General features: G+C 35.0%; 1 protein-coding gene across 1 annotated transcript; it reads left to right on the top strand.

Moving 5' to 3' along the window:
* The first annotated feature begins 17,437 nt into the window (after positions 1 to 17,437).
* Positions 17,438 to 67,202, top strand: LOC145691922 (uncharacterized). Its single transcript, XM_081767231.1, has 5 exons — positions 17,438 to 17,654; positions 24,869 to 25,021; positions 39,482 to 39,642; positions 46,952 to 47,125; positions 66,895 to 67,202. The coding sequence occupies exons 1-5, from the start codon at positions 17,493 to 17,495 to the stop codon at positions 66,950 to 66,952; spliced, it is 708 nt and encodes a 235-aa protein (XP_081623357.1). The 5' UTR covers positions 17,438 to 17,492; the 3' UTR covers positions 66,953 to 67,202.
* The last annotated feature ends 4,887 nt before the right edge of the window (positions 67,203 to 72,089 follow it).

The raw sequence follows: 72,089 nt of genomic DNA, 5'->3' as shown, positions 1-72,089 counted from the left end.
CCCCGAGAAAAAAATTAACCCCACAGAAAAAAGACTTTGAGGTTTTATCGTAATCGGAAGGCCAGACTTTGACTCGAGTTATGTTCTTTTAAGAACCGTACTTATTCGGCTCTTTTTACAGCCAAGAGCTAACGTATTTCTTCCCTCCTCGACAGTGTTGACGTTTGACAAACACAGAATTGATTTTATAAATACCATCATAGTTGTCGAGTGAAGCAATTATTAAAAAAGAATAATAAAGAAAGCAATAGCTGTCTCACGTAAAAGAATCATTCTGAACAGAGACAATGGGTTTCAACTCTGCCGTAACTGGTCGGCCCTTTTGAGGAACAAAAGAAAGACATTCAACAATGCCATTTCTCTTAGCCACAACAGTAACCAATCAGAAGCCAGCATTCCTCAGCCAACCAGAAGCCAGCACTTTCCTCAGGCAGTTAGAAGTTCCCTCAGCCAAGAAAAGATGAAGGACATAGGAACCACATTAGTGGGAAGCTTAAGGATGGTGAATTACTCAAACCAAGTCTATTGAACGACCAAGTCGAACTGATTAGAACTGAATTACAATTACTAATTAACAACATCCTAACACACTACTGCACAAAGACGGAAACCACAGGATCTAAGAAATATTCTAAGAAGAACAACGGATTGCACCTTCAATAAATGAGTCAATATTATGTTGATGAGATTATGTCAATGTGAACAAAAAATGTTTCAGCCAACATAAATAGCAGGATATACAAAATAGTAATAAGAGCAAAATTAACATAAAGCTGTCCACTCTTCAAAGTTCAGGATATAAAACAACTGTCACGGACAGAAAGATCAAAATTACCAGAAAAGGTACAGGAATGGAGGAAGCGTATCGTGTATGCAACATTACAAAACTAGAAGACTTCATAAGACACCTTAACGAAAAGTTCGCAAACAGATTAGTAGAATCAAATTTCTGCAAGAAGAATTTCTGCAAGATAATGAGGCAAAGGTCACAGAAGACTGGGGAACAATAACCGAAACAATGACCAACTTCGCAAAACATTAAAATAGTAATAATAAAAAAGGTTTTCAATTGAATTTCATGTGGGCTTTGCCTGTTCTTCGCTTGTATAGGCGTTCAATCTGGATGATTTTAAAGAATATGATCCAGAACTACCTAAGATTATTAATCCTGTTTCCAGTATAAAATCCTATTTGACTCCGGCCTTTTCACTACAATCAGCCAAGGGGGGAGGGGTCCGGACCCTCCATCTAAACCAGAAATGAAAAAAATTAAGGATGAAGAAAAAAGAAACAAGAAAAAGAAGAAGCAGTGTTAAATATAAACACATAGAGCAAGCTTTTGTTACTGAGGAGATTTGTATTACTTGCAATACATGGTGGCCAATGAACCGGATATTCTGGAAAAGTCAGGGAATTTGAAGTTTCTAGAGAAGCTGCGTAAGTTTCAGAATTCCTACTACTAGTCAGGGAAATTTCAAGCTCTCGAAAGCATAGTGCCGTTCTGTAACAGCTTGGACATTTAATCATACTTTTTCTTCATTGCTTCTCTGCAATATCAAACATGTTATTTCAGAAACAGTTTTCTACTGCTCCTTTAACCTGTCATTTGGAGCAGACAGTAGTTGACGGAATAATGAAAACAAAAACAGTTATTTGGAAAGAAAATTCTGTTAACATTTGATTCAGCAGAGAAAGGAATGCAGATATTGTAAAATATTTTGCAAGACATTATTGAATATGTACTGTTCATAATAGTGGATATGTACTTTTTATAATAGTCGAGGACATAATGAAAGGAAAATTGTTATATTTAAATGAACAGAGGAAGGAATGTAAATATTGTAAAATCTTTTTCAATACTGTTTTTATTCTCTTAATCGAGATTTCTTCATTTTTTTTTATTAAAATACTTACTAGCATATCCTCATTTTATGGTCCTAGCAAACCAATATACAGGGTGTTTCAAAACAATACCGACAACGTTTGAGAGGTGATTCCTGACACCAAGATAAGACAAAAAGTATATACCAATTTGGATGCACAAATACTTCCTACGGAGCTATAGGCTGCCGAAATCATGAAAAATTGAACTTTAAAGGTCCTGTGGTATTTCCGCAAGTTTTTATAGAGGGAGTTTGGCTACGGGCATATAATTTGAAGTACTCACCAACCACCTCTATAAAAATTGTTGCGGAGGTACCGCAGGATTTTGAAACGTGGATTTTTGGATAGGAAACATGTTAGTTCCTAAGTGAAGTCTTGACCCGACTTCGGTATGTCCTATAGTTTTGGAGTTATGGACCTTTAAAGTTCAATTTTTCATGATCTCGGCAGCCTATAACTCCGAAAGGAAGCATTTGTGCATCCAAGTTGGTCTATACTTTTTGTCTTATCTTGGTGTCAGGAATCGCCTTCCAAACGTTGTCGGTGTTGTTTTGAAACACCCTGTATGCTGTCAATAAAGTAGTTTAGATTGATCGAGCTCCTGGGCCTTCACTATTTCATGTTCCCCTCCCCCCAATTACGAAATTCACCATACTACTTCTTCTAACACTATTAATGCTCAAAATTCAATGTTCAGCACTTTCCCACGCTCATAACTCACAAAAGACGCCACTTTCGACTTCGGTGTAATAAACTTATTTTTGCATGTTTTCCTGTCTACTTTCAACCCCAAAGCGCTGTAATAGTAATTATAAAACATCCTATATAGATAGATAGATGTTTGTGTGTGTGTGTGTGTATGTGTGTGTGGGGGGGGGGGAGGTGCGTGTGTAAGGAAGAATGAAGCGTATACCCACCTGAAAAAAATAGCATTACATCACTGTGTGTGATTAATAGCATTGTTACACTGATTATAATATAAATCGCATTATGCACGATTCGATAAAATAGGATATTGTATATATTTGTGTAATAGAAAATAGAAAACTTGTTAACCAACCCTCTAATATTATTTTTACTGTTGCATTGTATTTATGCGTATTTGTTATTGACTAAATAAATACACTCTCGATTTTGTAGTTTCTGTTCCTTTTGTTGTTATAATCTTGATTACGTGATTAACATCGAAATACTTGGAATTTCTGAAGAGGGAGGTTAACCTTGAACAAGTTAACCCTTGGACAACCAGATGCTGGTTACGAGATCTTACTGCATATTTTATATTTGGATAATGTCAGAGTTAAACTAATATTGAAGTTTAAGAGTTAATAATAATTTTGAACTATATTGTATTTCATTTGAGTTTGGGTTTATCATCCCTTTCAGCAAAGACGCTATGTGAGAGGTGAACCTACACTATCTTAACGTTGGGTCAGGGGCGGTCTGGCCAGGTTGGTAGGTGCTCCGGAGCTCTGGGGCCCCCAGAAACAAAACGATAAATTTTGTTGTTATTAAAAACTTTTACATACATTTAGATACTATTTCATCGTATTCAAGGATAGGATGTGTAAAAATTACTTCAAAGCTGTAGGACTATACTTCGTTCACACAATGGATATATTCTTCTTGGCAATGATTCAATAAAAAGCTTTATTAGTGTATCAGTATCAGTTTCATCTTAATAGATGGCCTGGTACTCATACAGCAGTGATCGCCAAACTGTCTGTCGCGAACAACTGGCAGCTCGCGGGGACATTTTTGGTAGATGGTATTAACGCTCTGGTTGGCTGACCTTGATTCCTTCACTGAGCTGACTTTAACGACAGGGGACGCTGACGACAACCACTGCTTGTTTCTCCCGCTGCAACTGCCATTCTCAGCCTCATGTCGCAGTTGATTGTATACGCTGGGCTTGTGCATGTTATGTTTTTCGTTTGTATCAAGGATGTTATAAATAGAGGATTTGCCCATATGTATCTTCATCCTATTAAATTGATGAAGCCAAAAATCAGCCGAGCAGAGACACGTCTGATTGGCTACTCTCGTTTCCGCCATGATTGTTGGCTCAAAACATAGCGATCCTATTGGGCGAAGTGGGCAGAGTAGGGTGGTGAAACTGTGACGTATGGCTTCAAGATTTTGTTGTAAAGACAGATCCTCTATTTTATAAGATCCTTGGTTTGTATATTAGACATTTGCTAACTTGGATAGTTTGATTTCATATTTACTAGAAATGTAAGTTTATAGGCAATAAACAAATGTAAGATTTAAAAAAAAAAAAAAAAAAAAGGTTGGTAGTTCTTTTGGTTGGTAGTTCACTCACAGTAGGATTTAGAAACGATACTGTAGGTCAGAAGCTTCATAAATTTGGCGACAACTGTCACACCGCATCAATTTTTAACTTTACTTTCTTTTCTTTTAAATATTTTTATCTATTTCTCGAAAATTGGACTGTATTATACATTTGCTTTCGGTAAACGCTAAAACAATGTATAATTTAAGCCAAAAAAAAAAAAAAAAATCGAGAAAGTACACACATAACTATCTGAACTGAATCAAATTAGTACCGTTTCACATTATGAAACTATGACAGACTTCCAAACTATGCGAATTCAATAATAAAACCGTAAAACCATATGTACTAGATTTATAACTTCCGGATGCAACTGAACCACCATAATGTGCTTCATGGAACCTTTCACCAGACGCTGAATCCACATTTAAAAAAATTCTCAATAACACTTACAGTTACTATGTAGAAACCAATATTGAAACTAGAAGTTGTACTAGTTCTTACTATTTTCTGCTCCAGTCGTAGAATAGAGCAGAGATAAAATCTAATCTTGGACTTTGGAATACATATCATAATATGAGTTGATGCCTCATATTACCGTTTTCGCTTTATCGAAATCAATATTAGAACCGAAAGTAGTAGTTGCTTTGTACCACTTTTGATTGCAATACGGGAACAATGTTAAATATTGAACCGATCCTTGTGGAAATAAATTTATTAAAAGAAAAAGAAAACTGTTCTCACTATGTCTACCGTTTTCCACTATGACGATCAATATTAAAACCGCAAACCTCTCATTTCCATCATTTCCAGTTTGCTTCTATTTCATTTGATTTTGAGTTCAGCGACCTATTCAGCAGCGAGGTTATGTGACTTGGACCTACAATTTAACGTGGGATCCGAACCACATTAGCTCCAGCAGAAAATTGAACCCGGGTCTCCCACACCAAAGGCACATACGGTAATTGCTTAACCACGAGAGAAATTTATTCTTCGGAAGCCCAATCCATAAAAAGAAGAATATCTCTCTTTGTATTTTTTTTAAGGGAGGTCAATACTAAAACCGAAAGTAGTAATAAATTTCTATAACTTCACATTTAGTAGAGAGATACATGGAAATGTCGAATCGATTCCAAAATACCAGTCTCCGTTATTTCTTTTCGTTTTCACTTTATGATTATCAACGTTGAAACATGAAATGATTAATTCTTACTACTTGCATTCTGAATATGGGGTTATCGAAGAGATAAAATCTACTGCTGGAACGATTAATCGATTCTAAGAAAAAACTTTTTATTATCTCTTATTGTTTTTGCTCTACAGAGATCGATATTGAAATCTAAAATAGTAGTTCATTTCTATCACTTTCAGTTTTAGTAGAAGATAGAGGCGGCTAAAGATGGTATTTATTCTCGATATGCTGAATCGATTAAAAAAGAAAAAGCCTCTTGCTATCTATTACCGTTTTCGTTTTATGATGATCAACATCGAAAGTTGAAACCAGAAATGATTAAATTCTACCACTTCCTTTTTTGAATACAGGGATAACGAAGGAGATGAAACCTATCTTTGGGACGTTGAATCAATTCCAATAAACTGCTTATCGCTATCTATTTTTGGATTTAATTTTTTCAGTATTAATCAGGACGATAAGAAATTCATTCTGTTCACATTAGGAACATGTTATTCCCGCAATAATATCCTTTTATCTCCTCGTTTACTTCGTTCATTGAAAACATTCGATAAAAGGACGCTAAACTAAAATTAACTAACTTTATTCATATTCGTTGCCACTGCACGTTAAAACTTTAAATATATTTTATTGACTTTTTTCTTGCACGCAGTCTTGATTTGTCACTATTTACTTCCAGTTATCCACATTCACTTGGAAATCTTCAAGCTTCAGAAAGATATTTACATGATTATTATTTTTATTTATTACTAGCATCAATTACCCGCTTCGCTGCGTTAAATTAAGGCTGTTGCTACCTCTTTGTCAAGTCGAGTTTTCCCCTATCTAATAACATTGGAACTTTTTTCGAATTTTTCTCAGTAAGCAATGAACAAATCCCTACAAAAATTTGCATGGAGTCAGGTCGATAATAAAGGATTCCTTATATGAGCTTATAATTTTACTAAAAGCCTCCAATTAAGTTATTCATTCCCCCTTTTTTTCATGTGAAGATTTGCAACAGTGCGATCTGTCTTTCTTCCTGTTTGTGTTAGCAGCGTGCGAGAAGTTCGGGCTAGCCATTTAAAACAGGTTTTAAAACTCTGTCCAAAACGCATCTGCGGAATGAATGTTTCTAGCCCAGTCGCCTTTTTCGAGGACAGATTTATGGCACTCAGGAAGAGTGGGTGCTCTTTATTTTCTTTGCTGAACCTATTGCTTTACTTTCAAACCTAGCAAGGTGCCTCTTGCATCTCGTGTATTTCAAAGTCTTAGATTTAGTGATTGGTTATACAAATATAAATTAAGAGACGGCAGCCTTTAGCGTCGGAGATCCTTATTCGGTTCCCGGCGGGAGCTCATGTGGTTCGGAATCCACGTTAATCAGTAGTCTCGTTTCATATAGCCTCGCTGCTGAAAGGGACGTTAAAATCAATTCATTGTTTCCGTGCCGACACCAGTTGGGTTTTCACATTGAATACACTAGCGCTCTTTCACTTTTGTAACCTCACGGAAACAGGTAAACCAGTTAAGGTAGCATTTTGGTCTAATAATTATAATTATAATATGTATCGCTTTAACAACTTTGAATACTATTATAGAATTTTTATGCTAAATAGTAATCATTTTTTTTACCACTTGCGAAGAAAAATTAGAAATAAACTTTCTTTTGTTACACAGGTTTGTTCTTAGCGTGAATGCTGTCGAATTCTATTCCTAGTGATGACAGATTTTTCGGTATTGATTCAGTATCGCGAATCAATTGGGAAATTGAGGAACTGACCACACATTACCCTTCTTAGAAAGCGCATTTGTAGAAGAAAGTGAACTGTAGTATCAGGGATTCTTTTATTACACAAGAAAGACATCTATGCATAATGAAATAGGTATTTTTAATGTAGATACAAATATCATTTTCTATTATTATAACTTTTCGAAATATGAATAGGGATTTATCTCTTGGTTACAGGATATAGTGTAATCTGATAATAATAACCTTGAAACTTACGCATTCTACACAAGGAATATTTATTTCCAAACGGTGGAAGTGAAATTTCATATATGGCTACAACACATACAGTATTATACAAATAGTACAACATATATTATTAACAGAATAATTTTAATTTTATACATTATCTTTTGATGCTTCATTTTAAAATACAGGCCTTACTTTTTATTGAAGTACACCCGTTTGTCAATGTCATACTTATTCAACTAAAACTTTTTCGCATGAGTATAAAAATATGTGATGGAATACTGTTTCATCAATCTACCACATTGATGAAGTTATTAGAAAAATAAATAAACAAGCAAGTATACTTAAAATGCTAAATAACAGCGAAGCACTCTTCACAATTTAAATATCTATGAGCATATTCCAAAATCCATAGACAAGCTTCTACGATAAAAAAAAAGGTAAACATAATTCACAATATCACGCTAAACATAAATACAGGAAAGAAAAATACAAAAAAGAATAATACATTATTAGTTGAACTTCTACCCCTCCCCCTCAGTTAGGTCTCAAATCAAGTGAGTAGCTTCTTAAATTATACTACTCTATTACCTTTTAATTTCATTGATAGGTGCCCAAAGTTACACTCGAAATATTGACTTAAAGACCAACTATCATCATACAGTAAAAAAACAAAACACTAACATTTCACATTTATTTATACAATGAGTATGTCATAATTTTTTAAAACTTATTTTTCATTTCTATGTGCAAGTTTTAAAACAAATAGTTTGGTTTCAAATATTATTTTTACCCAAAACAAGACAGAAAAACTATACTATGGCAAATTAAAGTGAGGTAACAGTGTATGTATGTATGTATGTATGTATGTATGTATCTATCTATCTATCTATCTATCTATCTATCTATCTATCTATCTATATATATATATATATATATATATATATATATATATATATATATATATATATATATATATATATATATATATATATATAATGCTATGTACATTGTAAGATCAAACCACAAAGTTCTCTAAACGTACACATTCCATTAGATAAAAAGTAGCTCAAATAAGATGCTAAAGATTAACGAAATTTCGCTCACAGCTCTCGAAACTTATCTAAGAATAAACTTTAAAAAATTGACAAAAGTTCTGGGTATACTTCATGAATGAGTAAAGAAAGAATACAAATACAGATTAAAAATATATTTTTAAAAAAATCTGCAGTTAACAAGAATAAATTAAGCAAATCTAAAAGAGATTCTATATGATAGATTTAAACAAATCTTTAGTTAGATCAATGGATTTCCTAAATTATCTCATTTTGTACCTTCATTCTTGATCATTCTTTTATCGTTTTCTCATTCTTAATCAGTTGCCTAAATTATATTTTAGTTTCACGGTAAACAAATAAGCAATTGTTATCCAAGCAAAGTTTTGTTATCCATACAATACGTAGCCTTGTATCTCAATTTTCAATTATTCATACTTAAATTTATTATTCTAACCATAATGTTTAAATTTTGTCAAACTCTCAAATATTCTACTCGCGAAACAAGTTCACACATCTTTTAATGCATTACTATGAAAACATCATTATTGCTTATTTGAATTGCATTTACTTCGAGTTTCATTTGTTTTGTTACTTAGGAAATAGACATAATCGATAATAAAATATTTTACATTTTTTCACGTAAATGAATTAACTTTAGCGATTTTTTTATTCTCATGTGTGATTATATTGGAACAATATGTTACCGAGAAGGAAAGCAATGAAAAATGTTAATGCACTGAAAAGGACAGGGTTCATTGTTTTTCCCCATGAGTTGTTTTTCCGTGTTTTTCTTGTTAGTTCCTATTTAAAATGCACGCGTGTTCTCGTAAGGGTAGTGACCTCTGAGCTCGAGAATCTACAATTTCAGACAACAAGCATGTCATATTAAATGACTCTAGTTTCGGAATTATCGATGACATAAACGTTCGATCTCGGTAGATGGACAAAACTTCCAAGTCATTTTCTATGAATACTATATAGTCACAGCGATTCACATTCACACATTGAAGCTGTGTTTGTAGTTGGTGGTAATATGGATGGGACGAAGGAAGGATAAAATTGTTGTCACTTGTAAGTTTCAATGGAAACCCTTTGATCGATTTACAGGCTTCAGCAATTGATTGGCAGTAACGACCTTTAAAAGGACATTTTACCTCAATAATATAATCTTCCTTTCCCTCTTGGCGAACTATGCCATCACGAGATGCTGCAAGAAAGGGGTGATCAATATCTATAAATAAGCCACAAGGATTCACTTTTACCCCATATTTGTCTTCATACTTCTCGACTGCTATTTTTTCATGTTCTTTTCCCCAGTTGATTGCAAGATTTGAGATAGGTTGATTGCAAGATTTGAATAACCAGGAGAGTATTGTAATGATTTTACTAATGGGGCTGATGGCGTTGAAGATTTCTACTTGAGCGGGATTTCTTCAATGGAAGAATCGAGTATGTCGCTTTCCGCTTTCTTCTTGATATTTTTTCTTCCTCAGAATTCATCTTCCAACATCAAATAAAATAGATAAACTATCAATTAAAAATCAACTAAACTATCTACTGCACGAAAATCCAGTTGCTCTATACAGCTTTTCTTCTAAGTGAAAAATGAGTAAAATTTTTAACAAACAATAGCCAGACTCCAGTGAACTGGAGGGAATGTCGGTGATTGGCTGCATGGCACAAAGAGGCTCAGTCTTTTGAAGTCCTTTTGTCTCATTGAGTTTGAAGGGACCTTCGCTATTTCCCTACTTGTTGGAGCCGAAAGCTGATAAGAAGTTTGGATGAAAATTTGGGCTTCGGATAAGTCTAAGCTGAACAGCTTATAAAAAAAATGCAAACAATATAAAAGTATAAAAAATAAATGTATACAATATATATTGACGTTATCGTTCATTATTATGTTTGATCTAAATCTAAAGTTGAATGGTAATAGGTTTTATTTTGTACCATTTTGAGCACTATTCGTTGTTAAAAACCTGCAATTTATTGTAAATTGAAATATAATAAATAAAATGAATAAAATAAAGTAAATAAATGCAATAAAATATAACGAATAAATAAAATAAAATGTAAATAGTTTGTCTAGCAAGATACGTTACTATAGAAGTAATTTTTCTTTTACCACTTTAAAAGTTCACTAATAAATATCTCATATATAGATAGACTGGGCAAGTTACAAGGTTATTAACATGCTATTATTTCGAATCAAGAAAGTTATATCTATTCATGTTTTAAAAAAAGTTATAATAATAATAAAGTGATATTCCCTTTGGTATACACTAAAAGTATCTTTATTCAATAGAGACAGTTCGCTTCTAATTGCTTACAACTGTCTATCCATGAACGGGGGAAAAGCTAATGTAAAAGAAGAATGGATTTGTTCTCATTGTTTTTATTTCTTTTTTTCTGCTTTCAGCAAAGAAAACGTACTCCAACGCTTCCTCACTGAAATGCCATAAATATGTCATTCTTGAAAAGGATCCCCTCACAGCTGTGGACAATGTTCAACCTCAAAGTAACCCTCCGGAACCTGCTAGAAGAGAGAACCGAATGTCGTCAATGCCTTGTTGCGAATCTTCACATGAAAAAAAAAAGGGGGGGGGGGAAATGAATAACTTAATTGGAGGCATTTAGTAAAATTATAAGCTCATATAAGGAATCCTTTATTATTGACCTGACTCCATGCAAATTTTTGTAGGGATTTGTTCATTGCTTACTGAGAAAAATTCGAAAAAAGTTCCAATGTTATTAGATAGGGGAAAACTCGACTTGACAAAGAGGTAGCAACAGCCTTAAGAAAACATAATAATATGTTCCGTTAGTCAGTCACTTTTTACTATTACTAAAGCCCTCTTTGATATCGGTCACTTTCAATTATTTTTATATATCCCTTTCCCTCCCATTTGCGGGGAACGTCATCGGAAGTGTTACTGTTCATCTCAGCGACCCTAAAAACTATGAATTCGACACTGATATTGATCATTTCGATCATTTTTACATATCTTACTCTCTCCCAAGTTGCGGGGTTGAATTTGCATTTAAACGGAATCAGAAGTGTCACTGTTCATCTCAGTGACCTGGAAATCTATAGATTCGGCACTAATATTGATCATTTTCTATCATATATATATATATATATATATCCCCTCCCCTCTCCCAAGCTGCGGGGTTGAATTTGGATTTAAACAGCATCGGAAGTGACACTGTTCATCTCAGCGACCTCAAAAACTATAGATTCGACACTAATATCCGTCATTTTCGATCATTTTTAAATCTATCTCTGTCTCCCTCCCAATCCGTTAAATTACACCTTCAAAGTGACATGACAAAAATCATCTCACTTTCAAACTTCATCTAGGTTGAAAATTGGATCAAGATCGGTCCGATGGTTCATGAGTTATTAAGTTTTATTTATTTGCATGTATCTCTTCTCCTCTCCCTTCCTCTGAATTCTATTGTCAAAGTTAAATGATAAAAAAAAAAAATCAGGCCCGAACTTCATCTATGTTAAAAGTTTGATCGAGATTGATCGTTTGGTTCAAGAGTCATTAAGTTTTATTTATATTTTTAACTCCTCCCTCCCCCACCCCTAAGTTTTATCGTCAAAGTGAGTAGATAAATACCATCCGAGGCCCGAACCTAATCGGCCAAATCTATGTTGAAAATTTAATCGAGACCGGATCGGGTGGTTCAATAGCGATGAAGTTGCAAAGACAGTCACTCTCATTTTTATTTTTACACATATCTCGCTCCTTTCCCTCCTTCACGTTGTACCGTCATGTTAAATGATGAAGTTATCCCACGCCCGAACGTCATCTATGTTGAAAATTTTATCGAGATTGGTTGGGTGGTTCAGAAGTTGTTTTATTTATTTTTATATATAATCTCCCCCTTATTTCCCAGGTTCTACCGTCAAAGTGAATATATATATATATATATATATATATATATATATATATATATATATATATATATATATATATATATAACCTTTCCAGTTCCAAATCTCATCTATTTTGAAAATTTGATAGAGATCGGTAGGGTGGTTCAAGAATTATTAAGTTTTATTTTATATTCTTATATTTCTCCTCCTCCCCTACCCCTACCCTAAGATTTACCGTCGAAGCGAAATGCTGAAAAACTTTTCAGGTTCGAGCCTCATCTATGTTGAAAATTTGATTGAGATCGATCAGGTGGTTCAAGAGTTATTAACTCACGACTATAGTCACTTTTGTTTATATATATATTGATTTTTATATATCTCCCTCTTCTTTCCCTCTCCTACGTTGCTCCGTCAAAATGAAAGTATGAAAAACACCCCAGGCACGAACCTCATCTATATTGAAAATTTGATTGAGATTGGTGGTTTGGTTCAAGATTTATTAAGTTTTATTTATTTTTCATAATTTCCTCCCCCCTACCCCTAAGTTCTACCGTCAAAGTAATCTAATAAAAGCACTCCCAGGCCTGAACCTCATCTATGTTGAAAATTTGATCAAGATCTGTCGGGTGGTTCAAGAGATTAGGAGTCACAAACATAGTCACTATCAATTTTATAATATAGATTTTTCTTTTTCTTTTTTTTCTTTTTCTTTATTTTTTTTTAAATCTTGGTGATGATAACGTTTGTTGGATTAGTGTTTAGTTTTGGCGGGGAATCGACTTCCACATTTGAAAGTTGAATAGTGTGCAGCCGTAAAAGCTTGGCATGTCGCAAGATTGTAGAATTTAAAAATCTTGAAGCATTTAATGCTTAAGTTAAAATCAATTTTAAAACACACTGTACCAGTCAGCGCCTCCAATCCATCTGGCAGCAACAATGTTCAGTACAATATAGAGTCACTACTTTTTACAAAATTTTATTTTAGTCTTACACTATTATAATTTATTTCGTGCGTGGACGTTCAATAAAGTGGGTTCCCAGTCAAAAAAAGGTTGAAAACCACTGCTGTAAGTTACTATGTATATAGTTGAAGCATCGAACAATGTGTTTTCTATCTTCGTCTTATTAGGGAACTAATTCTATTATTACAGTGTAAAGATTGTTCAGACAACATTTCTTTGTTAGCTTACACTGCTCAAACGGTCTATTGTACTTGTTACAGTGTTCTTATGAAATGGCATCCTATTCATTTTCAATCCCTCACCCACAACTGACTCCAAGTTATCACGTCTGCTTAATGTTAAACTTTGAAATGTGTCAATCGGCTTCGCGCCATGTAGAAGGTTCCTCTCGTCACACGGTGGTGCGTCACTCCCACATTTGAAAGTTAAATACTAGGCAGGTGCGATAGCTTGAAGTGGTTTGTGGATGGAGATTCGAAGAGGTTAGAATTGTGTTTCATAGGAATACTATAACAATAACAGTAGACCTTTGGAGCAATGTCAGCTAACAATGAAATGTTGTCTAAACAATCACTGCACTTTAATCCGTCTCGTAATAAGTACGAACACACACACACACACACATTCAAAATTGTTCAACGCTTCAATGATGTCCATGGTAATTGTTACAGTGTTCTTATGAAATGGCATCCTATCCTCTTCCAATCCCCTATTCGTAACTCACTCCAAACTATCGCACCTGCGCAAAACTCAACTTTTAAACATGGAATTAGGCTCCACGCAGTTGTGCTGTTCTAATTTTTTAACAACCGGGTGTCCCACCAGAAAGAGGCCATGTTTTGAGTAATGCTAGTATAGATCATGACAAGCAATCGTTCGAGATATCGATGAAAATACCAATATTTAGCACACATTGTTTCGAAGACACATATGCCCGGAACTACGGAAGATATCGGAATCATACAAAAACAGATAGGTAGCCCACTCAATAGGCATTATATACGTATCAAATTTGCTTGCCTTCACAACAATGCAAGCGAGCGGGAAAAGTACAGAGGTATTTTCACAAATTTGTTTGGTTTTTTTCTTTCATTCTCGGCTAGGTCTTGCGTGTATGTGTGTGTTTATGTCTGGGTATAACAAACGGTTCTGCGAACTCGAACTATTTTAACAACCTGTTCTCGCGAACCGGCTGAATAGCACCACTGGCTCCACGCCAACATGTATAATCTAGTTTTAGATAACTAAACGCTATCTTAATGCCATCTTCATGTACATAAAGAGATTTCTTTTTATATTCATATGTAATATCACTGTGTACTTTGTAATATTACAACTATTATTATACTTTACTGTTACAAGTATAATACAGGAGAAATCAAACAACTATAGATACAATCTGCCAGTGGTGTATTTAGGGGGTGGCTATCGGGCTCAAGCCTTCCGGAAATAAATCTGTTATATGCACAACTTCATTAAAATTTGTGGGCACTTAAAAAGTAAACACAAGTGCTTATTCACGTGTTGGGCTTAGCCTCCCGAAACAAAATCCTAAATACGCCACTGCCCATAACAATGCACTAATCTTACTGTAATTATGAGTGACATTCGGAAATTGCTTGATAATAGAAGAATATTTCAACTTTGAGTAACTAGTGATGAAAACAAAATTTAATAACAATAATAATCAGTGGCGTATTTACGGAGGGTGGCTAACGGGCTTAAGCCTTCCCACGAAATAAATGTTTATATGCACAGCTTCATTAAAATTTGTCAGCACCCAAAAGGAAAAGTATAAGTACTTATTCACGTGTTGTACATAGCCCCTCTCTCCCGAAACAAAATCAGAGCTCCTCCGTGGCTAAGCGGTTAGCGTACGCGCCTTTGGCGCGAGAGACCCGGGTTCGATTCCCGGCGGGAGCTCATGTGGTTCGAATTCCACGTTAATCAGTAGGTCCACGTCTCATATAGCCTCGCTGCTGAACGGGACGTTAAACTCAACTCCACTCAACCGAAACAAAATCCTAAATACGCCACTGCAATCTGCTTACTTAACACTATATATTTCACATACAGTACTTAAATACAAGCAATTTGTTCCAGCAGAATGAAAAAAAAGTCAACTGTCAGATTGGCAATAAATGACACATTTTAACGGCATAAAAAAATACTTTTCGCGATTTTCTCGAAAACTATGGATGAGCATTTACCCTCAAGTATTTTATTCTGCTAAGCTCGATTGGTCTATCGATTGGTATATATCGTAGACGTGTTGTAGTTACTCAGAAATTAAAGTTGAAGAGTTAATAGTTGTTTTGGAATACACATTACCTCAGGAAGAACCACCATTATATTTATTTATTCTCCTCTTTCGTCCCTCCTGGGAAAAATATAATGTGGTAGTATTCCTATTTCCTTTCCACGTCTCCATACCGTTGATCACCTTGTAGTTCATACATCTTTTAGGACAGTTTCCCTCCTTAAAGACAAGCAGGTGCCCTGACCTCCACCCACTCATCCACCCCCCGAGAAGCCCGTTGGCACTTGGTAGAGACTGACACCATAACCCGGGAGTCGGTCGGTTCCCACATTCCACCTACGTTAGCCGCCAAGGACGTTGCCCGCTTTCTCCCGCGAAGAGGTGTAAGTTGGGATATTTCCTTCGTTTAGGATGAGACCCGAAGGCTTTTCTCAAACCTCTCTAGTACTTTTAGAAGCTTGGAGTACTTTTAGGAAGAAGTTGGTCAGGTGCTATACATGGAACTATATGTGAACTGAACGTCGTATATGAACCATTGAACTGAATGGTTCAGAGACTTGGACATTACGGAAGTTAGAGAAAAATATTTAGAGAGCTTCGGAATGTGGTGTTAGAGGAAGATGGAGAAGATAAAATGGACAGAGAGAACAACAAACGAAGATGTTTTAAAGCGGACAGGAGAGAAGAGAACACTTCCAGCCAGCATCTTTCGTAGGAAGGTCAATAGGACACATCTTGCGAAAAAACTTGTCTTCTTCATACCGCCATTGAAGGAATGACGGAAGGGAAGCAAGGAATAGGAAGAAGAAGTACAAAATTAATCGATGATTTGAAAAATAGAAGAAAATATTGGGAATTAAAAGAGGAAGCTGAAGATCGAGAAACGTGGAAGAAACATTTCCAGGCCCAAAACTAAAATTTAAAAAAAAATCCTCATTCATCCCAGGACCTGTTGAAAGGCACAATCCTAAATAATAATAATACAAGACATTAATCATACTGTCGGCTTGCAAATGCTATTACGAAAAACTTCATTAGTGTATGCTTTAGTATAAGTTATCCTAAAGCAATGATATTTAAGTTTAGAGAAACATTCTTTTTTTCTTCGTTTTTTTACTATTTTCTCGAAAGTTATATATGAGGATTTACACTCACTAAAATCATTGTGTTGAGCTCAATGAGACCGATCAATTGGTATATGACTAACCTTTGGATTTTTTTTTGTTAAATGATAATAATATAATAAATGTTGCTAGGGTAGGTCGTAGGGGAGCCTAAAACATATTCAATTCAATTCAATTGAATACTCGTGCACCAACTCTGTATTGTCTTCCATCACGGCTACTTTATATGTGCTTATGACAGCTCGTTAAATCCATTAAGTGCTAGCATTCAGTTATTAAGTTATAATTCCTAATCGCATACTCTTATGACTGCAGTTAAAAGTAACAAAGATAAAGAAATTCTGTGATTCAAACTGTTATAAATTCTGGAAGAACCAAAAAGCTTTCTTTCTATTCAAACTCTTACTATTTGTTTCACTAGGACACATCCTCACCAGTTTTATAATCTTGTTGGAAATTCCGAGTTCTTCCAAGGTATAATATAACCTATCTCCTTTAGCAAAAATCATTAAACAGATGAAAATTCTTAAATGGAATGAAAAAAATTAAGGTTTATTTCATTTTAACTTTTAGTGCTTAAGTAACTTCTAAAGTTACAGAGTTGTCAATAAGAGTACTTACTTGGCCAGAGTTTGCGTTGCTCTGTTTTATTCATTATGCCAAATGTACTGTTTCAATTAAGCATGACGAATTCCATGTACTATCGGAAAATTATTTCTAAGTTTGTACAGAATAGAGGATAAATAAATTACAATAATTAGAACAATTTTTATGCTGGTTTCGCTTCCATAACAATAAACAAAGGCAAATAGTTCATAGTTGTCAAGACAATGTCGTGTGTTATGGGGGCTAAAATATTATTTTCTGTTTACTTTTTGCATGGCATCTTCAAAACCCAAAGACAATGTTATCGAGAAGCACCTGACTGACACATTTAACTCTATCGTGGATGTCTATTTGGAAACATCGGAAGCAGTTTTTCATGATAAGGGCTTGGACAATATTCCTATCCCAGATATTCGAGACAATTTCTCTGCATGTGTACGTCTATTAATTCTGAATATATGTTTTCTGTAGTTTAAGGATTCACTTAATGGCCAAAGTGAAGAGACAAATTTTGGAGTAAAAATTTTATGTGATAGTGGTTCAAGTTTAACGCCATTTCACGATGTATGTTTGTGTATTATGTTCAGTTGCAAACTTAAACGTAGTTAGCATCAGTTTTAAGTATAAATGTTCAGGTAATCTTTTTTAAATGTAAACACATACATAGTGAAGTCTTCTGATAAACCGACAAGATACTGAACTTTATACATTTGTGACAATAGCTTAATCTACAAGATGAATGAAATAGTGGTGCCATAACTTCATTAATAAAAGGTAAAATCGAAGCATTTTCCTAAATTCATTTGCTAAGCAAATAATGTTTTTCAATTAATAAGTATTCTGTTAATCGGGACTTCTGGTGGCTCAGTGGTAGAGCGCTCACCTCTAGTGCTTGGGGTCCCTAGTTCGATTCCAGCTCGCGCCAAGTGAACTTCGTGGTGGACAAACACTATTTGCGTGGGTATTTTTGAGGTTCTCCCGTTTCCTCCTACATCATTCATTACACCACTGCATTCGTTTCTCATCATCACCGTCTTCTTTAGCATAGCCAGCATAACGGTGGGACGTAAAACGGTAAGATTTTCTTTCATTATTCTGTTGATCGAGAACCGTGACACAAGGGAAGGTAGTAAATTCGGTCTAAGAAATAAGGAATTCTGGTAATGGAAGTGCATGGCAAAGAGTGAAAAAGTGAGTGACTGGATCGAGACTCGAACCCGGGACCTCCGACATGCCGAGCCGATGCGTTAACCACTACGCCATCCCGTCCACTTTCCAGAAGACCCACTCAATCTCTCACTCTTGAGATCGGTGCTCTCATCCTGGACCACTCAACTTAATAAGCCACCAATCCGAACAAAACTTTCTACAGGCTGGAGTGGCAGATGTACAATTTTTGTACAGATGTACAATCTCTGAACAGAAATCTAAAATACTATGCTTTTCAACAGTGTTATTAGTTATTTTTAAAGAGTTTAGCTTACCAAAACTCTTTCACATATTTACCCTGTCCGTGTATCCTTCTGTTCGAGAGAATCACTTGATGAATCACCACTAAATCGGAGTGTAGGAGTCAAAGTTAAGAATCAAGTTCTTCGATCGAATCCACATATAAGCAAAAAGTGATAGAAATCAATCACTTCGTGTTTTAACGTTCTTCGCAATAGAACAAAAGCCTTAATAGATACCGGTCTTTTGTAATCACTTAAGCGTCCCAAGATATTCCTTTTTCATTTTAATATCTTTACTAAAACGGGAAGTAACAGAAATTAACCACTTTCTGCTTCAACCTTGATCCTTATAGAGTAAAAACTATCACAAATAGCAAAAGAGGTTTTCTGCTACCAGCTAAGCGTCCCTAGAAAGTCTTCACTCTAATCTCTTTATTAAAACGGGGAGTGGCAGAAAATCAACCACTTCCGGTTTCAAAATTAATTGAAAAAGTATTACGCAATACAAACCAAAGTCCTCTATGTAGTATACACGTGACACTGCTACTTATTTTGTTATGTCACCGCTATCATAGAATCACATTTATCACTATACGGAATCTTTTAAAAATCTGGTCGAAGTTTTCTCCCCAACAGTTAATTTTTTGATCTGTATTTGCGACATTAACCAAATTCTGTGCGTTAAATCCGAAGTTCATCGATGGAGCCGCGGTGACTCAGTGGTAGAGCATTCGCCTCTATTGCATGGAGTCCCTGGTTCGATTCCAGCTCGCACCAAGTGAACTTTGTGGTGGACAAACACCGTGTGCGTGGGTTTCCTCGGGGTTCTCCCGTTTCCTCCCACTTTCTTCGTTCCACCATTTCATTCATTTCTCATCATCACCACCGTCTCTTTTACCCTAGTGTCACCTTCTGCGTGGGATGTAAAACTCAAAGATTTCAAGTATTTTTTTCGAAATTGATTGATTCGAGTTCTGTTCTGTTTAAATCTAGGGTTTATTGAAATTTACATTATTACACATCCTTTATTTATTAATAGTTGGAAATGTTTAGACTCCAAAATAAGAATTTCATCAACCACAGTAAGCTTGACTTTTATAAGCGAGCAAGAAGGAGTTCAAAATTGTGCTAGTGGTAAAATAATACATCTTAAAACATTTCTCAGCATTTTCCAGGTTACCGATAATTTTCTCTCACTGAACTTCTTAAATGTGTATAGTTTTTCCTCAATACAGATAATTGCTTTTCAGAAGATACAAGACAGGAACAAATCAGGGAAAATTACAACTCAGATATTGCGTAATTTTAAGCATTATTAGTGAAGTAAATAAATAGAGGAGTTGCAAATTAAGATCTTGAGGATAAGATTTAAAAATAATGTTTAATCAAAATGTGAAGCAAAGTCCTTTTCACACTTCTTTTGGGGTTTTCCATCGTTTGCCAAAATTTTCTAAATTTGATAGTTGGACAAGAACACAAAAATACGACAATGAAACATTTTCTTCAAATTATTCTAGAGGAAAAACTATGTGAACAAAATCCAAAACGACCTCAAATAATTAATTCTGTAACAATTTGTTGCCTAAAAACCGATGTGTCCTACTAGTTTTCCGAGTCATTTTTTCTTTTGGGTTTTTCGTTACAAAATAAAACGTTAATTTTTATGACATTTCGCAGCCTCAAGGTTGACTTGCTTTTCCACTAGCACTTCCTTCATGTGCTACATCATGATATAGTTTAAAACAGCACTCTGAACCATGTTTCAAATATTTTATTTATCGTAGTATTTTATAAACACGCCTTCCAAATCTCTGACTCAAATCGTTCCTCCATTTTAACTTTCGCTACAGGAAATCAACCTTGCAAAGGAAAGTACCTCACATACGTATTCTTATTTCTTATACTTTCCAAATGAATTATTTTATAGGTAAACAAAGAGTGAAAAAGCCACAATTGGACCGAGAATCGAATTCGGATCTCCTGCTTACTTTTCCTATGCTCACTGCTCTGAAAACTGGAAGAATATATAGTTATTGATGAAGCAGACTGTATGGCATAGTGGTTATCCCATTGGTACGATAAACCGAAGACTAGTGTTCGATTCTTCGTCCAGTCGTACATTTTTTGCAATTTATATAAAATTGAATTCGCTTCTAGGAGTATAATCTGATATAGAAACAATAATTTCCTTCATTTACCAAATATTCGTGGGTAGTTCCCAATTTTAACACTAAGTAATTGATGTTAGACACATAATTATTTCCACATATATACTTGTCAGTTTATCACTTACGTGTTTCTGTTTCAAGGTGATGTCAGTACACTGTAATTAATATTCCGTGATTGATTTTGAAATCTTCCAATATGGAAGACATCTGACTGTTTTGTGAATCATTTGTGTTATTAATTTGTTATATAAGATCAACCAATGTCTATTTATCCCTGAACCATTGGCTAGTCAATTTTGAGATGCATAGATCCGTAATTGGTCACGAAGATTTTTTTTAACTTATTTCATTTGATGCACTGACTTATGTTCTAAACATTTCATTCTCCTTTATAGTTAATGTCATTAAAACTATACCAAAGAATTTAATTTTGAACATAAACTCTAAATTTTACTTCTCCCAAAATTCCGAATTGGAAGACATAAATTTAGTTGTATGAAAACAGTTTTGTGCTTCAGATTTATTAAGAAGAATAATATGCACCGATATGTGGCTTACAATTAAGTTCACAAATCCCTCGAATGAAAGTGTTCTTAGTAGAAACTAGGCCAATCACTACGATTTCTCTTCGTTGAATAGTAGATTTTTGTTTCAAGTTTTCTGTACTATAGATCACGTACTTTATCAACTGTTCAAGACTTAAAATTGAATGCATGTTTGGTACATCTAATTAATGAAAATAGTATAATTTACAATTATTATTATTTTACTTTTCTTTCTTTCTTTCTTTCTTTCTTTTTTTTTACTTCCTTCTTTTTATTTTACCTTCCCGATTTTACTGTTCTTATTTGCATAAGCATTTGTTTTAAAATTTGAAATAATTGTTCAAGAACTAGTGATATTCATATATTGTAATTATTTATTCGTTTAAAAACAAAACAAAGCGACCGATATTATGACATCAAATAATCTTAAATAGTAAGAGCACTCTCTATGAATAAATGCTACAGCTGAACAAAATACACAAAGACACAAGAATTTTTCTATTTTGTGGTCATTGTTCTACTGTTATAAATTAGTTTCCCTATGTATTGAATGAATCAGGAACTTATTTTGAGCAGAAAAGAAAAAATATTATATTTAGGACATAAAATATGGAGTTGGTTCTTAAATTGATATTTAAGTGGTGGGGCGAGAAGAAAGAGTAAAACATTCATACCCTGGATATGTTAAAGGACTCGAAGTTTGTCCAGTGACACTTGCTTTTCCAGATGTCAATATTCTATGCTAACTCACGTCTTACACCTATGAAAAAGTCCTATCATATGAACTTTGCAAAGTTTGCGGAAAAACCAGTTAAAAAAAAATAGTAATAACACCACCATCATTCTAGCAGTGTTTTCTACTTAAAAGGATTCCAGATACCAGATCAGATGAATACGGGAGATAGAACAAAGTTTATAGCCACAACTGAAAAGAAAAGTGGCCGTTTTAGTATTGCAATGTGCAGATGAATTGCCAGTCTGTACCAGAACGAATTTTGATAGCATTCCCCTCTTTTTTTCGTTACAGTAGCTTTTACGTTATTCACTGTAAAATGCTCTTATTGTTGTAGACTCTTTCGATACGTAGTCCGTTAATATGACATGTTTGTTGCTCCAAATATAGATAACAGAATCTCGCTGAACCTACTGAATCTTTCTTTTTTTTCCTTTTAAGATGGGGATGGGAATGAGGACCTGTTTGTATGTGTTATTTTTTTTTTTTTTTTTTTTCACTTCAGGATCTGTTAAATATATCCATCCTTTATAAATGATCTTCTATATTATAGTGAGTGGAGGAATTCATTTATCTCGTGATACATCTCATACTTTACGAAGATAAATGTTTTTGTTTACCAAAACTTTAAGCATTATTTGTATTATTCATAGATAATGAGTTTACTATAGTGATTGTTAATGGAATCATACCTTTAATATGAAGCACATTATACATTTTTACTTGAAGCTTAGAAATCGATTATTGCTACTCAGATCATATTTTAAGTTATAGTTGCACTAACAAAATTAAATTCGTTCCAAATACGTTTAATTAAAAGACATCCTTTACTTATGACTGACCCAATTTCCTCTCGTTCTGTTGACTAAATGAATGAATGGTAGGTTTGTTTAATATAGTTGGGTATCTAAGACACCTTTCAGCTTTGGAACAGTCTTAATTTTAGTCAAAGAATTCTGTGATACATTAATGAACTCTTTGAAGTTTTCTAATGTTTTTTTTCTTTCTTTCTTTTTAATTTGTTCACGAACGTTTATATTATTCCATACAGCTAATCACGTACGATTTGTGATAAATATATTCCCTTTTATGAATCTGTTTGAATTTGTGTCTGAGGAGGGTGGTAGGACTTGGTATTTTAACGTTTTATTTCATTCTACAATATTTATATCCAAAATTAAATGTTTGTCTCAATATTTGGCAACAATACAACTAATACGTTATTCAATGCAAAATTTGCGCAAAAATGATGCCAATAACCAATAATAAAATAAAATTATATTTATTGTAATACAAGTACACTTGAAAATATAATACTAATGCAATACTTCTTTCATTTCAAAATGTAGTAACCAAACTTCCACTCACATTTTATGTGATTCTACACATATTCATTATCATTGCATGCTCTTATATCACTGGAAGCTGAAAGAGCTACTATTTTACAAATTAAACTGTCATATTTAGTAAAGTACTCCTAATTTAAATATAGTGGTTTGAAAAATGAAATCTCTAGTTTCATTGTCAATTTGAACTGCTTTAAACATTAAGAAAAACGTTATGATTTATCGTGATAGTTAAGAACACATTCTATCAGTTTAGGGTTTATTTCCAATTCTAATGATTTGCATATTGATTTTATTGCAAAATTGTTACAACTGCAAATATATTGGAAGTAATTCACTTTGCATAAATTCTTGGAGCTTGTGTACGAAACTATCAAGTTATCTCGTAACAGTATTATTATTATCATTATTTGTAGTAGTAATAAAATAGAAGAAACGTACAAGATGAAACAATTATCTTAAATCGGGGAGAGAATTTACAGCAGTTATGTTCGCCATCAACATAAAGGTTGAGTAAAAATATTATTATTATACAAGGTCGGCAGGAAAACTTTACAGTTTTCAAAATTAAGTTGTAACTAGACTGATTATTTTACATATGATCTTTTATTTCAGTTCTGAACTATAAGTAAAAGTATTTTGCTTACAACAATTAGTTATGAAATATATCGCCCGTAGTTTTTCAAAATTATATTTTTCAGATGATTTCCTCAATATTCTTCGCAGTTTGAAAGGTACACGATTTTCTTGAAGGTTTCTTGTTCACGGTGCAAACTTTTTCATGAAAGTTTCTAACCCACAACAGTATGTGTTGCGGTTTGGAGCATTGTGATTCCGATGAATGTTAAACTGACGGAGAAATAAACGTTGGAGAAACAATCACTGACTTTTTTTTCGTAAGTCTTCAGGTGTCTGTTGACCAACGCTTCATGGCGACTGAAATGACTTGAGCTGGCCATAATGTCATAGACAGCCTCAACAGTCACATCTATGAATAATTGATCTGAAAACTAAAAGAAAGAAAAATAAATAATAAAGCTTTCAGGCACACTAATTGTGAATACGGTTCTCAGACATCGAAAAAAAAACATCTGAAAATATGAAAAATGTAATTTTATGTATGCTTCATAACTAATTGTTATACGCTAAATGTTTCCAGTTATAGTTCAATTGAGAAATAGAAGTTCATACACGAAATAATCAGTCAGGTTATAAATTCAATTTGAAAATCTCAGGTTTTCCTGCTAGATCCTGTATGAAGTTGAAGTAGTAAGAAAACTATTGTAGCTGATCTTAATCTGTTGGCTTCTGATTTTTATTGCATCTCAATGTCAGTTCTCAAAAGCTGTATTGCGTTTAACAATTAATTTATCGTTCTTATTTATTTACGTATTTATTTTCTGTAGATATGTTGTTGCTTTCCAACGAAAGGCAAGTTTAAAGCTACTGTAGGCTGGGCGCAAAAACTATCCACTCTCAGCAGGAAACGAGATACAACGGTCACCTTTGATGGTTCGGATATTTGCATTGATGTGGCGATGGAATTTCGATATCTGCAGGTAAAATGTCATTACTTTGTTACTAATATTACATTACTGGAAAGTGGTGGGGATGTTCTGCGTGTCAGAGATTACTGAATGTTTAAAATTCTTCATCATAGAGCAGACAGTGATTTAATTTGTTTTCTATGTTTTAATTTTTATTTATAATAAAAAAATCCTTTGTTTTAAATAATAATCCGTCTACAAGAGGAAATAGTATTACAGAAGAATGAAGCTTAAATGTTTCGGATAATACTCAAACAATCGAGTGTATTTTAGGGTTTGTATTAATAAGTTCTTTTATACTTTCATTCTCATAAATTAATAGCACATGCTTATATTATACATGAGTATCGCTTTTAAGATAAGTATTATTATCTGATCTGAAAGTGTGAAGCGTTGGTTATAATTCTGTTATGACATAAATTTTTAACATTTTTCCATTACTATTTGTAGCTCAGTTTCGTCCATTTGACATTCAATCTTGTGATTCCGAAAGTAGTAGTAATATTTATTATTATTATTATTATTATTATTATTATTATTATTATTATTATTATTATTAACAAGAATAAAGATTATTAGCAAGAAAGTTTTATCACATGACCTACAATAATCGTATTTGCTAGAAAAAATGACATAAAATAGCTACCAATGTATGTTACTACTTAATAAAATTTAGATCAGAATGAGGTACTCTAACTGCAACCGACATTGAAATAGTACTGCCTTATAATTTCTGATATCCTATTGCCTAAAAAGTATAATTTTTCTATAAACATACTTTGCTGATACAATAAGAATCGAAAACTCTTAGCATATTGTTCACTATATTGAAGTAAACCATTCACTTTGATATACCTGTTTTTCCCGCTAAGCTTTTGAATTTATTGTAGGAATAAAGCATGCTAGAAAAAGTAAATCTTACAATATTAGGTAAATAGATGTTAGCCTGTGCACTATTGCAAAGTACAGTCCTTGCTCTCTTTCTTTCTGTGAACCTATTACGTTACTTCCTTGTACTTCAATATCAGTGATTTATCTCATAATTTTCATATTTATAGCCTACATAGCCGAATTATGAAAATCAGCCTATTTGTCATTTATTCATTATAACTTCCTTTGAATGCTGCTAGTGTTCAGTATAATATGTAGATGCAATATCTCAGTACTGAGGGAAAGACAAATCGATCAGCATATTGAAATATTTTCTACCTCGAATTTGATGTTGTCTCTCGAAAGTGAAAGGAGTTATCACAGCTAAATATAACATAGAATGGATTCAATTTGAAATAAACTAGGGTTACAAAAAGTAGGATTTGCTATAAACCAATTCTTTTCTCTTTCCAAGCAGAAAAGAAAGGAAAGAATAATAATAACGTGGAAAATAAGAAAGAAAAAAAAAGAAAAAGAAAACAAGAAATCTCTCTAACATGGGTACTGTGGATATGAGTAAAACATTAAGGCTTATTTTGTGAAGAAATCTGTGAGTAGAAAGATAGAATATGCTCTTGAATAAATGGAATATGCTCTTGAGATAAATAAGTCATCTATCCTAAATCCACATCCATAATGTATCTAACAGTGGCACGAGTATACATATGTATTGATTGGTCACGAATGCAACAAATGAGTAAAGGTTACTAGTCTTCATCATTGAAAGCTCAATGAGTGGAAGTTCTGTTTTCGGGATATGGCACTTACGCGCATGAAATTAATAATAATAATAATAATAATAATAATAATAATAATAATAATAATAATAATAATAATAATAATAATAATAATAATAATAATAATAATAATAATAATAATAATAATATGTGCAAGTTCAATTCAACACGATTCTATTTATTTAGTGATTTTCCCCCCTACTGTGTTTTATTATAGTGTAATTAAGAATTATATTGTGTCGAGAAAAAAAAAACTTTTATGTATATTAACTTTCAATTTCACTTAAGCAATCGTATTATTAGTTTATTTGTGTATGTTTCAATGATTGCTTGTGATTATCATCAGTGTGTGATAATTAAGGAATATTTAAATTGATTCGTAGAATCATCTTCAAGTGATTTATTGAAGTACACACTTTAGATGTGTTTTGCTATTAACGAAGTTTAATAGTGTTTTCTTCTTCCCTAAGGACAGAAAATTTACTGTTATGTGAGTCCACGAATCAGTCTAAGTATTCGTTAATTATCTTGTACTGATGACGATGACAAGCAATCATCGAAACACACGGAAATAAATTAATAATGCTTAAGTGAAATTCAAGGTTAGTATTTCACTAATAAATATGCATCCTGTCAATTCATCTACAAGCTTTTATGTGTTTATTTTGCATTTCGTTCAACGTTTATATCATCATCACAAGTATTCTGTAATTAGTATTTTGCTGCCAAAATGTCTTGAGCCGTGGCAAAAATGCGAACTAAAGCTCACACCCTCACACGCCCTCGCGTTGAGCCAATTAGGATTCAGCTGTTGCTAAGCGAGAGAAAGTGAGTGGAATTCCTTCAGACGATAGCAGCGCTTGCAACGGAAGACTAGAGATCAAGTCAATGTGGTATAATAATAGTAAGTCACTTACAGCAAATTTAGAAGTTTCAATATATGATAGTTTTCAGCTAAGCTCTTCCTTTTGACGCAGCAATTATGCACTTTAATCTCAGTCATAATCTCTTTCAGTCCTTTCTTTTTCTGTCGCAGTATATTCTATAACATCCCTTAATAAAAAGTTTCCTCCCAGTTAGTTTTCTTCGTCTTTTCAATTATCGTTAATAATAATAATAGTAAAATGATAAAATATCATTCTTTTCTCGCTACTGTTTTCAGCACTTTCTTATTGGTTGTCAGTTTGACGCAGCTAATTTTTAATGATCTTAATAACGAAATACATAAAAAAAAAAAAAAAAAAAAAAACGGTTACTAGTTGCGTACTTTGTAAAAGTGGTTTAATCAAACATGTAGACCGGTGCAAACTCTTAAAGCAGTTATTCCCAAAAAAGCAAAAACTTGGATAGGAATTCCTTACTTTCCACAATTATCGACAAAAATTCAACGTACTCTTGCAAAGCATAACATATCTGCTTTTAGTATCCCTCCGAAAAGTCTACAAAAACATCTCACCGGATTTAAAAGTTTTTTTGTTGATCCACTAAATAAGTCAGGCATCTATCGCGTTCAATGCGAATGTGACTTCTCATATATAAGCCATACGAAACTCAATATTAACACTCAAATTAAACAACATATTTGAGAATCAAAAAAGTCACAAGAAGAGGGCATGTCGGGATTAGCGCTTCATATAAAACAACATACACATAATATAAAACAGGTTAATATAATAGGTTCGGCAAAAACAGAGAAACAACGGGAGATTAAAGAATCAATCTTTATTCATAAATATAAACCAAATTTAATTTGGATACTGGCAATACTGATAGAATCTAGTTACCTACCTTTGATGCATATTTTAAATCTGGCAATAGTGACGTAACATAGACATCGCATTTCCTTCGATTCAGCTCACTCTTTTGCATTCTGCTCTGCTCGTGATATTTCAGGATCCATTCTTTACGTTACATTTATTTAGTGGTATGTATTCCTTGTTCACACTTTTTATCTTCTATCCATTTTTATCCTTGTTATCTTGCAACTGAAGAGGGAACTAGTTTGTTGTTTCGAAACGTATGGAAAATATTTTGGCTTCCCAAGGGAGGAGTCATTGGTAGGTAGCCAATTTTTTGTTAAAGAGCAAATTTGTTTGAGCATTGTGATGATGCTGAATTTGTAATGTTTTCGGTTGATGAAGATAGTAACTTGTACCTACTAAGCATCAGTAAGCATAAGTTAAAATTCCCCTCTGACATGTACTTTATTTCTTGTTTTATTTGGTGCTATTTTGGTGTAATAACAGGAAATCTATAGTTCAACTTTTTTTTTTTTTTTTTTTTTTTTTCTAGGCCTATATATTTAAGCCTCAATTTTGTATGTTGAATATGAGTGCGTGATTTTTTATTTTTATTAGTTCCTGAGTTATTCCCTTCCAAACACTGGGCATGATAATACTTAGGAGAATGATTGCTTAGAAAAGCACCTAGCATTGAGAACACGCTTGTACTTACTTAGAAAGGTTGTACTTATGCTTTGAACGGTAAGTACATGTGTTCATATTTGGGTTTTAAACACTGAGTACAAGGACGATCTCTGTGTAAGGTGCATTGCTAAGCAGTCCCTCTCCTTAGGTATTACCGAATCTAATATTTTGAAGTAAAGAACACAGTAACTAATAAAATCTAAAATCATGAATTCACACTCAATATTGAAGGTTCAAACTTTTAAGTATACGATCAAAAAACATTTTCAGCGATATTCAGAAACGTGTTTTCAGCTGAGAAGCGGTGCGCTATACTAAGTGAGTGAAAGACACCATATTATTTATACCTATATTCAGAAACGAATTTCATGTGCTAGTAGTGTTTAAACAAGAGCCTAATTTTCAGGTGATACAAAGTTTCCTCTGTCTGAAACCCTTTTAGTAATACTAAACTCTTTTCATTGTGTTTTGTAGTAAGTGTATGCCTATACTTCAAAGAGAAATAAGGAGTGTTTTTTTTTTCTCTTTTAACCAATTGATAGTTAATAAATTAAAATTTAATGGATTTAGTTGTGTGTACTTCCCAGTAGCTACATGCAGACCTAACAGAAACTTCGAAAGATTTTTGTGTTCTTGTAACCCCTGTCTACATGCCTGGTCACCGAGGTTGATGATGACAAAATAAAGACATTGAAACACATGTTACACGATATGAGAGATTGCAAACCCATTGAAGTTCAATCATTAAAGCGTTTATGACCATCTGAAGAAGCTGAGGTACGTAAGCGAGCTCGACGTTGAGTTCCTCATAATAAGTTCATCTGGCGTCACGTATGAAAATCTGCGATATGATCATTAAACATAAAGAAAATGATTCTTTCTTTGAAGCTACTGATAACTGGTGACGAGAATGGACTTTTTACAACAATATAATGCGCAAATGGTCTTGGTCTCAGTGACTCGACTCAAACAGCACTAAAAGCAGACATTTATCAGAGGAAGATAAATGTGGTAGGATTTTACAGGTGGTGTGTTTCTGAAGATATTAAAAAGGAAATACCTTAAAAACTGTACCATCAGCAATTGAATAGTTTGAGCGAATCCATCATCCAGAAACGTCCAGGGCTCGTAAACCGTAAAGGAATTGTGTTCCACCATGACAACGCCAAACCACACTCAAATTTGATTAACCATTAATAATTTATTGTAGCTTGAATGTGATGTGTTACCATACCCGTCAAACTCTCCTCTGATCATGCTTCATCAGATTTTCACTTGTTTTGATCTCCTCGAAACTCTTTGCGTGGTATAAAGTTTAACTCAGATGAGACTGTAAATCAGCAACTTCTTCTATTTTTCGCCAATGAAAACAGGGCTTTTCATGAACGAGGACATGTATAGCTTATTGAAAGATGACAATTGATTATCAGAAAAAAGGACTATGTTAACCCCCACTTTTGTAGGAGATTCTTCTGTTCTGAATTGCATGTTGAGCACAAGCAGAACAGGTATTTAAGGAATCGAATGCTTATTCATATACGAAGATTGCCAGCTCGTGGAAGGTAACTGTTTCAAGATACTCCTGTTTATAAATGCTGTCTATCAATATACAAATAAAGACGGTACAACTTTGACTTTCATCTGTTTTATTATCATTTTTCCTTTGTAGTAATATTATTTAGCCAGTAAAAGATTTGACATGCCTTCCTATAAACATCAAGCGTAGTGTTAGAATTACCATACGTGTTCCAGCGGCAGTTTTTCATCAGCATATTAAAAAAAAAAGTGTAAGCAAATTTACATGCCTCACATTACATACAACATATATCTGACGGCATGAGATCCGCGGTACGTATATATATAATTGACATGTTTGAGCTATACTATTATATGGCTAATATCTGGTTAATATACATATCAACAAGGTAACAGATGTAATCAAGATTGATAGACATTTTCACTCTGAAGGAATTTCGATCCGGAGGATCGAAGGCAGGATGACTCACTTATTCCTGCATTTTGCTATACATTTTCACACCAGATAACACAATTTAAAACATTAGTTATTGGAGTTACGGAGTTATTATCTATTTTGCACAATATATATATATATATATGAATATACAAAACATTAAAATCTGTTTCTATATTAACAACAGGAAACTTTTTGTGTACAAAAACTTATATATATATATATATATATATATATTTAATAACGAAGAAATCTGCTCCCAGAATTCTTCTCTGAACGCGAATATAATAATCTACGTACAGATAAATCTTATGGGGGCAACCCTAATATTAACACCTATAACAACAAATTGACTTATTGATGTCGAACATAAATATGGTAATCTTAAGACAACAAATTTAAAACAATAAGATTAAATAAGAAAATTCCTTTAAGGAGTACAAATAATAATTCTGTAACGCCATAACGTTACAACATAGCTTTGATTTTATACAAATAAATCATCTTTGAGGGAAAAAAAAAAGAGAAAAGAAAAGGGTCATAACTTCTTTTCTCTGAATTTCTATAGATTTAACTTTCATGTACTTTTCTTCATATTTCATTACCTTTTCTAATTCTTCTCTGTCCTCTATTTCTTCTTTTATTTTGTTATTTTTTTAAAATTATTCCTCTGTTCTATCTATTTACCTTGGTAATATGTTATTGAATCTTCTGTACATATTTTCGCTTTCCTCTGCGTTATCATGTTTCCAAGCTTTCCTTTCACCCATTTTCTGCAACTCCTCTTCTAAGACCTATGATTACGCTTAACCGTTTTTGTGTTCACGGTATTCTCTGTATTATTTTTTTCTACAACTTGATGCATACAAAATTTTAATATAGTCCCACCGCCAGGTAGGTCGTACTTCTATTTTTTCCGCGTTTAAATACAGTTCTTCGAATTTTTGAATGAATTATTATTATTATTATTTTTATTTCTTAGGTTTTCAACTTTTTGTATCCAAATTATTGCTCCTTACCTTTAATCCTGGTTATATATTTGAGGCGAATCTCCACTTCACTACCACAAGGTTATGATCGCCCGCGGGAGGGGGAAGGGGGGTTTTTTGCGTTGCTTTGAAAACCAAGTGAGTTTCGTTTCACAGTTGTAAAACTACGATATGATTCCAAATTATGCGAATTCAATATTGAAACAGATCTATAACTTCCGGCTGCAATAGAGAAACAACGTGAGAGAGATGGAATCTATTCGTCTGACGCTGAACTCATATCAAAAATAGTTTCTGGTTATCTATTATAATTATTAGCAGATAGAAATCAATATTGAAAGTTCTACTATTTCTTACTATTTCCAGTCTCAGTAGAACAATAAAGCTTAGATGAAATCTATTCTTGGGATACTGAATCCATATAGAAGTCATTTCTCGGCTCCGATTGTCATTTTTACTCCATGAGAAATTATATTAAAACCGGAAGTAACAGAAGATTTCCAACACTTTAGATTGCAATAGAGAAATAAAGTCAAAGAAAGAACCTATTTTTACGTTACGAACTCCATATTAGAAAACCGCTTCTCTCTATATCTATTACCGTTTCGTACTATCGTGATCACTGCTGAAACTGAAAATAGTACATTTCAATCATTTTTGACTCCGATACAAGGATAAAGTTTGAAAAGAAAGTTTTTCTTGGGAAGTTTAATTGATTCCGAAAGACTACTTCTAGATATATCTTATCGTTTTTGTTCTAATCGAGATCAGTAGTAGTAAATTTCTTTCACTTCCGGTCTTAGTAAAAAGATACAGGAAAATATAGCATCGTTCTGAAGACGCAGAATCGATTGCAAAAACCTCTTGTCGCCATATGTTACTGTTTTGGTTCTATGGCAACAAAGGTTGAAACCGGGAACGCATGATTTCTACCACTTTCAGTTTGACTTGAGGGTTGGAACTTATTCTTGGAAACCTGAATTGATTAATATATATATCGATACCGCTTACTGGTTTCGCTGTGTGATGATCAATATTGGAACCGGAATTATTAGTAAATTTCTTCTAGTTCCGGTTTAAGTAAAATATTACAGGTAGAGGTGGTATTTTTTTTGTTGAGACGCTAAATCGATACCAGAAAACCGCTTATCTCCATCTGTTATCGTTTTTGTTCTATGGTGATTAACACTGGAATTTGAAACGGTTGATTTCTACCTTTCCTAGTTTGAATAAAGAGTTACAGAAATAGGTGGAATCTATTTTTGGGACACTGAATCGATAAACAAAAAGCTTCTTGATATCTTTTATTATTTTTGGTCTTTGGAGATCAATATTGAAATCGAAAGTATTAGTAAATTTCTTCTACTCCTTGTTTTAGTAGAGGGTTACGGATGGAGATGGTATCATTTCTTGAGACACTGGTTCGATTCCAGAACACTGCGTGTCGCTATCTATTACTGTTTATGTTCTATGGTGATCAACATCGAAAGTGGAAACGGTTTATTTCTATTACTTCCAGTTTGAATAGAGGGTTTTCGGAGCAGTTGAAAACTACTTTTGGGACGCTGAATCGAACTCCCAGAAACAGCTTCTCGATATCTTTTACTGTTTTTACTCTGTTACCTGTCGACAGATGGATGACTGGACGGATATAGCCTTTCTATAAGACTTTCGATACTTATACATAACATAGTTTGACGTTTAAGAAAACTACATGAAGCGTATTTTGCATAGTTATACCACGTTAAAGACAACAGTTATGAGTAGAGACACATCTAATTTCTAATTTATTGTATTCTTTAGAAAAACTAACCCCAAAATTTCTCCATGAGATTAACATTAAATTGGGATCTCATCATTAGTTTAAAGAACTACTCAAACGTGAAGGTAATATCATTTTTTATGCCTTCGCTTTGTGACATATTGTTATTTGGTAAAAATTAATAAAGACTAAAGATTCGAATGAGAATTCAACTAGTAGTTGCCGATTCTTGATCTGTTTTAAATCTTAGATTAGTTACTAAGAGAGTACTATGAGAGCAGTGCCGTACGCAAGGAGGGCGGTTCGAAGTTTTCACCTCATTGAGCAAGATATTACGCAAATATAAAACTTTACCCTATTAATACGTGTATATAAACACCTCAGTTATATGAATTTAGGAGCTTGAACCTCTCCTCTCTTCGTTACACGAACTTCTGCGTACACCATTATATTAGAGATAGAAGCAAAGTATAAAGAAGAGAATATGAAACAAATAATTGAATGCTAAAGATTTTAATGCCATTAGCTGTCTTCAACACAGTAAATAGAAATGCTATGCTTGACATACGAGACAGGAATTCTAAAAACAGAAAAGATAACATGAAAAAGCACTTGTATTATGAATCTCTGCAATTTAAGTAGATCTCAAAAGCGAAGTTTCCACAAAAGTTGCGTGACTAATAAGCTAATAGCAAGTCTCCAGACTTGATGCATGATCGACTGCTTGAATGACTGAATTCAAAGGCGGAATGTAACCTGCATGAATTACATATTTCCTTGTTTGGGAATTTCGCATGTCTGTCTGATAGAACAAAATAAGCTTTGGAGTTGTCTCAATAATTCGAATTAGATTTTGGAAACAAGTGTTTTATATTCAAGCCGGCCCTAAAGTGTTTACATGATTTTGCAAAATACAAAACTGAAATATTAACAAATTACAATAATTTCAGAGTTTTAATTTTAGTATGCTACAGCATTTAGAATCACTTCATAAATTATACTTACTACTTAGTTTTACCAAATGTTACATTTAAAAGCAATAATATTACAGACATACTATCATGAAGTGAAAAAACAAACAAAAATAAACTTTGAACATCTTTGGTAGTACTACACCATACGAATGAGATTCACATAGTGTTAATACTATATGATACGATTCATATTACTTTGTAGTATTTCTAGTCGTTCCTCATCATTTTTGGACTCTGTTTGCTGTAGTGTGTGAGTATATAGATGAATATATAGATGAATCTGAAAGATGTGTGTGAGTATATGAAAGATGTGTGTGAGTATATAGATGAATATATAGATGAATCTGAAAGATGTGCACAAGCTCCGGGAGGTGACTGTTACATCAAAAGAAGACAGAAAGTTCTCTTGCGTATTGTCGAATTCTGTATCATGTAAGAGTGACAGCGGTGACAAATTGGAATCGAAAATATATGTTTGCTTAGTTTAGTAATCTTAGGTTTCAAATCCTGTACCTTCATAAAGATGCTATTTGCATGAACTAAAACTGAAATTCTTGTGTAACAAACCATAAGGAACCAGGGCCTATCAGCCGGCTTGTAGTACTCATGTCTTTGGAGTGATGTGTGGTAGCCTCCTTCGCCGTTAATGCTGGCTTTTTAGACTGGAATTTGCTAGACGTCTTTCTTTTGAGTAGCTCCCCAATTATCCTCACGTCGCAATGGACGGACATCGCAATGACACAACCTGCTGAATACTAACAGCTACCCGTCTTTCTCTGAACAAACTCAACACTGCTTGACTTCGCTGATCTTACGAGAAGCGTTATTCCAGTCCACCTAGAACGTTGGCTGCTACCTCTGCATGACATGGCCGCATACCGAGATAGTGATTCAAGAGTGTTCATACCTTATGGATGATGACTATTGCGCCATCTTTGTATTTTAGTCCAGTGATATACAATTGAGAATAGTAAGACTATTCATGGCTTTGTATTTTCATTTATTTTCGATAGTGTCTGAAGAAGGATATGCTAGATATCCGAAACAGTTACAAATTATAATTTAAAATAAAGTGGGGTTTTAAGCTTTGGTCAGTGTCTCTTTTGTTAAAATAATTGAGAAATATTTATTTTTCTTTGAAATGGACAAAAAATAAATGATATGTATTCAATTCTTGTAAAATGTCCCTTATTTCTCAAAAGGTATTAATATTAATATTACTTAAATTTGATTTATAAATACTGGTTGTCCCCCCAAAAGCATTCAGCTCGCTATACGCTATAGGATAAGATCATAATTATATCTAAGAGTTCTAATTGTTTCCATTTAACTTTTTTTGTTTTTTACTTTTGCCCAATTAACTTGTGCCTACACAAATATTAATGCTCGAATCTAAATAGACTGCATCATGTAAATGGTAGTATGCTTCATTTAGGTTGGCGGTAAAGCTTCTTAAATATTGCACTGCCCTAAAGGTAAACAGTAACAACTGTCTGTGGTTTTTATACTGTGGTGTTCTTGTTGGTTAGCTTATAAATTGTATTGTACTTGACATGTAATAAATACTTCTGGATTTTATATAAGTAACTAGCAAATGCCTCCATGTGTTACTGTGGATAATATTTTGCGTTCTTTCTCTTGCATATGTCATAATGAATCCGTATGAAGTCGAAATCTCACACAAAATTCGAAAGTCTTGTATGGCCAACTTAGAGAAGCACCACCAGCTTTTTTTCTTCCATTCTAGGACAAACACTGAAACACGTGTTTGTTTTAAATGAAAATACCAAACTCTATGCCTTTAACCTTAAGGGATCCGAGATATGGAATCTTATTAACCTTTGCAACCCTTATTCATTTTTCTTCTCATCTCTTTTCTTTTCTTTTAGGACAAATATTAAAAAAAAAATATATGAAACACGTATTTGATTATTTTAAATCAAGTTCCAAACACCAAATTTCATGTTCCTAGCCCTAAAGAATTCTGATATATTTTATGATAATAACTGAAACCATTACTCCTGTTTCTTCCCATCATTTTTCTTCTCTTCTAGGACAAATATCAAAGAACGCCGAAGCATATATGTAATTATTTTAAATAAAATTTTACGTCTGTAAAGTTAAAATATTTCAATATATGGCTATCTTATTGTAATAATTCTAAATCCTACTCGTTTTTTTTTTTTTTTTTTTTTACGTTTACCCCATATATATATAAACTGAAATGCGCCTCTTGTTATTTTAAATTAAAAGTTCAAGTAGGTCTACCAAATTTTATGTCTCTAACCTTAAGAGATTCCTCGTGTAATAATAATTGTAATCCCCAATCTTTTTCTTTTCACTCTCTTTTCTTCTTCTCTAGATCAAGTACAAGAAAAACTGAAACGCATATCTAATTATTTAAAATGAGAAGTCTATTTAAAAAGAAAAAAATGTCTCTAAAATATTCTGAGATATAGACATCGTAATCTCCATCCCTTTTTCTTCTTACACTCTTTTCTTCCTTTCTATGTTAAATATATACAATATATACAATAAATATATACAATATATACAATATATATAGTATATTAAGTGAGAAGTCCATATACCAAATCTCATGTCGTTAGTCTTCAGAGATTACAACATATGTAAATTTTAATATAATAATTACCATCTCTATCTCTCCACTTTCTCGTCGAATTTCGAAAAATTCTTCCTTAGTGGCACCTTACGTCACAAAACCTATGCAGTGTCTAAATTTCAATTTTCTCGCTTAAGTTTCTTGATCTGGGCACTGATCAATCAGGTCAGTCACTAACTCACTCAGAACTTCTTTTTTTATACAGAGATTATAACTTTATTTACCTTTAATGCAGCCCTAGTTTTAACAATAAACAGCAGAAAATGTTTATGTTTAGCGTAATCACTATCCATTTTTCAGGGGCGGATCCAGGAGGTGGGCGATCACCTTCTTCCAGAAGAGGAAACTTTCTTATTTCATATATAAATAAAACCCATCCCAGAGTTTGAAGCTCTTAAAAGTAGCTCTAAGTAGCAGTACCCACCGCGCGCCAAGTCCGTCCTGGATCCGCCGCTGCCATTTGCAAAGAAAGGTAGGCAGCAATCGTAGCGGAGCGGCGATTGTTAACAATATGGGATTAGCGTTCTTCACAGACTGAGAAGATTTTGTATTATAAGTAGATTGGAATTATAGGCACATTATATAATTTCATTTTCACAAAACAGGAAACGTTCAAATAAATTTGTAGAAGAAATTAGTAAAAGCAAACCATTGAGATGAAAACCCCATATAAAAAGAAAAGATTGTTCACAGAAGATCCTTCTGTTTGTGAGTGATCTCTATTTCCTCTGTAATTGTCAGCAATGAACTTTACACAAATCTGATATATTGTTAATCGTGATGATGATATAGCTGTTGAATTATACTGGTATTTTATCTGGTGCGAACAACTGCGTGGGATTGATATACAGTAAACGCTCGTTAATCCAGCACGTTCGAAACCACGGTCCTGCGGAATCAGCAATTTTGACGGATTGTTGAAGATTAATATAAAATTTTAATGGAAAAACTAAAGAAAAATCACTTTAGATAAAAGTGAAAATTATTAAAACATATATTTTGTGTATTTACGCATATTCTGAACCTGTACAGACGATTAAAATATTCTATTGTACAACGTACGAGGCACGTGCAGAAAATAAGATTTTCTGATTTTTATAGGTTTCAAAAAAGATATTTACTTCAAAACTTTTACATGCTTACATCAGTGCTCATGTGAACTGAACTATTTTTTCATGTAGTCGCCATCCCTCTCGATGCACTTAGTGAGACGAGGGATTAATTTTTTTTTCTGCCTTGGTCAAAGAGGTCTGCTGCCACCTCTTTTACCCAATACTTCATCTCCACCTTCATTTCCTCGTCAGTTGAAAAAAATTTCCCCACCTATGTGCATCTTCAAGGAGGTGAACAGATAATAGTCTGAAGATACCAGGTCAGGAGAATACGCATATCAGTCAGAATCAACGGTCTTCCAGTCCTTTGCTCATCGTTCACAGAACTACGATCGTTTTTGAATTCACGACACCATTTAAACATACTCGTACGACTTCTTCGCCATAAACTGATTTGGTATTGTTAAAAACTTCAGACAAAGATTTTCCCTTCACAACAAGATAACGGATAACGCTGAGAATCTCGCACTTGGCGGCACCATTCACGGGAGATGTTACCGCGGCCACAGGTTTGGTCGCACTGACGCGTGATTGGGCTCGCTGGAAAGATAGTTTGAAGGCCCTAGTACACTTATTTTGTGAACGTGTCTAGTATTTCGCCATTCAAGCAACTGCGGAATTTGAAATATTATTCTTATTTATAATTAGAGTACAAAATTAAATTTAAACATTGAATATTTATTTAATTAAAAATTGCTGCGGATCCATCGTTGCCTTATTATAGAATGTGGCGAATCATACAATACCGGAATGAGAAGCACTTACTGTACCGCTTGCCTGATTAAAGTGCAAAATAATTTTACAGATTTGAATTACCTAGTACATCCTTACTAGACCCTAAGTTAAAATTTTAATCTTCTTGCATGTCATATCATAAATGAAATATGAAAATGTATTTAATAATTAGAGATATGTGAATTACAACAAAAGTGTGCTTTCGTTTTCAGTTTGGTTACGATCTTTGCCAATTTACTTTCCCGTGCAATAGACCAGTGGGAAAGGTAAAAGGATCTGTCAAAAACAATGAAATTCGCATGAAGCTACGACTTATACGAATTAATCCGAATACTTATATTGCGAGGATGGATGACTTGGCAATTATCTCAGTGTGAGTATATAACTTTAGTAATAGATAATAGACAGTAGACTACAATCAAATCATTCTTTGTCAAGATCTTCTAAGGCTCCCAGCTGTCTCGGTTTGAACAGAATTAAACAGGAATTTTACGTCTTGTTTAGGAGGATTTTTTTGTTGTTGTTGTTCACTGGGACGGTTACAATCCCGGAATAATTAATATGCAATCAGGGCCGGCCCTAGGCAATTTGCTGGCCTGTGCAATGGCATCAGATATAGTATGTTATGATTCAGGACATGTATCGGAATAGCTTGAAGAACGCGAAGAACCTTCCCAAGGTTGACATTTTCTCTGACCATAACCTTGTACTGTCCGAAGTGGATATTTAACTGAAAAATGTAGGCAGAAGAAAAATAGACAACAAGATGCTGAATACTGAAATGTTGGAAACAAGGAAGTAGGAAATCTTTCATTGAGATTTCGTACTCAAAAATACTTAAACGAAAACAGAGTGGAAGAAAAATATTCAAACGAGAAAAGGATAGATCCTGGTAGTAACAGACGGTGGGGGCATATTAAACTTGTGCAGAAGAAGTAGTAGGTTACTGCGAAAACAGAACAAATGTTACAGAAAATGAGGGAGAGGAAGACGTTGAAACAGTTTGATACAGAAGACGGCAGAAAGATGTACAGGAAGTTAAACAATGAGTTGCGAAGGGAAACAGACAGAGCAAGGGAAGAATTTAACAAGAGAAAATCCAAGGTCATAGAAGAAATAGAAAGAAGAAATGTACAAGGAGAACAGATCTATATAAGTTCGGAGGACGCAAGGGGATATTACAATGGCAGTAGAAAATAGGAATGGGAAGATAGTCAGCGAGAGAAGTGAAGTCTTAGGAAGATGGAAAGAATATATTGAGGACTTATATGAGAATAGGGATAAACCGTGTGGCCTAGATGTTGAAACATAAAATGAAGTACGCGAGGATGATAAAGGATTTAGTATTCTTCTGGATGAGTTTGAAAAAGATTTATCCGAGATTAGAAATGGAAAGGCATCCGGGATAGATAATATACCTATTGAATTTATTACGAATATGGGAGACAAGGACAAGACAGACCCTTGGGACTCTATTGTTTCAGATATGAAATATATGAAACAGGAGAGTGGCCAAAAGACTTCCTGACGACGATCACGACACTGATGTCTAAGAAATCAAACCCAGAGGGATGTGAGGATTATAGAACTATTAGTTTCATATCTTATGGAGCAAATATTTTGCTTCGAATTCTGAACAGAAGGTTGTATGAAAGAATAAATGAAAATGTTGAGGAGGAACAGTTCAGGTTCAGATAAGTAAGGGCAAAGAGATGCAATTGGATTATTAAGGGTGATTGGTGAAGTTGTTATAGAAAAAGGGAAAGAGATGTATGTGGTATTTATTGATCTGGAAAAGGTTTTGACCATGTGAATTGGGAATTCTTGTTCTAATGAAAGTTCGGTTGGAATGGAAAGATCGAAGAAACTTATATATGTGAGCCAAGAAGTAAGTGTTAGAATAGCGGAGGCAAGGACAGAGGAGAGTACAATTGGAAAAGGAGTTCGACAGTGATGCTGTTTCTCGCCAACCTTACTTAATATTTGTTTAGAAGAGATAGTGAAAAAGAGTCTATGTAATGAAGACGGCATTTCGGTTCGAGGTAGAATGATTAGGTGTAGACGGTTTGAAGACGCAGAGCAGACGAGAGCAGATTTTTATAATTTATACAAGGGCTTTCAGAGGTAAAACTGTAATATATATATGTATGTTTGTGTGTGTGTGTGTAGACCTATAATGATGTTAATGATGCTTTGAATTTTTTATATTTTGAAAAGTATCATTGATACATATGTTCCAGAAAATATATGCAAGAAACATTCATATGCATGCCGATTCACTACAAAAATAATTAATACTTTAAAAGATAAAGAATGTTATAGAAAACGAGAAATGCACACAGGTTATAATTTAAACAAATTTAATGAATTGCGTAGAAAAGTAAAAAGTATTATTGATAAGTCATATAAATCATATATTTTCCAAACTGAACATAAGATAAATCCAATCCCGTAAAGCGTTTGGAATTTTATTAATAACAAAAAAGGAAATAAATTAGAAACAAGTCATATGACCTACCAAAACAATCTCTAGACACCAACAATTTAATTGCTAATGGTCTTGCTGAATATTTTAAAAGTGTTTGTTCTCATTATCCAGCTAATTATAATACACTCGATTCGGCTAACTTGGAGTTGTTTCAGTGCTTGAATATAAGTTTTGTTACTGAAGGGGAATATATAAAAGCAATTAGAAAGTTAAAAGCATGAAAATCTTCTGGACCTGAATTAATATCTGTTTATATATGAGGTATTTAAAGGTTGTGGAGAGGTACGCACGAAACCATTGTGTACATGGTATTCTTATATTAAGAACCCAAAACTTTCCTGAAGGTTGGCAGATTAGAAATACCCGTCCAATTCATAAAAAGAGGTAACCCATATGAAGTTGAAAACTATAGACTAATTTCATTAAACTCTGCCCCGTCTAAAATATTTGAACATATTCTTCATTCCAAATATATAATCATATAAAGTCTTGTATATCTATATTTCAGCATGAATTTTATCCGAGGAGATTAACTGTGACTTACTTAATTTTGCTCAGTAGCTCTCTGAATCACTTGATAGTAAGGATAATGTAATGCCACCTGTGCAGATTTCGCTAAAGCTTTTGACAAACTAAATCGTAACATATTACTCAAAAGGTTATCAGATGTTATTTTTTCAGATAAACTTTTTATGTTCATTTCATCTTACTTTATAAACAATTTGTGGCGTTTTTAATTGTGGCCACATTTTAATTCGATATTTCATTCGAACCTCTGTTTTTTTTGTTGTTGTTGTTGTTTATTAATGACTTGCCGACAGTAATAAAATATTCCAAACGTTTGATGTTTACGGACGATATGAAATTGTATAAAGGAATAAAGTCCGCAATGATCCAATGCAAATGCAAGAGGATTTGGATGAGTGTTAAAGATGGCATATTCTAAATAATCTACATTTTAATGTGAAAAAAGTGTTTGTTTATCACCTTTTCTAGGAAACATAATCCACTTCGCTTTTAGTATGCGCTGAACAAAGAAACTATACAAAGAGTTGAAGAAATAAATGAACTGGAAATAAAGTTAGACAATAAATTATGTATTAATACACATATTTTAAAAATAGCTAATGATGGATACAAATCATTGGGATTTTAAATCAGAAATTTGAAAGAATTTACAGATGTGTAAGCTAATGATTTTATTCAATAGTCTCAGTCCTAGTAAATTAGAATATGCATATTTAATTGGGACACATTTTTATAAACATAGAGAAACAATAGAGAAATTGAAAGAATACAAAATACATTTTTGAGATGGTAATATCATAAGATATATGAAAGTTAATCATGCAAGAAAAATGTTTTGTATTGAATCTTATTTAAAAAAAATTAATTTCACATCTTTGTGTGATAGAAGGCAATTTATTGAACTTGTTTTACTCTATAAGTCTGTGAATGGAATTACAGATAATCAAGAGTTTCTTAAACTGTTGTATATTAACATCAACAAGAAAATTTTACAAATAAAACCTTCATTTTACTGTAAAAAATCATAATCAGTAGCTTATTCAAATATTCCTGTAATTAGATTATATGAAAGACATAACAATAGTATGAAAATGAATGCTGTTGTAGATTTTGCAATTTTTAGTCGGTGTATCTAAACATAGTAAGGAAAACTATGCAATTTGGTCAAGTTTAATGGAACAAGTAGAATACTAAATTTGTGATGTTTGAATATATAATGGTATTGCTCATAATGATATATCTTAGTAGAGAATCTCCTGGGAGCACAGAATTTAACTTAGGTATAGAGCTTGAAATCTTTTGCAGTATATATCCGACTTGTTAATAACTTTTCAACGTGTTTTATAGTACTTGACATACAAGCAATCAATAGATAACAAGCAGGGATGTAATGGAGGGTATACGCGGGTATACGGCGTATACCCAGCTCTAATTTTTGGAAACTATCGTATAGCCACCTAAAATTTAGGAAGTACGCGGGTATACGCTACATTTGATCAATAATATACTCACTTCATTGGAACAAACAACTGTTTTTCATGTACTTTTCAAAACAAAAATATCTCACTAAACAGCTGGTCGTCAGGCTGTTACCGCGAATGATGTCTAAATTTTTTAAAAATATTTGCGTTTTCGGGGTGTGGGAATCAAATTTTCTGAGAATCTCTTCTATAATGGAAAACAGCGCTCTGAACATGCAGTGTTTTTGCCTCAAGATGTCACATGCGTTGTCCCTACCTTCCAAATTCCAAATTCAATTCAAAATCTGTCGATTGGATACAATTTGAGCAAGATAATATGGAATAGAAAAAGTTCCTTTCTAATCGCGGACGGAGGTTCCGAAAATATGGTCTTTAAGAGTTAAGAGGAAATTAAATGAATATATTTGCACCATGAAATCGTTGGCCTCCATAAAAATAACAAAACACATAAGCTATCGTCGGTCTAGTTTGAAGCATTCACCGTCGTTCCCAATACCGCCAAATACAACAGCGAACCTCGGATTAGTACTGCTCATTTGTAGCCGCAATTGACCAATGAAAAAAAGCGATTGATTTCGATAAATACTCAGCAGCTAGTACTAGTAGTAGTTTTTCCTCAACCTACTGAACAAAAAAAGGGACGGGGTAAAAATAAACATTTTTCTTCGTTATTTCATTTTCTTTCAGATAAAAAAGAAAAGTGAAGAAAATTTGTTAACAGGAAGGGGTAGAAAACAAAAGTTAGGAAAGACTTGTAGCGTATGAGCATGTCACAACAATCTTTGATCTTTTCGATACAGCCGTCACTTCGAAAATATTTGCTTAGTAGTGTTTAACACTTTGGAGATTTATGGTACGAATCGGTACATTGGAATAGTGTTGTGTTGAAACGCTTATTAAGCTCATATAACACGTATTGAACCCGGTTTTTTTATTGGTGAAGTCAAGTATGGACCAAAGAGCACCCCAGATGCATTTCGGAACCGGATGGTAAACTTGGCGGTACCAACTGGGGGCGGAGAGGTGAGGGAAATTACAAAAAAAAAAAAAAAAAAAAAAAAAAACACCCTTAGTTTTCAAGATATCAAGATTAAAAATTTGCATACGGACTGTGTGCACCTTTGAATATTTCTCTCTTTTTTTTGTTTTGTTTTTTCTGATACCTACCTGAACCCGGTTCTTTTAGGAAATACTTTTAGGAGGAGAACATTTTTTGTCTTTATCTTATTTTTCTTTTTTCTCGGGGTGCGTATTTATTTTATTTATTTAACAATCACCAGATACAGCTCAGAGGCCATTTTATACTGCATATCTAACTACAACAATAATAATAGAAAGGATTTGGGAAGGTATCGGCCAGGGCCTGTTTAGTAGGTACTATCCCGGCATTTGCATGGTAGAACTGAGGAAAACCACAGTCAGGATGCTTGGCAGCGGGAATCGAACCCACGACCTACCGAATGCGAAGCCACGCTCTACCACTTGAGCTACTTCTCTCGGAAAGATTGTTGTTTGTGATTTTTAAAAATCACTCTTGACGGGAAACCTAAAGCTCGAATCGAAAGAAATTATTGGCCTAAAGTTTTAGATGAGTATACCGATACTACTCGATTCTAACTTCGGCGCTGGTATCAGGGCTTCATTCAACCATAAATTGGCCTCGAAAATGTTCTCCAAGGTGCCTATTTGCTGTTTGGTCGAAGCGGCTCTTTTGAATCGCTTCGCTTCTGATAAAAAAAAAAAAACTAAACGTTTAATATTAAAAAAAAAAAACTTATCGGACCCAATTGCCAACACGAAAAATATTCGACCATAAATTGGCATAGACCCGATGTGGCTTCCCTCAAGAGCCGCCCCTTTATACGAACTTGTTGAAGTTTAGTGTCAGTTTCCAACACCGTGACAGTATGAAATATTATCCTGCATTTTAAGGTGGAATCCCGGAACCATGGTAATGCATTTAAATCGGCAAAAGAAAGCTCTGTGTCTGAAGATCACAACAAAGACTAGATTTGAATTTATGACAGTGGTATAACCTAAGTTTATTTCTACTTTTCCGAGACATCTAAAATTCTAAGTTCTAGGTGTAGTTGTTCATGAAAATAGCTTGTCTTCGTATTATTGTATTATTTGTCTATTCTTTATACTTAGCTATTAACGTTTCAAGTCATTAACTATTTGCTCATTGGGACATAGCTGTCATTGTTTTAATTGAATAGTTGAGTGACACAGTAGCCTAAGTACCAACAGCAATAAGCCCGATATTAGTATTAATACATATACTAATTTCGATATTATTGCTGTTGGTACTTAGGATAGAGGATCACTCAATCCATCAATTCTAAAACGGTCATGCGGCAACGAAACCAAAATTAAGTTTTTTCTATTTTAATTCAATTATGATCCGGCAAAAGAAAGCTAAATTCATTTTCCGAGCAAAAGAAGAACAACTAAACACAATTTGGGGGAGAGAGAAAGAGAGAGGTAGTAAGCTGCAGAACGGACAAACTACAGATTGAGGGCGATTAATCTCTTCTTGGTTATGGCCCTGATTATCACAGCAGCCAGTAGGCTGTGGTTCGCGACCGATTTACAATGTTAAAATTCAAAATTTCAATCTTAAATTACTCCAAACGTACTCAACATTTTAACTCAAACGAGATATGTGTATTTGTGTGTACATTAAATACATCCTTTGAAAGTGTCACAGTGATAGATAGGACCAAAGGAATGAGCAAGGTGTCGGAAACAACATTGGTCCAAGTCATTTTTTCTTATAGTTATCAGTCATACAAGTAAACCAGAGCTAAATAAGGCTTTAAATTAATCCATAACATTATAGGTAATCTTTTTTTTAGTCAATGGTTGATAGGTTAAGTGGTTCGGTAACTGTTCTCCAAAACATAGCCTTCCATTCAGACTTCTCTTGTTACTTCATATACACATCCTGCTTGTTATGTAATCGATACGCACAGAGAGCCAGTGTGAATTGCCTATAAGCAAGGATATTTCACCATAACTTTCTTATGAACTTTGAACTTGAAATCTTAATAGTGCAAAGCCTGAAAGTATTGAACACCCGGCTTTGTGTGTGTGTGTGTGTGTGAGTGTGTGACAAGGGATGAAGCGTATACCCACCTAAACAATTAGCATTACATCACTGATAACAAGTATTGTATTTTCAGGGTCCCTAAGATAAAGGTGACAGATATGAAATTGCTGAACCATAGTTGTTCAAATATCGCAAGGCGTATCATCTTCAACCATGCAGATGATCTTTTCTTACCCTTCTACGCTTTGGTGGTGCCGGTAGTGCGTCAAACAATTGAAAGTTTTAATTTTAACCCACTTCTACCTTGGTAAGTAGCAATTTCTCTAGGTAGGCTGTTTCTATAGTTTTTTAGTATAGCTGGATTGAGGTAATGATAGAATACTCTGGGAAGACTTGTAGATACTAATTGAATGTCGCAATTTAGCGAAAAGATATTTCATTTTATTCATACGCTATTAGAATTAGTATGTATGTCATTTTAGGGAGTACGTCTGTCACTGTCATTAAAAATACTAAAACAGTTTTCTTCAACCCAAATTTATTTTTACATGAAAGAACACGCCTTAAACTATTCTAAGACATAGTTTCCACCAATCAGTAGCGTAGCCAGGATGTGTGTTTGGGGGGTAGGGCCAATGGCTGTTATAGGTACATATAGAAACATTACAAACAAAACTATATATAAACATAAAAATATACAAAAAAAAATTACAAACGTCAAAGTACCAAAGTACATTGTCGGACCTCTTTGGGGGGCGGCCCCTCTGCCCCCCTTCCCTACGCCACTGCCACCAATGTTCAAACACTGGTTATAGTGGGTGATTAACTTGTCCAAACATTTGTCAAAGAAACATCCCTCCAGTGAAGACAACCATAACTTCAGAGCGTTTTATTTTATTTATTTATTTTTGTTTTTGCGTCGTCTTCATTTTCAAAGTGCTTATCGTCGAGCTTGCGCTTCAGGTGCAGAAGCAAGTGGTAGTCAGACGGCACAAAGTAACAATTTGGCGATGAATTTCCGTCGGGTTAACGTTCCTTGCATTCAGAAACCGGATAACAGAACGAATTTCACAGTCGGCGGTGTCAGCTATTGTTTTAAACATTGTAAACACGTCTCACAGGACACAATACGCTGGTGAAGTAAACGTCATTTCCGCTTCCTGTTCAGCTAGCTGGTTACAAACAAACCAGCTTTGAGCGGGTTATATGAAGAAGTTTACATGGTACTCGCCTATAAAAATGATTTGTTTCTTTTTCGGATGTAACCATAACAGCTTTAAGAGGTACATGCAATATTTTTTGTTTTCCCAAGAATGAAATTAGAAATATTGTACTATATAACATATTAAAGAGAAACAAAAACAAAGCCACACTGTACAACAAGCGATATAGTGATTAATTACTTATTGGGCGAACAGATATATCTCAATCTTTTTGAAGAACACTTTCTCTCCTTGCATATTCTGCTAGAAAGAAATTAAAATACACATATTTTTACCACAGCTCCCTTGCTCTATCTTTTTGTTTGTTTGTGACATTTCTAGGCTAACTTCGCTGTTTAATATATATTAATACTCAGAATACTGAAAAATCGTTTCTTAGTAAACTGATAATTGAATCACACGTTTAAAGGCATACTATAATCTTCGATCAGTGCCTGCCCCAGCATGGAATTTGATACTCGCCTGCCTCCGTTCTTTCCGATTCTCACCAGCGTAAGTTCGATAACAATTTTACCTTTGTGATTACACATATGTGTAAAAGTTTGAAACTCTTGATACAATTGAGATTTGCAGGCAATGGATGATTTTAAAATTGGTAAATCGGTATTACATATATATGTAAGACAACCGCATTTAAGTAATCACAACCTAACCTAACCGTACCTTACCGCATATGAATTTTGTTAAGAGTATAGTACGGGCAATATAGTAAAGTTTATACCGGACTTGTTAATTTCTCTCATCCCGTTTGACATAAAATATAATTGCTCCATCCTATCGATCTACGCTAAGTACGCATGAAAAATACGGGATAAATATTTGAAAATTTATGTGTAAAATTTGTCTAATCTACGAAAATAATTCTGTGCAAGAAAATTATTTATGTAGAGGGAGAACATAGAGACAGCGTTAAAAATGTGCCATGGTTACTAAGAAATTGAAATGTAAATCCACTTGTAGTGATTACTAACCCCGGCTAGTGTACGCTTTTCGTACCTGTCTTTCTTTCACGCATACCCAACTTCACTGATCCACCTGCTCCCTAAAGATGCATCCTCACATGCACTCGAGCTTCAAGATGCCCTTAATCATCATAGATGTAGTGTTATGTGAAGTGACCACCCAGCGTAAGTTGGTACGTGTTCTCCTTATGAATTTTAATACATGTATATGCTGGTATGTTACAAATCTGTACCTCGTTTGTAGTAGATGCCAAGAAAATAATTCAGATAACATTAGGACTAGAGAGTTATATCTTTTAAATTATTTAATTATTTCTGGTGACGCATTTCAACTTTACCAGTGCCAAGCAAAGAATGGACATCCGCTAACAAAAGAATGAGGAATAAATTAAGAAATTATTTCCACGAAGATGCTAAGTTTCTGAGATTATACATTCGTAATTATATGCTTTAAAATGCATTGGTTATTCTAGCGCTGTACTCCTTTGTTCCGAATATCTTATCACTAATTTTATAAACAAGTTTTTTCCATATTAAACATTTTCACTGAAGCTAAACAAACAATATGCCTGAAGTATATAGCATAACAATTTTCAATAATTTTAATTAAACTCAATCTAAAATTATTATTAAGGGGCGCTCATATACATGCTTGGTATTCTCACTCACTTGTTGTCCAGCAAGTTATTGGCGATTGAAGGAATTAAAATGTAGAGTAATTTTATTTCATATTATGATAAATATAGCCTTCCTATAAGTATAAAGTAAATATATTCACTGCTATTCTTGAACATATAGCCTTTTTTTCATTATTTTAAGTTCGACTTTCACAAGACTCACAGCTGCCACATACAACGCCATTGAAAGTGCCTTAGAAACTACCGGTACCTTAGAAACCACCAACCTATGGCTGCGCCCAGTAAAATTCACAGCAGACGACTGCAGCAGCGTATACTCTCGCGACAACTCAACCGTACTGGCGTCAGTTCAGAGGCAATGAACCAGTGAAACCAGAGCACATGCGCGGTGCGCCGACACTAGCGCTGCGGTGGCGTTCAACTGAAGCGAGGCCGCGGTGGCTGAATGGTAGAGCGTTCACTTCTGGTGCTTGGGGTCCTGGGTTCGATCCCAGCCCCCGCCAAGTGAACTTTACGTGGGCAAACACCGTGTGCGTGGGTTTCCTTGAGGTTCTCCCGTTTCCTCCCACTTTCTTCATTCCCCCATTGCAGTCATTACTCATCATGACCGTCTCCTTTAGCCTAACCAGCATACCCGTGGGACGTAAAACTCAAAGATTTCATTTCATTTTTTTTTTTCAAATGAAACGGTGCGTACTTGCCGAACATTAGCGGGATGTTTCCTTGAGGAAGGTTTGGGCAAGTTAGTCACCCGCTACGACAAGTGTTTGAACATTGTGGGAAACTATGTAATTAGAATAGTTTAAGGAGTGTTCTTTCATGTAAAAATAAATTTGGTTGAAGAAACCTGTTTTAGTACTTTTCTTAACGGTACTTACTTTCCGGACACGCTTCGTAGGTAGTGTAGCGGCCTTTCAAATTTCACTACGTATGTTCTTCATTTGAATAAATTAAAAAATACACACTACTCTTTGTTGTTTCAAGTAATTAATATTCTCGATAAAATATACTTTATTATCTTATTCCTATATATAGTAAGGAAGTTTTATTATTAGTACTACTTCTAGTAGTAGTAGTAGCAGTACTAGTATATTTATAGCATAGTAATTTCTGAATAATTAACCCACAAACGCTCCTTGTGCCACCAGTGACCCACTTTATTTTTCACTACTTTACATGGTCTATATCATTCATTTAGCCAAACCCCCGTTCTTCCACTTCAGGCACACTACCCGTTCTGTTGTTGTACGAATTTCGTTCAGTTTTCTTCTCAGATTTTCGATGTAACACGGTTTTGTTCAGTCAGTTGCTAACGAATAAAACTGGTCTTGGGCGTTTGTGGGTTAAAATCCTCAGAGCAAATGATTAGCCTAATTATTTCGAAAATAACATTAAAAAAAAAAAAAACGGAATTCCTCCGTTGCTAATCTCAAGTGATTGATGGATGGACTTCTACATACAAGCCACTGGCGGATCCACGGGGAGGGCGGAGGGGGCGACCGCCACCTCCAAAGGGTTTTCTGATCTTTCAGCATTTACCATTAGGAAACACTAATATGGTCTTTTTACCTACCGATCAATCTGTGTGACAAGCATAGCAGTCTAATAAAAATGTGTGGTTCTTAATAGTACTTAATACAGACATATTTGAATTTTGAATACTTCTCTCCCTAGTTTCTTGGGGCGGTCACCATAAGCCCTAAAGTAGCGAGAATATGATTCATTCGTTGGACGAACAACTGTAATAAGGAGAGTAAGACGGCTCACTCTTTGTACTAAAAATGTGTTATTGTGTCCTAGAAAAAGGATATGAAATGGATTTCGGAATTCCGGATTATAACCTCAATTACCTTTACCTTGAATAAAGAGAAATATAGAATCTTCAGCGCTCCTTACCGAAAAGCTCTCTGAATCTAAGAGGAGACTTTTCGGTTGGCTAATTGATTGATATGTATTTATGTCGTTTGTCAAATGCGATGCTTTACAGAACGAGAACTAGAGTTTAAAGTTGGATCTGACCCACTGTAGTGCGTTCGATGCTCACTTACTGGGAATTAAACTACAGAACCTCATGCATCAAAGATCATAGGTACGTTCGCTATCTACTAGATCAACAAAAAGAGACGTGACTTTTGGGGTTCAAACACGGAAACATTAGGAAGGGACCAAGGATTTATTGTGACTTCAAATGGCATTCCATCATTTCTTGAGAAATAACACAAGCTTGTTATTGTTATTCACACATAAAGGACGAAATCCTGAGTGAGTAACTTCGCACAGGCCAAACCAATTAAGCTAGAAACTTGAAATTAGGACAGTAGATAAGATTTGTTACGTAGAGTATCACTAAGGAAGGATTTTTGTTTTAATTCGAAGAAAGGAAGGGAGAATGGGATGGAAATTACTTTAATAAGATGTTCATCTCTTCGAATCAGTTAAGACTAGATACTTGAAATTTGGCATTTGGATTTCTCATTTAAAATAATTTGACACATGTTTCAACTTTTTTTTATATATATGTTATAGTAAAACGGAGAAAAAAGAGATGGAAAGAAAAAGTGGCGGCGATTGCAAATATTATAAGAAGAAATCAATATCTAAGAATCTTTGAAGGTTAGAAACATGAAATTTCGTATATGGACTTTCCACTTAAAATAATTCAATACGTATAGCAGCATTTTTGATATTTTACCTAGAAGGGAAGAAAAGGGGTGGGATTATTATTATTATTATTATTATTATTATTATTATTATTATTATTATTATTATTATTATTATTATTATTATTATTATTATTATTATTATTATTATTATAAGATGCCATATCTCAGAATCCCTTCCGGTTAGAAACATGGAAGTTGGTACTTTGATTTTTCATTTAAAATAATTCAACATGTATTTGAACGTTTTTTTTCACTTAACGTAGAAGAGAAGGAAAAAGGTGGGGGTGGTTCATTAAAATGCCTTACGAGGTGTTGGAATTTCGTGACAGTTTTAGCTCAATCCGATTCTATATGAAAGACAGAAGGAAGAACGCGAAATATTGTGCCACAGTACCACGTAAGAGCATTTGCTATATTGTGCAACGCTGTATGTCGAGCAGATTGGGGATCTGGGGGCGAGCCCCACCTAGACGAAGGCTAGTATAATATACCTAGGTAATTTTATTGTTGTTGTAAGCATAACTATAATTATATTATGTTTCGTGAACCCCACACAAATATAGAAATAGATTAATTTTGTATTAATTTTTGTAACTGCTGTCCCGCAATTGTTACTCAAAATATAAATGATTAGAGCAAATTGTACATTCTTTCGTTAAAATGAATGATATCGTCAATACAGTATTTTCTTTTGTGCAAGTACTGTGCCAGACTGTGCATCTCATATGTTGCGGTGACTGTGTGTGAAGTGAATCATGACACTGTAACGCCTCCGAATCGGAAGTACGTATTTAATTTAAATCTACAGAGAAAATACTCCCATTACAAAAAAAACTTACAAGTTCGGGTTCCAAAGTGAAATCTAGGAATCATTTTAACACCCACCCCCTCCAGCCCCGTATTCATACGAGTCCCTTTCTTGTAAATCAAAATTCTGGTCACCTTGAAGCTGCGCTCATCTTCGAGAAAGCGAACCGCCCCTCCCAAACCATCCTTCTGGATCCGCTAGTGATACAAGCATATAGGAGAGTAATTCAGAAAGCAATGCTTCCAAGGTTATACTTTTAATTGTATTTCACAGCACTGATACAATTAAAAGTATAACGCCGTCATGCCGTCAGCGAAGAATTGTGGTGGCTGCTGGGGACACCATTGCTGAACTGCTGCTTCCATCTCCACGTCACAACTGTAGCGTTGGCTATTAAGGTGATCCTTAAGTTTGGGGAAGGGCCAAAAGTCGCAGGGCGCAAGATCCGGATTATAGACAGGATGCAGAATGTCAACAACAGTTTGCCAGCAGATGGGACAACTTTGCATTTTTTTTTGGCGGAGGAAAGGATGTGTGAGAGTACTCCGTCGACTGGTGCTTTGTTTCCAGGTCATAATGGTGTATCCACGACTCGTCATTGACGTTGGATGTTCCTGGGTGCACAACCTTCAGTGCCCAGAAATTTAATGACAGCCCGCTGTTTAAACCGGATGTCAGCACTGGATGCCATGGATTGTTGCATTACTCTGGAACGAGAAGAGATACGAAGGTGAAACAAGTGACATTCTATAGTTTTGTAAACAGTTCAGAATGTTTGCAGTATTATTGCCAAATAGTGTGCTTGGAGGCATTACTTTTTGAATCACTCTCGTACTTATGCAAAAATCACTATTCAATATCATTTATTGCTTTAGATTTTTAATTTGTTTTCTTTTATTTGATATTCAACTCTAATAGCTTTCTTTCCAGTCAACACTATTGTTTCTCTTTGCTTTTTTATTTTCTACTTTAAATAAACGCTGGAGGTGGTGTTAGAAGTTGAGGGTATTTATTGCATTAACGGAAAGGCCGTTGGAATATTAACAAGAATGAAGTTTTAATTCATGTTATCTTATATAATCTAGAAAATTAAAGTAAAAGAGAAGAAAATACCGAAAGTTACACTCATCCAACGAAGAGGTGAAATGTAATTTGTAAAGTTTTATCTGTTGTAATTTGTAATCACTGTATGCATTTATAAAATCTCGAATATGTTATTCACGTTGCTGTTGCTGGTGTATTTGCTACTTAACTTTGAAGTCAGAGATTCAAGCCACTAACCCTGATATCCTTGCGGAGCCTTTACGGATTCTCGCAACACTCGAAATAAGTTTAATATTTTATTCTAATATTATTATGTGAATGTTAAGATTTTTGTGGATAGTAGGGTCGCCAACTGATTGGTACTTTACTGGCTGACCAGTATTTTCATCAAGTTCAACTCTAGATTTTAAGGTTTAAAATATAATTATTCTATGGTGCCGGTAATATTCTTTTTACAGTTGGCAACTCTAGAGGTTGCAGTTTTCAAAATTTAAAGTGGTTGTAAGTTGTAACCACATTTCTCCGCGATTGATGATGATAACACAAAAGCAATACTACGCTAGGAATGGTGATACGTAATTCGTGAATATTACAAGATTTGTCTAATATTTTATGCAAAGCGTTAAATTTACTGTTTATGCATCATCTTGCATTTATTTTTTTCGAAAATAAATGTGATTTACAAATTTGATTGTACTCTTTCCAAATCTTTCGCTCAATATTACAATCATTTCTGCTAGTCAAATCAGATTTCATTGAAAGTATGCTATTTGAAATTGTATAAGTTTATCTAAAATATGCAAATAAAATATACATGAACAGAACATCCTTCATATTGTAAAATTTCTTGGGTAGAGCAATAAAATGTACTCGGGATTTGGACTTTCCCTTCACCTTTTTATTATAAAAAGTCTCCTTATATACACAAATTATAACAAGTATTCCTCTAATATCTACTTAGGTAAGATTAAGGAGCCCGGTGACCAAGCGTCGTGGGCTTTGAGGTGAGGTACTCTCGGTGACCGTGCGTCGTGAGAGGGGTGTAGATTAGGTATCGCTCTCTCGGTGACCGTGCGTCGTGAGAAAGAGGAAAGGAACCCGGTGACCAAGCGTCCTGAGTATAAGGATGGGTACCTCTCGGTGATCGAGCGTCGTGAGAGGGTTTTTAGGTATTTCAATCAATCTGGGAAGATTGATGTTGGTCTCGGCGTGCAGTTCCTTTTTATCTTGTATTGTCGGCTTCCTTCGTTGATTCTCGTCCTTCCGACTGTTGGCGATGGTGAGCGATTCCTCTTCGGGACCGTCGTTTGTTTGCTTTTATTTACTATTAACACATGTAGTTTACACGTGGGTATTGCATGACGTGTAGACATGCGGAACCTTATAATATACTCTACCGCGTATTTAAAATAAGTTGCTAGTGTTTTATAAACCACAAACGGTTGGCGATAATTGGATAAAACAAAATGTGAAATAGAAAAATGTCAGGGGATACATAAAATGGAATTTTCTGCTTTTTCCATAGTTCTAAGGGGCTCCCGAAAAATTTACATAGAAAGATATAATATTTTATATCATTGGTGAGATAACTGAAAAACAATCTAATGTAGGGGGGGGGGATTCGTAGAGCACTGTTTACGAAATAGGCACCCATTAATTGTTAATTCTGCACAGTCAAATAAAACATGCAATGGTTATAAATCAATAACGGCTGAAGATAAAAGTATTAAACAAGAATTTTAGGAAACCTAAAAATGGATCAAACGATTGCGATCTTGACCAATAATTAGTTTTCAAATTAGGGGCCACAAAATTTTTGAACGGCCGCTAAATCGAGTTTCCGTATTTTCTACGGAATAAGCACATCATACTTAGTTAACAGATAGTTTGGGTTTGGCTACGCCTCATGTAGTTCTCCAGATATAAGGCCTACAAGAAAATTTTTGGTTGAAATATATTGGATCTTTTGATTTTTTTTAAAAAAAGTAGGAAAATGTGAGAAGGCGCATCGAAATTAGTGATCTGTTTGCCCTGTTACGAGACCCATTTTTAATATTAAATTGTAAGGAATGCAATTTCATATTTCATTGAAGGGATCATGGTAAAACAAATAACTTTTATAGAAAGAAGTTTCTCTTATAATATGGGACACGGTTTACAAAACGCTGACACTGACGCTGTTCTCAAAGATTTTTTTTACTTGTAGCACCTACATTAATAAAGCACGAACCTTAGTTGTTGGTGCACTAAGAAGCACTAGCGATCCACTAGCAATTGCACTAGAAGGGATCATTAGTGCATTTGATTTTAGCGTAAATTTAACGGAATCAAAACTTCCCCATGAATTTCGTATAGGTGCTTCGAGACATGTAATTAGCCATATCTACATCAATAGTTCAGCATTTACGAAACTATGTGTATTTTCTAGAAGCACTAACGATGCATGAACGAATGATACTTACTTTTCGTTAGTGCTTAAAATGGGAGCCAAGTTCACGCTGTCCCCCAAATGATTTTCTACTTGTAGGATGTACACTAATGGAGCTCTAATGTTAGGTGGCGGTGCACTAGGAAGCACTAACGAATGTCACTAATTTTTTCGTTAGCACTTGAAGTGGCATGGGCAGTATGAACTTGGCCCTGCAAAAGGTTTTTATTTGTAGCTCCTACATTAATGAAGCACTAACGTTAGGCGTTAATGCTTTAAGAAGCATTGATGATGTACTAGCGATTGGCACTAAATTTATCGTTAATGCGTTATGTGGAGGATAAGTTGAGGGACGTCGTTAGTGCTTCATTAGCGAAGGTGTTACAAAGGAAAACCTTTTGTGGGGCAATTTCTCGCTGCTACAGCCACTTCAAGCACTAACAAAAAATAGTGCTATTCGTTAGCGCATCGTTAGTGCTTCTTAGTGCACCAACACCTAACATTAGTGCTTCATTAGTATAGGTGCTACAAGTAAAAAAAAACTTCAGGAAATAATATGAACTTAGCCCCCACGATAAGCATTAACGAAAAAATTAGTGCCCTTCGTTAGTGCTTCTAGAAAAAATATATTCGTTAGTGTTTACAAGAAATTTATGAGGAATTTCTCAATACATCAAATTTTTGCCAAATTTAAAAGCATTCATGATCTCTTCTACTGCAATCGTTAGATCGTAAGTGCAGTGTTAATGCTTGTTAGTGCACCAACCCCTAACGTTAGTGCTTCATTAGTGTAGGTGCTAAAAGTAAAATACCTTTGGAAGTCTGCTTGAACTTGCCCCCACTTCAACCACTAACGAAAAAATTAGTGTCATTCGTTAGTGCATCATTAGTTCTTCTAGAAAACACTAACAGCTTGTATGCAATTTGATAATTCTGAAGTTGGCCCCCATCAGAAACCTTGAATAAATCCCAAAATATGGTAGAACTAACGTTAGTGCTTAGTGCTTTTAAGTATACTAATGATGCACTAACGATTTGAAGTTAACCCCATGTTTCAACGTCAATTTTTATGGAATTTGATATTTCTGAAGTTGGTCCCCCATAAAAAGTATTGAATAAATCCAAAAATATGATAGCACTAACGTTGGTGCTTAGTGCGTTTACGTGCACTGACGATGCACTAATGATTGCCGTTAACTCAATCTTTCTACGCCAATTTTTATGGAATTTGATATTTCTGAAGTTGGCCCCACTAAAATCTTGAATAAATCCAAAAATATGGTAGCACTAACGTTAGTGCTTAGTGTGTTTAAGTGCACTAACGATGCACTAACGATTGCGTTAACTCATGTTTCTACGTTAATTTGTATAGATTTGGATATTTCTGAAGTTTGCTCCGACCAAAAACCTTGAATAACTTCCAAAACGTTGTAGCACTATCGTTAGTGCTTAGTGCGTTTAAGTGCATTAACGATGCACTAGCGATTGTGTTTATCTCATGTTCCTACGTCAATTTATATGGAATTTGATATTTCTGAAGTTGGCTCCCACCAAAAATTTTGAATAAATCCCAAAATATGTTAGCACTAACGTTAGTGCTTTGTGCGTTTAAATGCACTAAGGATTGTCGTTAACACCATGTTTCTCTATCAATTTGTATAGATTTGGATATTTTTGAAATTTTCTCCCACCAAAAATCTCCATTAACTCGTAAACTCTAATAGCTCTAACGTTAGTGCTTAGTGCACTGACGTGCACTAAAAATGCACAACTATGTGCGACGTTTGGTGTAACTTGGGAGAGGCGGGGGCCAACTTCAAGCACCTGTATACATAGCAATAATTTTCTTTCTATGGAACGTGTTTGAAGTTGCCCCTCTACCTCTACCAGATTACACCAAACGTCGTACATCGTTATTGCATTGTTAGATCACGACTAACGTTAGTGCACTATCAGAGTTTACGTGATATTGAAGATTTTTGGTAGGGGCTATCTTCATATGAAGTTAATCTCCCCACTAACGATGCACTAATGATTGCCGTTAACCCCATCTTTCTACGCCAATTTGTAGAGATTTTGATATTTCTGAAGTTGCCCCCCGCACTAAAAATTTTGAATAAATCCCAAAATATGGTAGCACTAACGTTAGGGCTTAGTGCGTTTAAGTGCACTAACGATGCGCTAATGATTGCCGTTAACCCCATGTTTCAACGTCAATTTGTATGGAATTTGATATTTCTGAAGTTAGCCCCCTCACCAAAAGTCTTCAATAACTCGTAAACTCTGATAGCACTAACGTTAGTGCTTAGTGCGTTTAAGTGCACTAACGATGCATTAACGGTGTGCGACGTTTGGTGTAATTTGGGAGAGGTGGGGGCCAACTTCAGGCATGTGTGTACATAGCACTAAATATTCTTTCTATGTGACGTGTCTGAAGTTTAGCCTCCACCTTCCAAATTGCAACAAACGTCGCACATCGTTAGTGCATCGAAAGTGCACGTTAGTGCACCAAGCACTAACGTTAGTGCTACCAGAGTTACGAGATATTGAAGATTTTTGGTGAGGGGCTATGCTGACATTTTCACCAAATTTGTCACATCGTTAGTGCACCATTAGTGCACTAAAACGCGCTAACCATTAACGTTAGTGATATCAGAGTTTACGAGTTATTGAAGAGTTTTGGTGGGGAACCGACTTCAAAAATATAAAATTCCATACAAATTGATGAAGAAATATGGGGTTAATGGCAATTCTTAGTGCATCGTTAATGCACTTGAACGCACTAAGCACTAACGTTAGTGCTACCATATTTTGGGATTTAATCAAAACTTTTGATGGGGGCCAACTTTAGAAATATCAGATTCCATACAAATTGACGTAGAAATTTGGGGTTAATGGCAATCCTTAGTGCATCGTTAGTGCGCTTAAACACACTGAGCACTAACGTTAGTAATATTAGAGTTTACTAGTTATTGGAGATTTTTGGTTGGGGGACAACTTTAGAAATATCCAAATCTATACAAATTGACATAGAAGCATGAAGTTAACGCAATCGTTAGAACATTTTTAGTGCACTTAAACGCACTAAGCACAAACGTTAATGCTATCATATTTTGGGATTTATTCAAGATTTTTGGTGGGGACCAACGTCAGAAATATAAAATTTCGTAGAAATTGACGTAGAAACAGAGAGTTTTATGCAGAGTCGTTTTGACGTGTGATTAGCGTCATACTAAAGTCCTGACTGCTGCAGGAATCATGTTAGTCGAACTCTTTAGTGTGACACTAATCACGCGTCAGAACGACTCTGCATAAGGCCCAGAAATTTCATATCTGTATTTCGTATATTTACTTGGTCATAATTACACTACTACTGAAGCACGAACGAAATTGTTTGTGTTTTCTAGAACTACTAACGATGCAGTAAGGAATGGTACCAATTCTTTCGTTAGTGCTTGAAGTGAGAGCGCCAATTTCACGCTGGCCCCGAATAGTATTTTAGTTGTAGCACCTATACTAATGAAGCACTAACCTTAGGTGTTGGTGCACTAAGAAGTACTAACAATTCACTAACGATTGCACTAGAAGAGATCATTAGTGCTTCTGAATTTGGCGGAAATTGATGCAATGAAAACTTCCCCATACATTTTTTATGTGAGTTTCGTGACATGTAATTGGCCATAACTGTTGTAATAGTGAAACATTATTGAAATTTTTAGTGTTTTATTGAAGCACTAATGATGCACTAACGAATGCCACAAAGTTTTCGTTAGTACTTGAAGTGGGGGCACCAAGTTCAGTCTAGCGTCCAAAGGTATTTTATTTGTAACACCTATACTAGTGAAGGATTAACAAGGATCGGTGCACTAAGAAGCACTTACGATTCACTAACAACTGCACTAGAAGAGGTAGTTAGTGCTTTCGAACGTGATGGGAATTTGACGCAATGAAAAATTCCCCATGTATTTCATATGGGGAAGAACATAGATAGGAGTCTCTGAGGGAAGAACATAGACTGAAAGTATTTGAGAACAGGATCCTGAGAAGAATATTCGGACCCAAGAGGAACGAGAATGGGGAATGGCGGAAGCTTCATAACGAGGAACTATAGTCTATACGGTTTACCCAACATTGTTAGGGTCGTCAAGTCTAGGAGGCTTAGGTGGGCAGGTCATGTAGCTAGAATGGAAGAAAGTAGAAACGCTTTCAAAGTCTTGACTGGTAGACCCATAGGAAAACGACCATTAGGAAGACCTAGGCGCAGATGGGAGGATAATATTAAGATGGATCTCGCAGAGATAGGAATACAAAGTAGAAACTGGATCCAATTAGCTAAGAATAGAAGTCAGTGGAGAGCTTTTGTGAACGCGGCACTGAACCTCCGGGTTCCATAGGCCATAGAGTTAGTTAGTTAGTTAGTTTCATATGGGAGTTTCGTGACATTAACTCTGCACCTCCATTTCAAGCAATAAAGGAAACAGTGCCGTTTTTGCGGTTTGTATAACAGCACTAATTTTGTAAGCTATCCCAAAAATTAGTGCTAAATTAGTGCTGATGATACCGCATACAAAGAAATTTAGTGCTATGTATAGTACCATAAAAATGAGGATCGATTGTTTTCTTTGATGATGCCACCATATTAGATTTTCGAATATATTTGGCCTTCTTATAATGGCACTAAATTTTTTTATTATGCGGTATCGTCAGCACTAATTTAGCACTAACTTTGTGTATGGTTTTCATCTCAATCGATTGAGTGGGTGGGGCTAGGTTCACGCTAGCCCCACCCAGATCTTTTTTTTTTTTTGTTTTTGACGTTTGTGTAACAGCACTAATTTTGTAAACTATGTCAAAAATTAGTGGTAAATTAAAGCTGACGACACCACATAGAAAGAAAATTAGTGCTATGTATAGTAGGGTGGAACGTTTTGCACTTTTGTTGGAAATTCGATGACGGCTAGTGTGGAAAAGGTGCCATTAGTGGCACCGACCTTACTGATTTTTAAATTTTTTTTGGACAATCCCGTACCCTGCCCCAATGGACTTAAAGTTTTTAAGTGCTTGGTTAGGCAACACGCACAACACCAATGACAGAAAAGCTCCTTGTGGTCGTTTTTAGAGTTATCTGATGGCTATAATACAATTATTTTATTAAAAGAAACTTGTAGCAATGCCAGTAAATAATTTTAAAATGTTTATGAGTTAAAGTACAACCATATTAGCACAGTTGTTGGAATTAATGTCCAGATTTTGTTTGGAATGCCACGTTAACGATGATTATAGGCATAGCCCTTGATATAACACGATTTGCTTTTGGCAACTCTTCGCTTGTTATGTGCACCGACAGCAAATGCCATCTAGCAGCAAGCTACAGAACTTCGTGGTTGCTTACTTTGGCCACGCTCTTCGAGCGTCGTCGTAACGTCCGGCTCCGTCCAGAAGATTCGCGCACCTCCCGCTCGCCTCTTTGGCTCCAGAACTTACGCCGACGTTTCTAGAATATTCTCGCTCGAAGTTCGACGGTGGTATAAATATTGCGTACTTCGGCCAACCAATCCAACAGGCCAGTTTATTCCAGCTTAAGCTTTAACGGGTTTAGTTCGCTACTGTTTCTGTTAAGACAGAGAGTTTGTGAATTGTACCTAAAGTTACAGTCTTCTTAGTACGATAGAATTCAGAGACATTATGTATACTTTGGTTTCCAAGTTCGGAAGCAATGGAAAGCAAGATGAAGAAAAAGCCTCATAGCAGACCAACGCGGGAAAGTGTGAAACGAGGCTTACACTCCAAGTGAAATGACTGAAGTGCAGTTACCCACGTATGCTGACGTTATGTGACATTATCATTGGTTCCGAAGTGGTTTAATGATGACGAAAGTGTAACTAAATTACCAGTGACTGACATTTGTAAACTAGTTGGACAAAGAGTTGTACATATTTGGCTTAAAGCAAGCATTCCTGTGGTTTCAGAAAAGATAGTTTTTGACATGCTGAATACATTTTATAATAGGTGTCGCACCAAGGAAAAACATTTCAGTCGACAAGGACAAGAAGCAACACTTCGTGCAGGTTTTGTTGCTCACGCGGAAAAGTCTCTTTTTGATATTGCGTCTTGCAAATGGAAAACCGCCGAAGATTGCAACTATGAGAGGACACGCAAGATTCCAAAACGAGAATTCAAGTTTCTTTTGGACCAGAGAACATAACGGAAAATGAGCATTGGTAACATTGACGTCCGAACAAGCCAATCTCTGTCAAAGATGTTTTCCCGTAAAATGAGCAGATCTAAGGAGCAGATAACCAAGAAACACGCTGGAAATGTTGAAGTAAGTCCATCAACTAGTGGGATTAGGCAAGGCACAGATCAAAGATACTGGCGTCGTCAGGAAATCCAGCGAAGCTGTTGAATCGGGAAGCACGTCGGGATCTGACTTCGAGGCGCGACCAAGAAGGAAACAGCCTAAAGCGCATCTGTCTTCAAAATACAGCGGAGGCAGCGTTTAGAACTGGAGCTTCAGACAGTCAGGTTGCTTTGATCGCTACTGCCGTACTTCAGGACGCGAGACTCATAACGCCAGAGGACAAAAATCTTGTTGTTGACAGATCTAAGGTACGAAGAGAGAAAGATAAACTGGGTGAGGTCAAGAATGAAAGGGATCTCCTAGGCCGGGCGATTACAATTATCTACTTCGACGGAAAAAATGATGCAACTCTTTTGCAAGAAAAAATTAACGGCAAACTACGAAGACGAGAGGTTACAGAAAAACATACCACAGTTCTATCGGAGCCCGGTTCAGAATACTTGGGTCATGCCACACCTAAGTCAAGCACTGACAAGGATATTGCCGACTCTATATTGGAGCTTTTAGAGAAGAACCAGTACGACGTGTCAAGTCTTGAGGCAGTCGGCAGCGATGGTGAAGCCACGAACACAGAATGGGATAACGGCGTGATAAGTCAGATACAAATATCCCTAGGAAAGGAACTGCAGCATCTCATTTGCCTTCTTCATACCAACGAGTTGCCATTTTGACACCTGGTTACCGAATTGGATGGTGGGACGATCGGACCAACGCTTTTTCCGGCCCCATCGGAAAGAAATTAAAGGATTGTGAACGTTCACCTATCGTCTCCTTTACACCCATTTCCATTGAATGGGTGTCTGAAATGAAAAAACCAAATGGTTTAAGCAGCGACCAGAATTATATCTTTAAAATTTGTAAGGCTGTTGCTACAGGAATGTGTAATACCGATCTAGCAAACAGAAAACCAGGACCATTATCACATTCACGATGGCTTACATTGGCCTGTAGGATGCTTCGCCACTATATCAGTACTGGGAAACCTAGTTCAAGTTTGTGTCTACTTTGCCAGTACATTGTTAAAGTACACGTTCCCGTCTGGTTTTCAATACGGCGAAATCCTTCGTGCAAAATGGGCACCATGCATCTGTTTAGCATAGTTAAGCTATCACGTTTTCTGCCAGAAAAAAATACAACACATAGTTCATTCTGTTCTACAAACAGATACTACACTCATCATGAAAACTTGCTGATAGCAATGACAGCAGATGAAAATCCGCATATTCGAACGTTAGGCTGGAAAAGGATAGAAAAGTGTCGCAGCCAGAAGACTCCGAGATCAAGCCGCCCATGTGACTTCATTGTTCCGAAACTAAATTTTACAGCTGAAAATTACTAGGACATGATTAATTGACCTAAATGTCTAACAGAGCCGCCAATCACACGAAACATAACGGATCAGCAGCTTGAAGAAAATATCCGAACTTCAGCTACTCTAACAACATCCCCTTGCCATAGTCAAGCTGTGGAACGCAAAGTGAAGCTGGTGTCCGAGGCAGCGTCGAAAACGTGCGGCCTTAACGCAAGAGATATCTACGTTAGAGCCAAACTGAAGTCTAGAACAAGAATGCATCGCTTCGAGACCAAGAAGAACTATGTGACCTAAGGTCAAATGTCAACGTATGCCTACTGGGTGGGTAGGTGGGTAGAACTCGATGTGCAACCACCTCCCCATTGTGAGTTATGGGTTATTTTGCGTACAGAGCAAAATAAGCGAAGAGTTGTACAAAGAAAATCGTATTATATCGAGGGCTATGCTCATAATCATCGTTAACGTTGCATTCCAAACAAAATCTGGACATTAATTCCAACAACTGAGCTAATATGGCTGTACTATGACTCAAAAACATTTTAAAATTATTTACTGGCATTGCAACAAGTTTCTTTTAATAAAATAATTGTATTATAGCCATCAGATAACTCTAAAAACGACCACAAGGAGCTTTTTTGTCATTGGTGTTGTGTGTGTTGCCTAACCAAACACTTAAACAATTTTAAGTTCTTGGGGCAAGGTAAGGGTTGTCCCCCCCAAAATTTAAAAATTCAGTAAGGTAGTGGCACCTTTTCCGCACTAGCCGTCATCGAATTTCCAACAAAAGTGCAAAACGCTCCAACGTAATATATAGTGTCATAAAAATGAGGATCGATTGTTTTCTTTAATGATGCCGCCATATTATATTTTCGAATATATTTGGCCTTCTTACAATGGCACTAATTTTCTTTTTATGCAATATCGACAGCACTAATTTAACACTAACTTTGTGTATAGGTTTCATCTCAATCGGTTGAGTGGGTAGGGCTAGCGTGTACCTAGCCTAATTCAGAATCTTTTTTGTTTTTTCATCTTTGTCTATCAGTACTATTTTTTTTTAACATTATAGGTTGTCAACACTGATTAGGCACTAACTTTTGGCATGTTTTGAAGTTAGTGCCAGTGTGAGTGGGGCCAGGTTCATGTGAAGACAGCCCCATCCACTTTTAATAATGCAGCACTAATTTTGTAAACTATGCCCCAAATTAGTGCTGGCGGTAGTACGTAGAAAAAAGATGAGTGCTATATATCTTATCATAAAAATTAGTCATCTTTTGTTTTCTTTGATGATGCCGCCATTGAACATTTTCGAATATATTTTGGCCTTCTGATAATAACACTAATTTTCTTTTTATGCAGTATCGACAGCACTAATTTAACACTAACTTTGTGTATAGGCTTCATCTCGATCGGCTGAGTGGGTGGCGCTAGCGTGAACCTAGCCCCACCCAGAATCTTTTTGTTTTTTATGTCTGTGTATGGAACAAAATTTTTTTAACATTACAGGTCGTCAGCACTAATTGGGCATTGATTTTTAGCATATATTTTAAAATTAGTGCCGATGTGGGTGGGGCCAGGTTCACGAACATTGTAACACTATTTTTTCTCTGTTACTTAACGTTCATGTATTAAATAAAATAACATGATTTAAAAACTCTCAAAGTCTAAGAACACCCCGACCGTTGGCTTGATGCGGGATATCTCAATTCCCACCTTGTTGTTTTTCGGCTACTTTGGACAACGCCACTCCATAGTTTGACACTTGCTTCCGCGGTCGTACTTCAGACACCAGGTCTCGTCGCCCGTGATGAAGGTTTTCACGAAGTTTAGGTTTCGATCTATGTCGATGAGGTCTCCACAGGTGTCAAGCCAAAGTTGCATTTGTTCCAGCGTCAAAGTGTGAGGCTCGAGTCGGGAACAAATATTGTTTTTTATCCTAATCCTGAGTCACTATCAAGTGGACCGTCTCACGACTAATTCCTGACTCGGGCCTCAACCAAGGCCGGGATCACCGTGAGAAAAGGCCTCAAGCAAATGATGAAGTTAAAGCAGATGCTTAATAGCTTTTACTGCATTAATATTCTCTTTTGTAAAAATAAATTAAAATCCTGAACGATGTTGATTTAGGCCCGATATTCTGCTTAGAAACAGTACAGGCTCCTAACGAACTCGCTGCAGATAGACATTAAAAACAAGAAATGGGACTGAATGAGAAAAACAAAAAAATAGTGAATAAGTAATATTAGTGTAACGCAATCGTGTCATTGGTACCAATTGGAAAACAGGGAGGGTCTTGAGCGAAATTTCCAGTTTTTGTTGGTTACACACTGATGATACAAGTATATTATACAATACACTGGTTAGAATATAATTCAATTTTATAGAGCTGATTGCGCAACTGGTCTTGAATTCTCTCTGAAGCATAAACGATATACGCTTTTGATGGTAGAACTGTGGTAATCTATACTCAACAATATACTAATTCAAACTGGATTTTCTATATTAACCCAACCAACCAACTACAAGACTGGAATACTTGTGTCCTCTTTTATGTTAATTTTGACTCTCTTGTTTCACAACCAATAAAATAGAAATTAAAATATATTGATTTTATGAATGTTATTTCCTTCATTCTAGGGATTTGATAAAAGACAGCGTATCACCCCTAGTTGAAATACACAGCGCACCGAGATGACAGTGAATCTAATCCAGAATTATTACATTCTGGAAGGCTGTGGAACGATGTTGATTTAGGCCCGATATTCTGCTTAGAAACAGTACAGGCTTCTAACGAACTCGCTGCAGATAGACATTAAAAACAAGAAATGGGACTGAATGAGATAAACAAAAAAATAGACGTTGTAGATATGTTAGATACTGATATTCTTTTATATTTGATTTTTGTAAGTTTAAATATTTAAGAAATAAACTTAGGAATTAGAAAGATTGCACTAAATTTTGTTTTATTTCAAAGAAATAGATAATAATACTTTAAGTGGAAGGGAATCATCAATTGAAATGCAGTCATTACTGCTTCAGAGAGCCATTTATTTGTTTGTTTATTGAAGTTCAGCGTGCCTTTTCAGCACCAAACCTACATGAGACAAGGATTTCCACTTTAAAATGGAATCCGAACCACGGTAATGCTTTCAAACTTTCACTGCTCTTTCACCAAGACAAAAACAGCGTTCAGGAGTAAGCAGTATCCCATCTTAAGATTAAATTCAATTTACCTGGTAAAATAAGTTAATGTATATGTATATGAAATTGAAATGAAATGAAACCTTAAAGTTTTACGTCCTACGGTTATGCCGGTTAGGCTAAAGGAGACGGTGATGATGAGTAATCAATGAAATGGTGGAATGAAGAAAGTGGGAGGAAAGAGAGAACCCCGAGGAAACCCACGCACACGGTGTTTGTCCACCACAAAGTTCACTTGGCGGGGACTAGGATCGAACCCGGGACCCCAAGCACCAGAGGTGAGCGCTCTACCACTGAGCCACCGCGGCCCGTTATATATATATATAGGGTTGGTCAGTCAAAATAAGTGTTACAAGCCAATATTTCGCGAACCGTACACCAAATAAGAAAAATGTTAAGATTCAATGTATACACGACTATAAAAGTGCCTTACTACCTGCTATTCTCCCTTTCCTCCAATAGCAGGCAACTCAAAAAGCAGGTTGGGTTGGTTGCAAATTCGAAAGGCTGTAGTTATAAAAAGATAATATTAAACAGTAAAGTAAATAAATAAATGTGATGTGTATTGAAATTAGCTTATTCTAGGTCGCCACTTCGTTTTGTAGCGGTAAAATCTGGAACTACCTTACTACTTGGAAGATATGTTGGAAAATAAAATTCCTTATATTTAGCTGTATTAGTATTTACGCAATCTGACAGTGTAATAAAACCAAAATAATACCAGATTCTTCCAAATCCCTACTGATGAATTTTATGGCCATTAAATGCTATTTCTTATATACAAGCTATGGAATTAATTTCAACTCCTAAAGAATTTGCTTTTCAACTTTTTATTTTATAATTTGCATATTAGCAAAAACAGTGATTATGTTTCATAAAATAGCTCTACATCTGCTGATAGATGTCCCTTTTTTGATCAACATAATAGGATGTTTAATACATTTAGTTTCCTGTTAATAATATTAAACAATCAACATGCATGTGTCCACCAATACAAATTCACAGATCTCAATTTCCAAATAAGAGAATAACATTTCATGCTGTTAGTATTCTATCAATTCATACAATATTATATAAATGTGTTACTAAATGTATTACCTATATTCTAGTAGGTATTTTCTACACATTCATTATTAGTACATTTACACCCTGCAGGTAATTGTACATGCATTGGCAAAGAAATACTACACAAAATTTCAGATTCTTGTACATGCATTTATTGAAGAAATACTACTAGGACAAGACCTGGAAGATAATCTATCCTGTGATCAGAATTTCTACATTTTTCTGTACTATATTGCACAAACATGAACGATCGCACTGTAATTTCAAAGTAACGTGAGATCAATAAACAATTCATTTACCACTTAATTAAAGAAGAATTAGAATAGATTTAGTACAGAGCAGGTTCAGATATACTATATTTCAACTCAGAAAATAATTTTGATTATTACATGATATTCTACATTGGCCAAGACTTGTTTATTTACGTAAATTAATTTTTATACGTTAGTCAACATTTCTGAACTTTTTAAATTTTGTTGTAGCTAAGACATTTGTGTAGTGAATCTAGGTATCAGCCATCCCCTATCGAGGGAGGCGAGCTGAAGTTTCTTAAGCACTGATCATGTTGAAGGCTATGTCACTTGTAAAATATGATATTCCACTGAAAGCGAATTAAATATCACTTGAATGAGCTAATGGATTGAGTATAGCCCGCTCCCCCCAGTGATTTTTAACGAATCATAGTGATTCTAACAATTCATATTAGTTCATAATGAATCGGAATCAGTGACGACGCCAGCTTTAAGTTCTTAGGGGGGCAAAGGAGGGGCAGATACATTTTCGGGGGGGCGGCTATTTGCCATACCAGAAATGACATATTTATTACGTTTGACTTATTTTACATTACATTGTGTATTTCGTTGCTGTTTTTATATTAGACCTATATGATTATAAATTAAAGTTATTTCAAGTAAAATTTGTTACCAACAAATAAGTAACGTCTGCACATGAAATATTTTTCAATGAAACTTTTGAAGCCTAAACATAAATTGAATTCGCGTATACTACAAGTAACACATTCGTCTAGTAACTATATGCTACGTCTCTCTCTCTCTCTCTCTCTCTCTCTCTATCTATTTATCTATCTATATCTATCTATCTATCTATCTATCTATCTATCTATCTATCTATCTATCTATCTATATATATATATATATATATATATATATATATATATATATATATATATATATATATATATGGAGAGAGAGAGAGAGAGAGAGAGAATTTACGAGGAGCTGCTGAAAATGTCGTAGTCGAATCCAGAAGGAGCGTAGGTACTAGGTAGAAAAATGAAACCGTAGTTTAGAAAAACATATCTCTGTATGTACAAATACAAATTTTCATATTAATAATGAAATTCTTGTTGTTTCTCAGGCCTCTGGAGTGATTATGTGTCCCCAAACAGATAATTTCACAAACATCCAGATCCTAACTGTTATAACATTTTTGTTCCACTAAGGAAAGTCACCGAAGTAAATTAATTAGGAAATTAGTGAAACACCACGGAACTCTCCTCCGTTGTATACAGTGGTGAAGTTGTGAGTGGCTTAGTATAAACGTGGCGATTTCTCTACAAATTATGCTTTACGTCCAGGATGATTAAAAGCAATGACTCTTCCCGAAGTCATGGATGTAATTTGTGACATTATTTTCGAAAATTACAGCATTTCAGTCAGTGGTTGATATAGCCCGGGGCTGGAGGGCCTAGGCCACCCCAGGTTTTGAGTGACAAAAATAATTTAAACTATTATTTATATAGTTTTTAAAGTGTATAGTAAAATGAAAAGAAAGGAATTATGCTCCTTCAGGAGAATACATCTGTCCATCAAGCCCCTGCGAACACAACTGGCATTGCATAATCTAGGGTTTCAATGTCTAGATCATCATTCTTATTCCGCAGATTTAGCTCCGTATAACTATTACGTGTACTTATTTCCCAAACTTAAATAGCACTTGAAAGGACTCCATTTTAGATCTGATAGAGGTAGTGCAACGAACAGTGGTGCAAGGAAATCTTCAGATTGTTTAACTTTTCTGCAAAAACTGGAGCACTGTACAAGGTATTGACTCTCGGGGGAAGTGTAGAAGAAGTAAAACTTCACCATTCCACGTGCACTCCTCGGTTGGGGTACGAATTTTTCAGCAGTTCCTAGTCAATACGGTAGACGTCACGTCAGTGCTTTGAAACAAAATAAGTAAGGGAGCACTAGTATATACCAATTACTAACGAAAGATCAGCACACTGACAATACGTTTTATTGGGAATCAGTTTAATTCCATAAATTTATTATTATCATTTGCACAAAGGGAAAATACAACTCTTTTTATCTCCTTCAAAAAATTAAGCTCTGGTAGTTGCAAACTAAGCTGTTATAAGAACATCCTCTGAATATTGAAAGCCGAGAATAATGTTTCAGAAAAAAGAAGTTTTAAATAAAACAAAATATGAAACTGAAAACTTCAAACCCGAATAAATACAAACAAAAAATGAAATCTTTGAGTTTTCATCGTACGGTTGTGCCGGTTAGGCTAAAGGAGACGGTGATGATGAGTAATGAATGAAATGGTGGAATGAAGAAAGTGGGAGAAAACGGGAGAACCCCAAGGAAACCCAGGCGCAAGGTGTTTGCCCACCACAAAGTTCACTTGGCGGGGGCTGGGATCGAATCCGGGACCCCAAGCACCAAATACAAACAAGATACGTAACTGGTTTTACCTTTCTTTTGTTTGCAACCGAAGTTGATCCAATGAGAAGAAAACAAGTTGACCAAATCTACTATTGTTCGCTAGGCACAATAATTAAAAAGCATAAGAAAGAAGTATAACTAAAATTTACCTCAAAAGGCGCTAAATTAGAAAACAGAAATATGCGTGCATACCCAGACGCTCAAAGAAGAGAGACTGAGGACTAATCTGCCACATAGTAAATGCATGGAAAGTAGACTACAATTTGACAATGAGATTGGTTGTGATACTCATATAAAATACTATATGTAGAATGTTTAAAGATTGTAGAAGTCTGGGGGGGCAGTCTAGGTGGCAGTCAGGGGGGCAGAAGTAGCTACTAGGGAGGCGCTCGCCCCCCTTGCCCCCCCTCTGGCGTCGTCACTGATCGGAATTGCATGTTATAAAGTTTTAAGATGTAAATCTTGTGGTAAGGAAGCTTTAGTATAAGTAGTAGTAGTAGTAGTAGTAGTAATAGCGGTAGTAGTAGTAGTTGTTGGTGGTGTAGTTAGTAGCAATAGTAGTAGTAGTAGTAGTAGTAGTAGTAGTAGTAGTAGGAACGGGTTAGAAGCCCCTCAGGGGTTGGTTGGGTTCTGTTCTCCATATAAGTAGTAGTAGTAGTAGCAGTAGTAGAAGTAGTAGTACTAGTAGCAGTAGTAGAAGTAGTAGTAGTAGAAGTAGTAGTACTAATAGCAGTAGTAGTAGTATTAGTAGTAGTATCTATAGTAGTAATAGTAGTATTAGTAGTGACTCTTCCAGTTCCGGTGACAAAGAACTGGGGGGAGCGGGCTATACACAAGCCGAGCTAATTACGTAGCTAAATCTAGTTTACCTTATTC

This window comes from Thermobia domestica, chromosome 8, assembly GCF_964235325.1.
Source record: "Thermobia domestica chromosome 8, izTheDome1.hap1.1, whole genome shotgun sequence".
In the NCBI taxonomy this organism is placed as follows: Eukaryota; Metazoa; Arthropoda; class Insecta; order Zygentoma; family Lepismatidae; genus Thermobia; species Thermobia domestica.
The sequence above is the reverse complement of the archived record's forward strand: the minus strand, read 5'-3'. Positions and strand labels throughout refer to the sequence as shown.

What these genes read in the sequence shown, in the direction of transcription:
- LOC145691922 (XM_081767231.1), top strand. Translation starts at nt 17,493, where the DNA reads ATGGCATCTTCAAAACCCAAAGACAATGTTATCGAGAAGCACCTGACT. An exon ending in GAGACAATTTCTCTGCATGT is followed by an intron (nt 17,655 to 24,868) that starts GTACGTCTATTA and finishes TATTTTCTGTAG; the next exon opens with ATATGTTGTTGCTTTCCAAC. An exon ending in TGGAATTTCGATATCTGCAG is followed by an intron (nt 25,022 to 39,481) that starts GTAAAATGTCAT and finishes TTTCGTTTTCAG; the next exon opens with TTTGGTTACGATCTTTGCCA.